This window comes from Thamnophis elegans, chromosome 1 (genome assembly GCF_009769535.1).
Source record: "Thamnophis elegans isolate rThaEle1 chromosome 1, rThaEle1.pri, whole genome shotgun sequence".
In the NCBI taxonomy this organism is placed as follows: domain Eukaryota; kingdom Metazoa; phylum Chordata; class Lepidosauria; order Squamata; family Colubridae; genus Thamnophis; species Thamnophis elegans.
The window spans coordinates 73079086-73151174 of NC_045541.1; the positions used below are offsets into that span (position 1 = coordinate 73079086).

At 44.6% G+C, this 72089-nt stretch overlaps 1 protein-coding gene across 1 annotated transcript; it reads right to left on the reverse strand.

Moving 5' to 3' along the window:
• Positions 1 to 26872: 26872 nt before the first annotated feature.
• On the reverse strand, positions 26873 to 54494 carry LOC116505389 (NACHT, LRR and PYD domains-containing protein 3-like). Its single transcript, XM_032212597.1, has 11 exons — positions 52873 to 54494; positions 48823 to 48900; positions 41488 to 41619; positions 41078 to 41248; positions 40016 to 40081; positions 31554 to 31724; positions 31195 to 31365; positions 29218 to 29379; positions 27486 to 27656; positions 27135 to 27305; positions 26873 to 26903 (listed from the first exon to the last, which is right to left on the reverse strand). Exons 1-11 carry the CDS (start codon positions 54492 to 54494, stop codon positions 26873 to 26875), a joined length of 2946 nt encoding a protein of 981 aa, XP_032068488.1.
• Between the last annotated feature and the right edge of the window lie 17595 nt (positions 54495 to 72089).

Here is a 72089-nt window from a genome sequence, read left to right on the forward strand (position 1 = left end):
AGAATTGTTTTAGAAATGTCTGTAATTTTTTTTTAATAAAAAACTGAAATATCCCATTGGCATAAGTATCCAGACTCTTCACTCAGTACTTTGTTGAAGCATCTTTGGCAGCAATTACTGTCTTTTGGGGTTTGATGCAACAAGCTTTGCACACCTGGATTGGGGGATTTTCTGTCATTTTTTCTTGCAAATCCTATCCTGCTCAGTCAGGTTGGATGACAAGTGCCAGTGGACAGCCATTTTCAGGCCCCTCCGGAGATGCTCATTAGGGTTCAAGTCAGGGTTCTGGTTGGGCCACTCTAGGACATCCACAGAGTTTTCCCTAAGCCACTGCCCTGCCACCTGTCCCCCCTCCAAGCCCGACCAGAAAAAAAGTTCAAAAAGTACAATTATTTCTTGAATATCAAGTATGCAATGTATTTTTTAGGAACTGAAGAGAATAGGGCAAAGTATGGCAACTAAATTGACTTTCTAGATATATTTCTAAAATATTAACAGCCAAAAGATAGTGATGCAGATCAGTGACGTGCGGTGAGGATTACGGTTGGTGAGGCAAGAGCGCGGCAGCGGCGAGGAGCAACGTCCCCGCCACTGTGTCCAATAGGCATCTCGCGTTTATGTCTGCCATAAACGCGAGACGCCTGTCGAACACAGCTGCGGGGATGGAGGAGGTGGGGGGAGGGCGTGGGCGGTGGCCATGATCGCTCCCGGCGGAGAGATGTGCACCGGGCTGCGCTTTGTCAGCTTCTCCCTGCTGGAGGACGCGCAGCAGGCCCTGAGTGAGATCCGCCGGGTCAGCCTGGCTCTGGCACGGCCCAAGAAGAAGCAGAGGGTGGCAGGAGAAGGCGGCGGTGGTGAAGAGGCCCCCCCCAGGAAGCGCCGTAGCCCCCCAAGGTCAGGGCCCCCCCAAGAAGACCCGGCTGATCGTCCGCAACCTCAGCTTCAAGTGCACGGAACAGGAACTGAAGAGTGCCTTCGCTGCCTTCAGGACAGTCCTGCAAGCCTCCCTGCCGAGGAAGCCCGATGGGAAGCTCCGGGGCTTTGCCTTCGTGCAGTTCAGGAATGTCTTGGAGGCGGGAAAAGCCCTGAAGGGGATGAACATGAAGGAGCTCTGCCGCCTCGCCTCCTCCAACACTGCCACTGTGTCCTACAGGCATCTCACGTTTATGGAGGACATAAACGTGAGATGCCTATTGGACAAAGCGGCGGGGATGGAGGAGGCGGGGGGCAAGGCGGCAGCTGGCAAAGAAAGGGGAGAGGAGGAGGAGGAAAGGGAGAGGGGAGCAGGACAGGGCTCCCGGTGTGGGGGAGAGGGCTGCCCCTCTCTTCTCAAACAAGGCTGCCCTCCCTGCCTCTGCCCCTTCCCTCTCTTCTCAAACAAACTCTCTCTCAAATTGAGAGAGAGATTGTTTGAGTGAAGTGAAGAAAGAAACACACGTGCACACAAACACACACAAAAAATTACTCACAATAAAAAATTACTTACAAATTAAATTACAATAATTTTGAATTCCTCCCCCCTGCCCCCTCCCTCGAACCCACATTTTCCAGCTGTGTCAGAGGAACATTTCAACTCTCCTCTTGTCCGCCCGCCATGATGAAAATCTAAAAAATTAAATAAAAAAGCAACAGGCACGATTTGTTGCTCCTAGATCAGGAGGCAGAGAACTACGGGCCTCCTTTGCATAAGGAATTTTTCGCCTTTTAACCCTTGCTTAACTCTAAGCAAGTGTTAAAAAGCGAAAAATTCCTTATCAAAGGAGGCCCATAGATCTCTGGCCTTCCCCTGCAGTTAGCACTAAGCAGAGTCATTCTGGCAGCAACTACCTTAGCCTTTTTCCTTTTAATTTAATTTTCTTCCCCCCCCCCCATGACACTGGTGAGGGCCCGCCTCCCCTGACTGCACGTCCCTGATGCAGATCAAACTGAAAGTAAATAGTCACTTACGTTAAGGTCTCTATTGTGCATTGTGGATGTTTGAGCCCATCGCACAATACTTTCATTTGTTTGTCATCTATGTCATCTATGTAGATTTTCAACTCCCTCAATCTCTGGTTTGTCCTGAATACTTCTGTAATGTGCCTGCTGCAAGATTCAGTCCAGAAGTCTACACGAAGTCTGCAGTCAAAAATAATCACAATTGTTTCTTGAAAAATAATTATGGATTGTTTTTTATAGGAATTCAAGGGAATGTATTTATGGCAACTGAACTGCTTTTCCTTTGATATATTTTCAAAATATTACTCAATTTGGAATATTACTGTTCATCAAACTAAAAGGAATAAATATTGACATATTGTAGTTTTGTAAGAAATTCACATATTCACTTATTACACTTTTGATTGAAAGATTATTCACAGGTTATTGTATTTTCTGGAGTACAAAATGACTTTTTAAACCCCAAAAATTATTTCAAAAATCGGAGGTCTTCTTATACACCAGATAAAGCAAGAAACCAAAACAAAAGAAAAAGGAATGCCACCAAGCAAAAAAACGTGCTGCCACCAACGCAGACACCAGCTTTTCAATTTATAACCTAGGTGCTCCTTGCCTGGGCATGTGGATGGATGAGCACTTGGATGGCTTAGTCTGGAGGAGGAAGGCGCTGAGCTCAAACCATGAAAGCCCAACACCGCGGAGGCCTTCAGCTGGCTCACTGACATCTGAAAGTAGGTGGTCGTCTTATACGCCCAGTCGCCTTATAAGGCGGAATATATGGTATATTTTCTAAAATGAAATTCTTTAGGTGGAATATTGTACTGAGGATAAGGGGAAAGGTAAAAATGCTATCTTATATTGGCACAAATGTTTGTTGTTCAGTTAAATATTTAGGTAGGAAAGAAACAATAATAAATCTAGCACAATATGGGTGCTGAGAAACAATAAATAAATGTGTGTATTTGAAAATGTCTATTTGATTTATTCAGTACCACCAACTAGTTGTCCAATGTTTTAGAATCTTGTTATTGCCAATTCCATTTTTTCCCACCAGCTTCCCCAGAAAGTCTATGCAGAAACCAGCAGGAAGATTCACACATCATTTCTGTCTACCACGAGAATAACAATAGCAATAGCAGTTAGACTTATATACTGCTTCATAGAGCTTTCAGCCCTCCCTAAGCAATTTACAGAGTCACCATATTGCCCCCAACAACAATCCGGGTTCTCATTTTACCCACCTTGGAAGGATGGAAGGCTGAGTCAACCCTGAGCCGGTGAGATTTGAACAGCCGAACTGCAGTCAGCTGAAGTAGCCTGCAGTGCTGCATTTAACCACTGCGCCACTTCGGCTCTTGGCATGGAGGTTTTTCATCCAGCCTACAGAGACAAGTGGCTTCCCTGTCACCTCTAGGGGATAACTGAAAATGATTCCTGTTCCTAATCCTGTTTGGACAAGAGGGAATCTCCCTGATTCTGGCAGGTGACTGAAAAGACTCTCTGCTAAAATCAAAGCCTCGAAGAACTTTTAGCCCCAGAGCAGAAGTTTTCTCCGTATTCTGGGACTGAAAATCCTTCAGGGTTTAAAATCCCTCTTGGATTTCAGCAGGGAGTTTTTTAGTCAGTCCCCAGAGCAAAGTGGCTTCTCTGTTGGTTTTATATTGCAATGTGCTCTACATGGGGTTGCCCTTGAAGAGCATCCGGCGACTTCAGCTAGTCCAGAATGCGGCCGCGCGAGTGATTGTGGGCGCACCGCGGTTCGCCCACATAACACCTATCCTCCGCGAGCTGCGCTGGCTACCTGTTGATCTCCGGGTGCGCTTCAAGGTGCTACTCACCATCCATAAATCTCTCCATGGTAGTGGATCTGAGTACTTGAGAGACCGCCTCCTGCCGATTACCTCCCTTCGACCGATTAGATCGCACAGATTAGGCCTCCTCTGAGTTCCATCCGCCAGTCAGTGCCGACTGGCGACTACACGGAGGAGAGCCTTCTCAGTAGCAGCTCCGACCCTTTGGAACGATCTCCCCGTGGAGATTCGCACCCTCACCACCGTCCAGACCTTCCGCACAGCCCTTAGGATCTGGCTATCCCGTCAGGCCTGGGGATAAGATTCTAATTTGCCCCACCCGAATGTTGAATGAAAGTTGTGTTTTTATTGTTTTATTTTTATTTATGCACTGTCTTGTGTTTTTGTTTTGCACCCCCCTTCCCATGTATTGTAAGCCGCCCTGAGTCCCCTCAGGGAAAAGGGCGGCCTATAAATCATAATAAACTATAAACTATAAACTAAACTATTTATCCCCCATTACGCTCCCCATTTGCTAATCACCTAAAACTGCACTTTCTTCACAAGCCTTTCTGAAGATGGTGCAGCTTTAGCCATATGTAGGAAATGTTTGCTAAGAAGTTGGGTCTTAAAAAATAGAAAGACAATGAGGTGTTTGGTGCAAAATAGGAAAAATTTGATTGGGGGAGGAATTGGGCAGGAAATTGGGAGAGAAAGTAGCCGTGGGAATGAATGCTTGCTGGGACTTACTAAATCTTCCTGGGCACACTGTGCAGTTCTGGGGCTGCCAACTTACAGGGCAGGGTGCAGGACAGTAAAAAGAACAGAGGTAGAAGGGAAATAGAAGAAGGAAGTTGGAGGTGATCCCGTTTTCTTACCAAAGACCGATCCCAGAATGGCTTGGACTGGGTGGGTACTCAATGACCCATGATTTTTGGTTAACAACAACAACTGTGATAGATTAATCTACAGGTGAAAGGAAGGAGGCCCTCAAAGGGGGAGTTAAGAAATATTCTCACTTTAAAGTCTATTGAAAGGTGGTGGGAGAGATCAAATACTTCTTAGGCTATGTCAGGCACTCCCAAAGGAAGCTGGGCAGTTAAGTGAGATTCTTGTGAACTATTGAATCAACCACAAAGAAACCTTTTTATCTAATTTCCAGAGCTGTTCTGGTTCCCTGTGCCTGAAATTAATCTCAGGGAGAATCACCAGGAAAGGGCCAGCAAAGGAAGAAAGCTGGCTGTGAATGGGCTGAGGTGGGTGGCTGGAGGCAAAGGAGGGATGGCAAGGGTGGAAGCCTGATGGTCCTAGACTAAGGTGACCAGACGTCCCGCTTTTGGCGGGACACCCCCGCCTTTTGATGCATATTCCCGCGTCCCGCCCGCTTTTTAAAAAGGCACGCTTTTTTTGGCGCGCGCAGCTCCCGCCCATCAGCTGCTGGGCTGGCTCATCCTTTCGTTCTATGCTACCTACAAATTTAAGCCAGCCCAGCCTGCCGCTCATTGATTTGATTGGCTGGACTCCAGCCAATCAGTGAGCTGGCCAACCAGCTCACTGATTGGCTGGACTCCTTAGCTGAGGGCGCATGCGCGAGTTTCCATTTTATTTCATCTTTCTTTCTTGTTGGGGTTGCAGCTGCTGCGCTTACTCACTGGTGGTGAGTAAATAAATAAATAATGTATTATTTTATTCTGATAATTTTATTGTAATTTTATTATAATTTAATTTTATTTAAGGAGAGAGGAGGAGGAGGGGGGGAAAGCACCGGCGTTGCTGGTCGCCGCGTGCTCCCTCGCTCGGGGCGGAGAGAGGAGATGGGGGGGGAAAACACCGGCGTTGCTGGTCGCCGCGTGCTCCCTCGCTCGGGGCGGAGAGAGGAGGAGGGGGGGGGAAAGCACCGGCGTTGCTGGTCGCCGCGTGCTCCCTCGCTCGGGGCGGAGAGAGGAGATGGGGGGGGAAACACCGGCGTTGCTGGTCGCCGCGTGCTCCCTCGCTCGGGGCGGAGAGAGGAGGAGGGGGGGAAAACACCGGCGTTGCTGGTCGCCGCGTGCTCCCTCGCTCGGGGCGGAGAGAGGAGGGGGGGGGGAAAACACCGGCGTTGCTGGTCGCCGCGTGCTCCCTCGCTCGGGGCGGAGAGAGGAGGAGGGGGGGAAAACACCGGCGTTGCTGGTCGCCGCGTGCTCCCTCGCTCGGGGCGGAGAGAGGAGGGGGGGGGAAACACCGGCGTTGCTGGTCACCACGTGCTCCCTCGCTCGGGGCGGAGAGAGGAGGAGGGGGGGGAAACACCGGCGTTGCTGGTCGCCGCGTGCTCCCTCGCTCGGGGCGGAGAGAGGAGGAGGGGGGGGAAAACAACGGCGTTGCTGGTCGCCGCGTGCTCCCTCGCTCGGGGCGGAGAGAGGAGGAGGGGGGGGAAAACACCGGCGTTGCTGGTCGCCGCGTGGTCCCTCGCTCGGGGCGGAGAGAGGAGGAGGGGGGGGAAACACCGGCGTTGCTGGTCGCCGCGTGCTCCCTCGCTCGGGGCGGAGAGAGGAGATGGGGGGGGAAAACACCGGCGTTGCTGGTCGCCGCGTGGTCCCTCGCTCGGGGCGGAGAGAGGAGGAGGAGGGGGGGGAAAGCACCGGCGTTGCTGGTCGCCGCGCGCTCCCTCGCTCGCGGCCAGGCTTTGGTCCCGCCTTTCCCGCTCTGCGTGGGAGAATGTGTGTGTGTGTGAGAGAGAGAGAGAGATTGTGGGTGTGTGTGTGGGTGTGTGTGAGAGAGAGAGAGATTGTGTGGGAAAGCAAACGTGGGAAAGTCCTTTGCAGGCGGCTAGAACTGGCCGCCCGCAAAGGACTTCCCCAGACTGGGAGAGATATTTTAAAAAAACGGCGGTCCTTCTAGCTCGCTTTGTTGCTTGGTTTGCTGCAGCCCTGGGGAGCCATGGAGAGGGCGAGTCAGAGGCAGCCCAGCACCTGGCATCCCCCCCCCTCGGCGGCACCGAGATGGCTCTCCTGGAGGCCTGACCTGCCGGTATCTCCCCCCTCCCGTTTTCCGCCTTCCGGAAGCCCATCGCCTCGGGCGCTTCAGGCTCTTTCCTTTCCTCCCATCCCTTGCCCTGCTTTCTGCTCGAACGGAATATCTTCTGCTGCCTCCTCCTCCCCCAACAGCACTGCCGGATTTGCCGCCCAACGCTGCGGCTGAGGTGAAGCCGCCAAAGCTCCCGCCAGCATCCCTGCTTAGGTGAGGTGTTCCGAGCGGAGGGGGAGGCAGGCACCGCCGCCGCTGCCATGGGCGGGGGCGCCTGCGGGAGCTTTGACGGCTTCACCTCGGCTGCAGCACTGGGCAGCAAATGTGGTGGTCCTCTTGGAGGAGGAGGGGGAGGCGGCAGGAGTTATTCTGGTGGGGGGGAGGCTCGTTGGCATCTTCAGCGGCAGCCCTGCCCCTGTGAAAAAACCCGAAGATGGAGCAGATGATGTCGCCGCCACATGACTGGAGGAGGAATTCTGGGAGTTGAAGTCCACAGTCTTAAGCTGTCAGGTTTGAAGATCCCTGTGTTTTTTTCCCCTAAAGGGTTAGGGGTGCAAGGATCTTGTAACTTGACAGCTTTAAGACTTGCATGCTTCACTGCCAGAGTTTCTGAGCCAATATGACTGGAGGAGGAATTCTGGGAGTTGAAGTCCACAGTCTTAAGCTGTCAGGTTTGAAGATCCCTGTGTTTTTTTTCCCTAAAGGGTTAGGGGTGCAAGGATCTTGTAACTTGACAGCTTTAAGACTTGCATGCTTCACTGCCAGAGTTTCTGAGCCAATATGACTGGAGGAGGAATTCTGGGAGTTGAAGTCCACAGTCTTAAGCTGTCAGGTTTGAAGATCCCTGTGTTTTTTTCCCCTAAAGGGTTAGGGGTGCAAGGATCTTTTAACTTGACAGCTTTAAGACTTGCATGCTTCACTGCCAGAGTTTCTGAGCCAATATGACTGGAGGAGGAATTCTGGGAGTTGAAGTCCACAGTCTTAAGCTGTCAGGTTTGAAGATCCCTGTGTTCCTAATAGAAAGAGTTCAGGTTTCCAATCTAACTTAACCTTTGTTATTTCTTCCAACCAATTTTTGATCCTTTTCCAGAATTTTTTTGCCTCTTCACAAGTCCACCATAAATGATAATATGTGCCATGATGTATTGAATCACATTTCCAGAAATTTAGCGAGGTATTTGTTGAAATTTTGGCCAACCTTGACGGTGCCAGATGCCATCTATAATAAAGCATTTTGTACTGGTTTTCCTTGTATGGGATTGATAGTGTCATTCTTAAATTTATTCCCCAAAATTTTTCCCATTTGTCTAGTTCAATGTTATAGCCAAAGTTCTGTGCCCATTTTATCATTGGTTCTTTTACAATTTCTTCTTCCATTTGATACTTCAAGAGGAATTTGTATATTTTCCCTATCATCTTTCTGTCCAGACTTTGAATAATTTTATCCAATTCGTGTGGTTCTGTTTCAATACCATATATTTTAGTGTCTTTATTGTATTTAGTTTTAATTTGGAGGTAGGTTAGCCAATCACCTTTCATATTCTGATCTGCCAATTCTTCAATTGTTTTTAAATTTCGCTGTCTGTCAATTAGATCTCTGTATCTTAGAATTTTGTTCCAATCTGTAAAATTTGGGTGTGTCGTTCTTTCTGTTGGTGATAGCCAATTTGGGGTTTTCACATAGTGGATTTTTTTGATTTTGAGCCATTGTTGCAGTAAAGTTCTAATTAAATGATTTTGAAAGTATTTGTGCGTTTTATGTTTGTCATTCATTCCATAAGAAATTATGCCAGCCTGCCTGCAGGTCATGGCCTTCTAAGATCAGAATTCTTTTATTCTTTAACTCAATCCAATCCTTCATCATTGTCATTGTTACTGCAGTTGTGTATATATAGGCTCCCTGTGTGCTTCCATCCATCCCTACGAAGATCTGCTGACTCTGCCTGCCTGGTGGTAAGTGAGCTGGGTTTTTTCTTTTATTTTTTTAATGTATTTTAAAATAATATTTTATTTATTGTGCATATGATTTTTAAAAATAGTGTTATTTTGTGTTGATTCTTTTTTTAAATTGTCTTAAACTATTTAAAAAAAGATTCTATCCAAAATAAATTGAAACAAGCCATTTTTAAAATTTCTATGCACAATACTTTGAAATGGACTCAGGAGTCATGATTGACACTGAGTGAATTTGTACTTTTCATAATCAGGAAGATACAATGGCATTGAAAAAAGTGACTGATGACCATTTTTCACACTTAGCGACCATTTTCACACTTAGCGACCGTTGTGGCATCCTCATGGTTACGCGATCAAAATGTTGATGTTTGGCAACGGATTCGTATTTCTGATGATAGTTTGAAATGGTGACAGTATAAATTATTGCTGGTGTAATACTTAACAATGGTTTTTAAGGATTTCTTTTATTTATAGAATACCTTTTTTATTATTTTGGGGGGATTTTTACTTTTAAATTGTTTATAAAATGTATTTACTACAAGAAATGTTCCTTTTTGCAAATGTGATCTTTGCAAATCTTTGTGATGCAATATGTTCAGACCAGGTTTATGTGTCTCAAAGTGGCTGCTATTCTATGGGCAGGCCAGGTTGGTGCAAGGCAGCTTTGCCAGATTTGGTGTGTTTCACCCTCATTGAATTTTATATCGTATAAAGAATGGAAGGAGGAAGGAAGAGAAAAAAGGAGGAAGGGAGTGAGTGAGGAAAGAAGAGGATGGAAGGAGGGAGGAAGGAAGGAAGAGAGGGAAAGAGCAGAAGACAGATAAGGTGAAGGTAGATAAGCAAGAGGAATGAAGGAAGAAGTGAGGAGTCTCGAGGAGGGGGAAAACATTTAGTGACCAACGTTACAATGGCATTGAAAAAAGTGACTGATGACCATTTTTCACACTTAGCGACCGTTGCGACCATTTTTCACACTTAGCGACCGTTGCAGCATCCTCATGGTCACGTGATCAAAATTTTGTTTGGCAACAGATTCGTATTTATGCTGGTTTCAGTGTCCCGGGGTGACCTTTTGACAAAAAAAATTTTTTTTAATCAAGCCCCCCCCCCCCCCCCCGGTCAAGGGTGTCCCTCTTTTCCAATCTGAAAATCTGGTCACCTTATCCTAGACCCATTCAGGAATTACTCAGACCTCCTTCACTTTTGTCAATTTTGTTATGTTGCAGCTTTATTCTATAGTTGTTGAAATTCATTTATTTCTCATAAATCTACAATCAATACAACATAATAACAAAGAGATATTTTTTTTAGAAATATCTGTAAATTTATTAAAAAGAAAAAACTGAAATATCCCATTGGCATAAGTATCCAGACTCTTCATTCAGTACTTTCTTGAGGCATCTATGGCAGCAATTGAAGCTTCAAGTCTTTTGGGGTTTGATGCAACAAGCTTTGCACACCTGGATTGGGGGATTTTCTGTTATTCTTCCTTGCAAATCCTCTCATGCTCAGTCAGGTTGGATGACAACCGGCAAAGGACAGCCATTCTCAGGCCCCTCCAGAGAGGCACATTAGGGTTCAAGTCAGGGCTCTGGTTGGGCCACTCTAGGACATTCAGAGAGTTTTCCCATAGCCACTGACCTACCACCTGTCCCCTGTTCCAACCCCACCAGAAACAAATATGAAAAATTACAATTTCTTGAATATTAAGAATGCAATGTATTTTATAGGAACTGAAGAGAATAGGGCCGTGTATGGCAACTAAATTGATTCTCTAGATATATTTCTAAAATATTAACAGGCAAAAGACACTTATGCAGATCAAACTGAAAGTAAATAGTCACTTACCCTAATGTCTCTATTGTGCATTGTGGATGTTTGAGCCCATCGCACAATAGTTCCATTTCTTTGTCTTCTGGGGAGTGGATGCCCAAGTATAACGTTCTCAATCTCTGGTTTGTCCTGAGTACTTCTGCAACATGCCTGCTGAAAGATTGAGTCTGGATCTCTCCAGAAAGTCTGCAGTCCAAAATAATCACAATTAGTTCTTGAAAAATATTTATGGATTGGAGATAGTCCCTTTTTTTTTACCAAAGACGATCCCAGCATGGCTTGGACCGGGTGGGTACTCTGTGACCCATGATTTTTGGTTAACAACTACAACTGTGATATATTCTGCAGCTGAATGGAAGAAAGCCTTTAAAGGGGGAGTTATGAAATATTCTTGCTTTGGATTCAATGGGGAGTGAGGGAGAGAGAGATCAAACACTTCTTAGGCTGTATCAGGCACTCCCAAGGGAAGCTTATCAATTTGGTGATATTCTTGTGAACTGTTGAATCAACCATAAAGAAACCTTTTTATCTAATTTCCAGAGCCTTTCTGGTTGCCTGTGCCTGACATTAATCTCAACAGAGTTGGGTGGGTTTCAAAAGTTTCTACTACCAGTTTTGTGGTCGTGGTTAGATTGTGTTGGGGACATGTGACTGAGGTGGGTGTGGACAATTTGACATCACTCACGCCCACTCAGTCACATGACACCCCCACTAGCCATGCCCACTGAAATGGTGGTGAAAATTTTGGGGACTCTGACAGAGGAAAGCAGGGGGAGAGAGGGAAAAACTGCCAAAAATAGATTGCTAGAGGTTTTAGGGTATGGAAAAGCCATAGGTTTTCTAGAACGATTTGAAGCATTCAACTTTGCAGCCCTGAGGCCACGCCTGTGTTTATAAACCTGATGGGCAAGTAGGGGGTGAGAGAACAATGGAAAGGAAAGGGTGGGAGATAGAAAAAAAATTCAGGAGGAGGCACTGGACTGTTGAAGCAGGATGGGAGGAAGTGAGGAAAGGTCACCCGATCCTGGCTCAAGACAAGTGTGGAGGAAGAACCGGCTGAACCCCCCCCCCCCGGCAAGGTGGGGGCATGTGCCCACTAGTGCCCTGCAGTCATGGATGTCACCCCCACCCCACCCTGGGTTCCTCCTACTGTGACAGGTGCAATATTGGAAGGAAATCAGGAATCCCTTAAATATCTGGACTAAGTAAGAGCAGTACGAAGCAACGCAAGTGACTCCATGCGTCTCTCTCTATAAAGTTGCTCGTGTTTGTCCATTATATTCACACATACAGATGGCACAAGCATGCATACAAACCCTCCATAAAAACTCCTATGCAAACCACAGTGAAAAAAAATCAGCTTTGAGGATGGGGACGGAGAGGTCTTCAGCTGACTCCCTTCCCTCAGCAAGTTCTGTTTCTCCGTAGTTTGCAGGCAGAGACTGGGGAGGTTTTCCTGCCCCTTTGACCCTGCCCAAGAAAGTGTCTGCTTTTGATTTCTGCCACTGCTTCTTGATAGAACCAAAAAGGGGGAACCTCCCAGCCCCGCCAGAAGACACCAACTATAGAAAGCTTTGGCAATGGACTGGAGCTTGGAGGGGGATTAGAGTCAGCTGCCACACCGCTTTCTGCCAGCAAAGAAGCAGAGCAAGAGGCGTGGAAGCCGCAGACAGGCGGGTGGGGAGCGGGCCAGGCTCGGCCATGCCACCCTGGAGCCCGTGGCACTTTCCCTTCATCCTGGGTGCCACCGCTTCATCTTGGCGAAGACCAGGTCACCACACTTGTAGTGCGACACTGTTCACCTTCGTTTTGCAGTGGGAGAAGGAGGAAAGCAAATGGTGGTTCCGTGGTGATGCTCTGGGAGGGCATGCAGATGTCAGCAGCCAGGTAGGGAGGGAGGGCAGCAAGAGTGGTGGCAGCTCCTTCCAAGCAGAACCCACAGAGGTGGGAGGCAAGGTGGGCAAGGTAGCCCCAGCGTACCTGTTGCTGGGGAGGCACAGTGATCACTCAGCCAGGATCGCCTTGGCCTCTCTGCCACATGCCATGTCCTGCTCTGGCTAGCCATGCAACTACACCTGTGGTGACCTGGTCTTTGCCAAAATGAAGCGACAGTGCCCAGGATGAAAGGAAAGCACCATGGGCTCTGTGGTGGCATGGCTGGGCATGGCCTGCTCCCCGTGTGAGGGGCTGCCAGTGGGCTGCTTCGGAACCTGAAGCCGGCATGGGAGATACAATGGCTAAAGTGGAAGGCAGCCTTTTCTGCAGCATCCCTCTCCCCTATTTGGATTGCCCTGCAGAGAGGGCTCTGCCTTTGCAGAAATGGAGCAGGTGCATGTGCAGCAGCCCCAGGATGTCCACTTGCCTTCCCAGAGCACTACCACCCCTCTCAGCCCCAGCACAGTGTCTGCATTTCTACCAAGGGCGCCAGGCCGGCTGGATGCTGACCTCGGAAGGCAAGCGGGTGTGGATGACCCCCAGGAAGGCTGTGTGGAAGGCAGGGGAGCATGGCAGGGCTGGGGGAAGGGAGCAAGCAGCCTACTTCCTTCCCCGTGGCACTGCCATGCTTCTCTGCCTTTCATGCCACCCTCCGCTTGCCTGCCTTCGCAAGCTGGCCACGGGGACACCAGGAAGGCCACATGGTAGGCAGGGAAGCATGGCAGGGCTGGGACAATGGGGGAGGGGGGAGGGGCAGCTACCTATGCTGCAACTCACAGGCTTACCTGGCAGACAGATCAGGGGTGCAGCGCTTCAGGTAGGCAAGCTGCAAAGCAGAGACTGGGCGAGGTGCATGCACAATACTGAAAAAATGCTTCTGTGTAGAAGCAAAAAACAAGATGGCGCCACCTTAGGCACCACCGATTGAATCAGTTCAGGGACGTGGCAGTCCAAGTTACTACCTACTCGACCAAACCGAGTCAAACTGGTAGTAACCCACCTCTGAACCAGACTCATTGCTCATGGAAGGAGGCATCTTTGAACATGGTTGTGGGATCATAGGCAGTTCTACAGTACATCTCTCCAGCAGATGCAGAAACTTTACTCCAACACCGACAGGAGACGGAAGGAAAAATGTGGAACGTAGAAGCAACAGTACTCCAATTAATCCAGCAATAAGTTCAAAATGCCCAGTTTCCATCTACACCAATGATGCAACCATTTTTTATGTTCCCAGAGTGGTTCTCTGAGACATTTGAAGGAGAAGCAGACAAGATGAGAATATCTGTCACTCAATGTGAGTTTATTATGGGATCCTGAGCCACAGAATTTCCTACAATACTTTATTTGAATGACATTTGATTTACTCTCAGTATGCAGAAGCTCATAGGCAGAATGTGGGAGAGGTGTTGCAAAGCCTTTGAGAGGACACACTTTTTGCCAAGCTTGAGAAGTGCATCTTTGACCTCCAGCAAGTAGACTACTTGGACTACATAATTTCAACCAATGGTCTTCAGATGGATCCAACTAAGGTACAACATATTTCATCCTGGAATTCTTCCCCCACCAACATGAAAGATGTATAATACTGGACTTTGCAAATTTTTACAGGAAGTTCATCCCTTAATTTCTCCCACAGGGTTAAGCCTCTCACATAGTTGTTGAAAAAGAAAGCTAGGTTTGTCAGGGAGGTGCAGTCAGGGGAGGCAGGGCCTCACCACTATCATCATGAAAAGAAAAGAAAATGTAAAAGGAAAAAGGCTGAGGCTGAGATAGTTGCTGCCAGAGTCACAATGGATTACTCTGCTTAGTGCTTAACTGCCTCAAAAAAAAAAGCCTCTAAAAAAGTGCCCTCTACAGGGGGCGGCAGGAGGTGCCTCATTTAGTCTGAGTTTATGATCACTCGAGCAGAGCTAAGCAAGGGTTAAAAGCTGAAAAATTCCTTATGTAGATGAGGCACGTGGTTCTCTCGCCTCTTGTAGAGGGCATTTTTTAGAGGCTTTTCAGAGTTCTCTGGGAGCAACTAGCTCAGTCTGACCTCAGAGGTCATGCCTTTCTCCTTTTACATTTTCTTTTCTTTTCATGATGGCAGGCAAGAACAGAGTTGAAATCATCTCTGAAACAGCTGGAAAAGGTAGTGTGTAGGTCGGAGGGAGGGGGAAGAATTCAAAAAGTTTGATTGCATGCAGAGCCACATTGCCTTTTCAAACACACACAGACACAGAGCTGGATAAAAGTATATAAGCCCAGCTTCACTGATTACAAGTTTGAAAAGGCAACGTGGGTCCACCTGCAATCAAAGGCTCAGATCTGAAGGCAGCAGGGGAATGGGGGGAGGGGTATGTCAGAGGAGCTGCTTTCAAACCATTGGAAAATATATCCAATCCAACTTCTGTGTTTGTGTTTGTTTGAGAGTGAGTGAGTGAGAGAGGGATCCAACTTCTCTGTGTGCATGTGTCTGTTTGAGAGAGGGGGGAGGGAGGGAGAGAGGGAGGAAGGAGGGGGAGGGAGAAGAAAAAGAATGAAGGAAAACTTATTTCCCAAGGGGGAAAAATGCTGTTGCTTTAAATCGGAACTGAGCATGCCTGGCTGTGGAATTCTGGGAGTTGAAGTCCACAAGTCTAAAAAAATTTGAAACCCCTGTGTCAGTGCCTCACCAGGTATAAACCTCACCGTACGTCACTGTTTGTGTTAGATAGAACGAATGGAATAGACAGGACTCAATGATCAGCAATAAACAGCTCTTTATTTGGACAATTATGTACAAACCAGCAACTTGCCTATTGACAGGTCACCCTTTTATAGGGAGCTGTCAGATGGGTCGATCAATCACATTCGAATTAGTTTCCCACCGGAATGGCAGACCTGAGTGTTCCTAGTTACATCTCTCCTCTCCTCCCCCTTTTGCCAGCAAGCTGTTGGGATGTCTCTGACTCACCAAAGAGTTATTCTGTTTTGTCTACAAAACTCTTCTATCACTACCTCCCTTCTCTGTCTTACCGGAAGTCCTGAGAAAAGAAAGGGCACTTCCAGTTCAGCTTCGGGCCTGATAAAATCTTTGCAAAAATCCTCCCGAGTGGAACTTGGGAGTGGTGGGCACATCACTTCAAATCTCTGTTTCTACCAGCAAAGGCTTTTTCCAATGGGCTGCCAAAGCCTACAGGGACACAATCTTCATGCAGGCTTCAGCAACCTGTTGCTTTGCTGGTACAAACAGAGCTTTGGAGGGTTGTGAATATCCTTATGGCACTCCTTTCTCATCTACAAAGTGCTTGAGGAGGCCTTTGCTAATGAGAAAGGAGGCCCGGAGGCACAGGCACACCTCTCCAGGGCTCCTTTCTCATCGGCAAAGCCTCCTTAAGGAAGCAGCGATCCATAGGTGCACAAAAACTTTTCTCCCCCAGACTTGGAAGCTTCAGGGGACCATGATCTCATGCAATGTCAGGCACCCATATGCTTTTGCAGAGAATGGATGCCTGAAGTCCCACGAGATCAGGGCAACCAGAAGCTTCCAGTCTCTGCGAAACGTATTTGCGTGCCAAGGCTTGAAGCAACATGATTTTGCTGCCCGAACCTCCCTTCGGCATGCAAATGCTTTTCAATGCCAAGTGGAGGAGACTCACTGAGGCTGCTGCTGCTCCACAAATGGCAGGCAGCCCTGGTAAGTCAGAGAAGCTGAGCAGCACACCCTGTAGGATCAGACAAAGAAACAGAGAGGCTAGAGAGGAGAGAGATCTTCATAAGGTAAGTGACCAGCAGAGCAAGATGTGGGGGAGCAATTATGGGATCTCCAGGAGAGGAGTTTTTTTACTGTTCTGTCTCGGGTGATGTAGGCTTGCTCAGGGCATGCAGTTAACTCCACGCTTAGGAATCTCTTTCAGATCAAGTTTATTATCAGGCATTCTTAATAGCAAAACTTACAGTTCAGTGTTAAGATACTTCTGACCTTCCATAATCTGTCCCATCACGTGATGTAAAAAGATGATGATTTCACTCCCATGCTGAGCGGAGATATAAAACACTACTATTCCGGTTCACAAAGGCAGAGAAGGAGGGAACACCAGAGGGTTATTTAACAACAAATCCACGGAATTTGGACTTTGGTGAAATAGTGATAGCTACAAAGGTGGGTAGAATAATACAATTAAAAGGTACCTGGTGAGCCACAGGAGCGGACATATGGCATAAAAACTTGTTTTTTTGCAAAAAAAGACTGGAAATATCAAATGGAGAACACGACAACAGCGCCATCTAGTGAACTGAGAAATTAGAAACTGAGTAAAGAGACCTGATAAGTGACTGATGCAATTTTCTGAAAAGTTACAAGGGGAAAAAGAAAGGAATTTTTGGAGACTTGATTGTGGAAGTAAAAAAAAAACTTTAAAAGACTTTACCTAAAAGAAAGTAGAAACCTAGACTAAACTGAATTGAGGACAGATGCAAATATTGAAGAACTGTATTGGATTATATATGAATTATATGTGATTATATATGAATTAGGAATTACAACTGATTGCTAGATTGAATATAGGAAATACCTGAAATAGAAAATAAGTTAAAAAAAAGAGTGGGCTGCAAATATTGAATATAGAATTAGATAAAAAAGTAATTGAATTGAATAGTGGATATATGTTAGAATTGTTGATTGCATCTGAACAATGAATTATAATTGATTGTTGGATTGAAAATAGGGAATACTAGAAAGTGATGTTAGAACCAAGTTATTATTTAATACTATTCAATATATAAGTGATTAAGCTAGTTAAGTATTTTATATATTTTTCATTCTATATACGTATTTAAAAATATATTGACATAGTTGCATGTATAGTTTATTATACATAGATTGATTTATTTGTTATAGATATAAAATATACCAAAGAGGGAATAATCAGATACTGTTGGGGCTAGAAAGAGGGAGGAATAGAAGAAGTGGGAGGGGAGACTAAAAGGTAAAGTATAAACAACTTACATATATAAATAATTATATCAGTATATGCTATTTTGGAAAAATATTGTGCACATGATAAGCATGACGAGCACAACAACCATTAGTAAAATAAATAAGAAGGCGACATATAATCCTGCATCTGCAACATCATCACCCTCAAACCAGTACTCAATAAGAGCATGCTAAGCATAGAAAAATCAAGCTCAACAACAAATCTACAGAGTAGGCAAGCAATGTTACTTATGATTCAAGAAACAATGATGAAGACACAAGAGACAATAACAAAAAATCATGAGGAGATTAGAAAAAAACATGAAGAAATCAAAACTGAGGTGGGAGAAGTGAAAGGTGAGATTAGAAGAATAGATGACAAAATAGGAAAAATACAAAATGAAATTACCAAGAACGAACAAAATATCCAAAAAAGTAGAAACAAAGGTAGAACAATGGAGAGAAAAATGGAAAGAATAGAACAGAAGCTGTCCACAGTGAATAGGGATTTAGAAGAAAAAATAGTTTTCCTCGAGATGGAGAAGGCAGTTTTCTTTTTAGATTCCAAAACATAGTAGAAGATAAGGAGGAGGGTTTAGGAAAGACAATTGCAGAAATTCTGGCACACATATTACAAAAAAACCCCAACAAGATATCTAAAGGAACATAGACAAAGTATACCGAATTCATACAAATTACGCTAGACTCCCAAATTACACAGACTCCCAAAAGAAATACACATACGATTTACAAAAAAATCAGTAAGGGATGAAGTATATAAGAAAGTGAGAGAAGAACAGATAACATACAAAGGAAGAGAAATACAAATTCTGAGACAAATACCAAGAAGAGTTAGAGATCAAAGAAGGTATTACCAGTTCCTCACCTCACAATTAACAAGATACAACATAATGTTCAGATGGCTCATTCCAGAGGGAATCATGATCACTTGGCAAGAAAAAAAAGTTCAAAATTAACACAATAGATAAGGCACATGAGTTTTTTGAACACCACTTCACAAATGAGGAAGAATAAGAGAGTAGGGAGGAAGCAGAATGCAAAAGTCAAGAAGAGCAGCTAATAGAAGATAAGGAGGTAGAACAAGAAGAAAAAGGAAACAAGAAAGAAAACAAATAGAACGAGAGCGCGCAAGAACAAGAATAGAGACAAGGACTATGAGAAAATTAAGGACTATATATAAATGGTGCAATAGAACAAGAAATTAAGACAGAAAACAAACAATAAACCTTCTGTTCCAACCCACACATGTCGTGGTCAAGAATAGATATATTCTGGATGACACTGGGATTGAGAAGAGATATAGAGGAGATTGAAATAATGACTAATATCTGGGCAGACCACAATCCAATAAAAGTAGTATGGAAAGGACAGGAAAAAAAGAGATGGAAAATTAAGAATATTAATTCTTAATATTGAAAGATAATGAATACATAACAATGATAGAAATAAAAATGAAACTCTTCTACAAAGTAAACAAAAAAGAAGAAACATCATTACAAAACTTGTGGGGTACAACAAAGGCATTTATTACCAGGGGAAGACACATCGTGCGGACCCAACAGTCCGAGTCCGCCAATGAAACTTTTGTCCTTGGACGGTCCGATAGGACCTAAACTCTCCCAAAGAGACGGTGACAGGGAAGCCAAAACCTTGCTGGTCACAGGGACACCGCAAAGTCCCTGATTGACCCAAGGGTAATGCTTCCAACCGAAGAGAATCAGCAGTGACGTGCAGTGAGGTTTATGGCTGGTGAGGCACTGACACAGTGGTAGGTTTCAAATTTTTTTAGACTTGTGGACTTCAACTCCCAGAATTCCACAGCCAGGCATGCTCAGTTCCGATTTAAAGCGATAGCATTTGTTTTTCTCCTTTGCAAAAAAGTTTCCTTCATTCTTTTTCTTCTCCCTCCCCCTCCTTCCCCTCTCTCTCCCTCCCTCCACTCTCTCTCAAACAGACACACGCACACAGAGAAGTTGGATTGGACTATCTCTCCTATCCCCTTCCTTCTCTCACTCACTCTCTCTCAAACAAACACAAACACAGAAGTTGGATTGGATATATTTTCTAATGGCTTGAAAGCAGCTCCTCTGCCATACTCCCCCCCCCAATTCCCCTGCTGTCTCCTGCAGGAGAACAACGTGCCTCACCTACATCAGGAATTTTTAGGCTTTTCACCATTGCTTAACTCTGCTCGAGTGATCATAAAACACTTAAAGTCAGACTAGATGAGGCACGTCATTCTCCTGCCTCCTCCTGTAGAGGGCACTTATTTAGAGGCTTTTTTAAACAGTTAAGCACTTAGCAGAGTCATCCACGGTGACTCTGGCAACAACTAGCTCAGCCTTTTTCCTTTTACATTTTTTTCTTTTCATGATGACAGTGGTGAGGCACTGCCTCCCCTGCCTCCCCTGACTGCAGGTCCCTGACAATCAGGCAGCCCCCAGGCTGGCATAGTCGAAGACAGCTCCCAAAGGGAAAGACGAAATGAAAGCATTCCATCTGGTGAGGCTTTTTTTTCTTTTTTTACTTTCAGAAGATCTGCGTTAAGAAACTTTAAAAAAAAAATAATAATAATAACTAGTCATCAAAGTAAAAACAAAGCTGTGAATTTAATAATTATTGGACTGCTACTAAAAAATTTCCTGCTCTGGTTTGTAACGATGTTTTGTGGATTGAAGTAATTGGAACGTTTCCTGTTTCCCCGCTTGAAGTCTATGGACTGATCTTTTTTTCTCTATTTCCTTTTTACTACCTAATTTTTTCTGTTGGCTTAAATTAAACTTCTTCTCTTATTTCAACAATTTTTTCCTTCTATTGGTTAAAATTATATTAAAGATATCTAAGGAAAAACCATAGAAAAATAATTATTGAATAATTATTGAATCTGCCACTTGGAAGCCAAAGCCCGAACTTTGTTTTTCTTTGGACACAATGTATCCTTTGTTCTGCTTCACTTGGCTTTACTGACCTTGCAATGGAAGTGTTTGGAATTTGCTAATAAAACATGATAAAGACTTAAAAGCACGAAACCTGTTTTGTTAGTGCTCCTGGAAAACATTTTGGCAAGAGAAGGAAAAGACACTTTAAAAACTTTGAAAGAACTTGTGTTTAAGATTTAAAATAAATACAGACATATCCCCTAAAATTTTGACAGGCTAGAGTGGCAGATTCCTTTTCCTATCTCTCTTTTTCTTTATATTCCTTTACATTTTGAAAAATGGATCAATATTCAGAGGAAGAAAATCTAATAATCCAAAACATCCTGGCTGGACTTCAAAACATTTCAGAAGGACTTGAGAGATTTGACAAGAAATGGGACAGTTTATGGGGTGCTACGGTAAAAGAGGAGGGGGTTGGAGCCCCAGAGACCAAAGAAGAGAATGGAAATATAGAAAACAAAGATAAGACACCAGATGAAGCCATTAATGGAGTAAATACGAGTGAAAGCGAAAAGAAGGGAAGCTGGAAAAGTGTGACAACTTGGAATCTTTCCTCCAACTTCAAGATGCAGGAGGGAAAATAAGAGTGAAAAGGATGGAATTAAGAAGACAAATATATTCAGAAATAAGTTTGATAACCAAAGCTAAGCCTACGTCAATAACATTTAAAGAGCAACAAATCAACATGAGAGATCCTTTAAGCTACAGGGTGCGGAGAGAAGTTTTAAACTCTGAAAAGATGCCAATAAGAGAATTGACACAACTGCTGGCGAGAGAGAAAGGACCATTTTGCTACTGGAAAGACACTGGTTGATAATGCCAGTTGATGATAAAAATTAGCTAAATTTTTGATGATTAATAAGTAGGGATTTTAGTATTTTGTAGACTTTTATAGATTGACATTGTATGTCTATTCGTTAACATATAATTTACCATGATATTAACAATGAAATGATAACCTTAATTAGGATAAACAACCAGGCCGCAAATTGTAATTGAGATTTGGTGAAAAGACTTATAAATCTTATAAATTTGTGTTTAGATCTTATTATGAAGGTATAAATAATTTGGATTAGAATGAGAGGTGACGTGACATAAATAGCAAACAATTATTTTTTTCTGTCTTCTTTTAACAATAATAACAAAAGGGAATGTTAATGTGTACTTTGGTGATTATCAACTAGAAATGTCAACATTTTTTAGATTGTTTTGGATTTTAAATGGTCATTTTGTTAACACATATTAATAGATTGTTGTTTAGAGATTGTTGCTTTTTTGCGCCTGTGGAGAGGAGAGGTGAGAAAAATAGTAAATAACCTCTAGTTAACTATAATAATAATAAAGATATGCTAGGGAGAGAAAATGTTAGATGTCCTACTAATTGACTTTTTTTTAGAATATGTTATAAAGATATGGCAATTGATTGACACTGGGGGAAGGAAAAAAAATGACAGCAGGTGGCTGTGTTCTTGAAATCTTAATTAAATGAAAATGGTGGTATGGCGATTGTAAAATATACAATTTTAACATATACAATTCAAACTGAATGGAATATATGGGATTGTGGAAGGAACGCACGAAATGTACTTGTGACCAATGGATACGCTTTCTACAAGATGTAATGAAAGATGATTCTTTTTTTGTGTGTGTGAATTTTCTGTAATAAAACTAATTTCAAAAATTTCAAAAAAAACAAAGACACTTATTAGAGTATTGACAATAACATATTTGGCAAAGAAAAACAAAGAAAAGAAACAAAAACGAGAAATATTAGAGAAAGAACTTTAAAAAATTGGAAGTAGGCCTGCAAAAAGATCCACAAAAAACCAAAAGAAAAGAGAGAACTGATAAAACACAAAATTGAATTTCATGATACAAGAGGAGATGGCCCAGAAAATTAAAATAGCTAAACAAAATTTGGCTATTTTCATTACAGACCAATTTCATTACTGAACACATATAATATTTATATCCATAATGGCGGAACCATTTTTAAAAAAACTAAATGAAATGATCCACTCAGATCAAATGGTTTTTTAAAGAAATGACAACTGAAAAATAACATGAGAATAATTATGAATACATTAGGATATTATGAAGAACACCCAGGGAAAGAAGTCGCACTGCTCTTTTTAGACTCACAAAAGGCTTTTGACCATCTGAATTGGTAATTTATCATTTCACAACTAAAAATCATGAAATTTGGAGAAAAATTTGTAAAGATGATTAAGACAATATACTCGACTCCAATGGCGAAAGTACTAATAAATGGAGATGTCACAGAGGAATTTAATATTTTGAAGGGAGTAAGGCAAGGATGTCCACTATCACCCCTATTATTTATCTTAATATTACAGGTATTACTAATAGAAATTAGAAGGGAACAAGAAATAAAGGGATTAAAAATTAAAAAAGAAGAATATAAAGTCAGCATTCGCAGAGGATATAGTATTCATTTTAGAAGAGCCATTAGAAACAGCGCCAAATTAATTTAAAAAACAGAGAAATTTGGCAAAGTAGCCGGACTTAAAATTAATAAGAGCAAAATAAAGATCATGTCAAAAAACCTTACTAAAAATCAAGAGAGAGGATTAGAAGACAATAAGGGTATGCAGATATCAAAAAAAGGTGAAATATTTAGGAATCTGGCTTACAGGGAAATGCTCAACAATCAAAGAAGACAATTATGATAAGACAATGCAACAAATTTAAAAAGATTTGAAAATTGGAAAAAACTGTAACTTTCACTTACAGGAAGAATAGCTGCAATTAAAATGAACATCCTGCCAAAACTCCTGTTCTTATTCCACGTAACACCAATAAAATTAGGAGGGGGGATTTTATGTACCTAAACACATAATATAATTTATTTGGTTAGGGAAAAAACCTCAGATCAAATTAAAATTACTACAAGACAGTAAAGAGAAAGGAAGTTTTGGACTCCCAGACTGAGAGCTCTATTACCAGACAGCAGCTCTTACCTGGATAAGGGACTGGATAAATTTAAGGAATAAAATAATGTTAACAATAGAAGGGCACAATTTAGAAATAGGCTGGCATGCTTTCATTTGGGATGGGAAAAATAAACACATAGCTATTTCCAAAGGCATCAAATTAGAAATCCCTTACTGCAAACAGGGTTAAAAATTTAAAGAAAACATTATAATAAAATTCCAATTTAGCTATCGACTATGGAAGCACTAGTCTACGCAAATGTATTAGATATAAATAAAATAATAAGATATGAAGATTTATTGGACAACCAGGTGAAACTAAAAACAAGATAAGAATTAAAAAAACAGAGAATAGATATAGAATGGTGGCCGTATATGCAGATACAGACCAGGTAAAAGAAGGATCTAGAAACAGATGGATTTTACAAAGAACCACATGAACTAGACAAAATTTTACAGGGGACTGAAGAAAAACTGATCAAAAAATATACCATTATTTATTACAATTCAAAATGGAAGAAGTAGTGAAAGAGACCATGATAACATGGGCAACAAACTTTGGATACAGAATAATTAGCAAAGCCTGTGGGAAATAAATTACAAGCTAACAATTGCAATGGCATACAGTAAGGTGACCAGATTTTCAGATTGGTAAAGAGGGACACCATTGACCGGGGGGGGGGGGGGGGGGGGGCTTGATTAAAAATTTTATTTTTTGTCAAAAGGTCACCCCAGGACACTGAAACCAGCATAAATACAAGTCTGTTGCCAAAGAAAATTTTGATCACGTGACCATGAGGATGCTGCAACGGTCGCTAAGTGTGAAGCCTCTTGCTTATCTACCTTCACCTTATCCGTCTTCTGCTCTTTCCCTCTCTTCCTTCCTTTCTCCTTCCATCATTTCCTTTCCTCACTCACTCCCTTCCTCCTTTTTTCTCTTCCTTCCTCCTTCCATTCTTTCAGCTTCATTTCTTTTGCCTATCTACCTTCTCTGTCTTTCTGCTCTTTCCATTTCTCCCTTCCTCTTCGCTTCTGTTCCTTTCTCCTTCCCTCCTTTCCTATTTCTTGCTTCTTCCTTCCTTCTGCCTATCTACCTTCACCTTCTCTGTCTTTCTGCTCTTTCCCTGTCTTCCCCTTTCCTCCCTCCTTCCCTTCTTTCCTTTCTAGTTCCATCCTTTCTTCTTTCCTCTCTCCCTCTTTTTTTCCCTTCCTTCCCCCTTCCTCTTGCCTATCAACTTCATCCTCTTTGTCTTTCTGCTCTTTCCCTCTCTTCCCCTTTTCTTCCTACCTCCTTCCTTCTCCCTCCCTTCTTCTTTTTCTTCCTTTCTTCTTCCATCTTCCTCCTTCTACTTCCATTCTTTCTCCTTCCATCCATCTTTTCTCCTTCCATCTTCTCCCCCCTCCCTTCTTCTTTTCCTCCCCCCTCCCTCCTTCCTTCCTCTCCTTCCCTTTCTCGCACACAGGAAGGGGAGGGGGGGCTATCTAGTCGCTTTCACAGCATAATTTCTTTATCTAACTTTTAAAAAACAGTGTGCAAATCAAACGAGATTTTCGTAACCTGCGAAGCACCAAGTTATATTATGTTGTTACAAATTCGCAGGTACTCCATTCTTTCTGATAGGGAACTACATTTCCCAAGATGCCTCAGGTCCTCAAAGCGCTGAACGCAGTTTTGCAATTGACTCCAGCGAGGCCCGGTAGCCGCCGGCTGGGGTGGTTGTCAGGGCGCTGCGGAGCGGACGCGCCGTTTGTTACTGCTTCCAGCAATCAAGACGGACAAGGGAAGCGACTGAAACGGACGCTGGCCGCAGGAGAGCGAGGCTGCTGCCAGCCGTTTCACCTCGCGCAGAGAATTTCCACTGGGTCCTGGGGCTTCTGCCGGGCGGCACAAGCCCAGGAAGCGAATGGAAGTTTTCTGCGCGACTGAAACAGAAGCCGCAGCAGGAGAGCGAGGCTGCTGCCGGCCGTTTCACCTCGCGCAGCGAATTTCCACTGGGTCCCGGGCGGCACAAGCCCGGGAAGCGAATGGAAGTTTTCTGCGCGACTGAAACAGAAGCCGCAGCAGGAGAGCGAGGCTGCTGTCGGCCATTTCACCTCGCGCAGCGAATTTCCACTGGGTCCCGGGGCTTCTGCCGGGCGGCACAAGCCCGGGAAGGGAATGGAAGTTTTCTGCGCGACTGAAACAGAAGCCGCGGCAGGAGAGCGAGGCTGCTACCGGCCGTTTCACCTCGCGCAGTGAATTTCCACTGGGTCCCGGGGCTTCTGCCGGGCGGCACAAGCCCGGGAAGCGAGTAGAAGTTATCTTGACGACTGAAACGGACTCCAAACGGACTCCACGGCAGGAGAGCGAGGGAGCAGCCGCCCAAGAACTTCCACGTGGTTCAGGGGCTTCTGCCGGGCGGCGGGAGCCCCGGAAGCGAGTGGAAGTTATCTTGATGACTGAAACGGACTCCAAACGGACTCCACAGCAGGAGAGCGAGGGAGCAGCCGCCCGAGAACTTCCACTCGGTTCCAGAGCTTTGCTGCCCATGCCAGCGCAGCACAGGGGCTGGCTGTGAACTCCGCAAAGGGGGAGAAGGAGGAGACGAGGGCTGTCTCCTCCCCCCAGCGCCTCCCGATTCCCACCGGTACCAAATCATAACATGAACATGATTTACTCACCAGTGAGTAAGCGCAGCTGCAACCCCAAAACAAAGACGAAATGAAATGGGAGACTTGCGCAGGCGTGCTCAGCTAAGGAGTCCAGCCAATCAGTGAGCTGGTTGGGATGGAAAATTTTCAGCACGTGGTGTGCTGAAAATTTTCCATCCCAGCCAGCTCACTGATTGGCTGGAGTCCAGGCCAATCCAATCAGTGAGCGGCAGGCTGGGCTGGCTTAAATTTGTAGGAGGTAAAAGGCTAAAAGCACGCTTTTTTTGGCGCTCGCCGCTCCCGCCCATCAGCTGCTAGCTTGCTGGGCTGGCTCATCTGGTAGGATAGAGAACAGAACGATGAGCCAGCCCAGCAAGCTAGCAGCTGATGGGCGGGAGCTGCGAGCGCCAAAAAAAGCGTGCTTTTTAAAAAAGCGTGCGGGACGCGGGAAAATGCATTGGAAAGCGGGGGTGTCCCACCAAAAGCGGGACGTCTGGTCACCTTAGCATACAGGGAACATTTGTACAAAATGTTCTACAGATGGCACCTAACAGCAGCAAGAATAGCAAAAATATTTCTGGAATATTCACCTGAGTGTTGGAAATGTAGCCAGGCACACGGAACGTTTCATCATATGTGGTGGACATGTACAACAGCAAAAAAAGATTGGATAAAAATAAAAAACTGGTTGAAAGACAACCAATAGAATTAAAACCAGAATTATTTGTATTAGGAACAAATACAGGAAACTATGAGAAAAAAAATCAAATATCTACTACTACATGTAATAATGGCAGCAAGAATCATATCCACACAGAACTGGATAACCAAAAATACACAAACAGAAGAAAACATGATTAAAAAAGTACTAGAATGCACCAAAATGGACAAACTCAGAAAAGAAATAAAAGAGAAAAAAGAATCCGAGTACTATTCAGTACGGAATTTATGGTTCAAATGGCTAGAGGAAAGATGCAAAGAATAAGAAAGCAATAAAGGGAGGAAAAAAGATTAAGAAATCAGAAAATAATCATAAAACTACAGAATTAACAAGAGGGGGAAAATGTAAGGTAGATTGTATATAAAATGATAAATATAATAAACAATGGAAGGTAAACTGCTTCTCTCTGGATATATTTTCAAAATATTAACCTTCACAAGATGATTTTGTGTAGGAAAATGCATTACTTACTTTAGCTTCTTTATTGTACATTCTGGATCATTCAGCCCACCACATAATAGTTCCATTGTTTTGTCATCAGGGCTTTTGAAGGGCAGCTCTAACTCTATCAATCTATGGCTTTTCCTGAATACTTCTGCAAGATGCCTGCTGCAGGATTCACTCGATATCACTCCATGAAGCCTGCAGAGAATAGTACAAACAATTAAAAAAAACCTGGAATCTGTCCCTATAGGAATTGAAGGGAATGAGATTATGTATGGCAATTGAACTGCCTCACCCTGGATATATTTCCAGAATATTAAAAAAAAAAAAAAAAAACAGTTGCACAGATGAAACTGAAAGGAAAAAACAGTCACTTACCTTAGGACCTCTATTGTACATTCTGGTTGTTTGAGGCCCATACACAGTTTTTCCATTGAATAATCATCTAGTTCATTGAGGAACAAGCATAATGTTCTTAATCTCTGGTTTTTCATGAGTACTTTTGCAATATCGCAGCTGCAAAATTCAAACCCGAGCTCTCTATGAAACCTGCAGAGACAAATCTGAAAACTTACAATTATTTCTTTGGGGGAAAAAGCACCCCAGATTATTGAGCCCATTGCATAATAGTTCAACTGTTTTGCCATCAGGGTTTTTGAAGAACAGATCTAACTCTCTCAATCTCTGATTTTTTCTGGGTATTTCTGCAAGATGCCCGCTGCACAATTCCCCCTGTATCCATGAAGTCTGCGGAGACGGGTTTGAAATATTTCTTGAGAATCCATCATGCAACGTATTTTATTGGAACTGAAGGGAATGTGATCATACAGTGCATTCAGAATGGATTGGGACCCTACCTGCGCGCAGCGCGTGCTGGGAGGGGGCAGCAGGCAAATGCTGTCTGCGTGCCTGGTGCTGGTGCTGATAGGGAAAAACAGGCAAATGCTGCCTGCACACTGCTCCTGGTATTGCAAGGGAGGGGTGCACAGTGGGGTAGCAGCCAAACTGCCCGTTCCGCATCAGGCTGGTGTCCAGGTGCAGAAGTAATGGTGGTGGTGGTGAAAATGAGAAGCCACCGTGGGCAATGGGCAGGAAGCAGTAGATGGGGGCTTCCCAATTTGACCTCTCACTGCCATTGCCTCTGCATCTGGACTCTGGCAGTTCAGCTGTTCTCCCATTGTGCACCATACCATTCTACACCCCTAACCCCAACACCACCATCAGCTGTGTTTACCATCAATGCACTGATGCCCCCCCCCCAAACCCCTGGAGCAGTTTAACTCTGAATGGGGATCACAGCTGCCCTCCCATTGTGCACCACACCATTCTACACACACACCCCAACACCACCATCAGCCATGTTTACTGTTGCTGCACTGCTTCCCCCCCCCCCAGCCCCCCCAGGAGCATTGCCTCCTTCCCCCTCTAAGCTCCACTAGGAGCTGTGCAGAGGCATTTCCCTGCTTCCTCCTACCAGCACCAGATGTGCAGGCAACATTTGCCTGCTGCCCCCTTCCAGCACAAGCACAAGCTGTACGCAGGGAGCATTTGCCTACCTGCCCTCCTTGCTCTCTTCTGTAACCTGTCACTAATCACATTCCCCTCCTAGCCCCCTTGGCCACCATCATTGCCACTTGCCATCTAATTGGCTGGCAACTTTTTGTACCATAGAGCGAAACACCTGGGATAAATGGTGTTTCAGCAAATGAGCCGAGACGAAGAACAAGGGTCGGAGGCCCAGATGCCCATTGGCCAGGGAGAATCACCGGGAAAGGGCCACTCTAGGATATTCAGTGAGTTTTCCCGAAGCCACTGCCCTTGCAACCTGTTCCCCCTCCCAGCCACACCAGAAAAAAATATCAAAAAGTATAATTATTTCTTGAATATTAAGTATGCAATGTATTTTTTAGGAACTGAAGACAATAGGACAAAGTATGGCAACTAAATTGACTTTCTAGATATATTTGTTTTGAGTTGTGAGCCGCCCTGAGTCCCCCTCGGGGGAAAAGGGCAGCATACAAATGAAATAAACAGTTAATAAACAATTTCTAAAATATTAACAGCCAAAAGACACTTATGAAGATCAAACTGAAAGTAAATAGTCACTTACGTTAAGGTCTCTATTGTGCATTTGAGCCCATCACACAACACTTCCGTTACTTCGTAATATGGGTTATCAATGTCCAGGTATAACTCTCTCAATCTCTGGTTTTTCCTGAGTGCTTCTGCAAGATGCCTGCTGCAAGATTCAGTCCGGATTCCTCCAGCAAGTCTGCAGTCCAAAATAATCACAATTAGTTCTTGAAAAATAATTATGGATTTTTTTTAATAGGAATTCAAGGGAATGTATTTATGGCAACTGAACTGCTTTTCTTTGGATGTATTTTCAAAATATTGCTCAATTTGGAATATTTGTGTTCATCAAACTGAAAGGAATAAATGTTGAAGAGAGCAAGGGGGAAGGCAGGCAAACCCTACCTGCGCACAGCTCGTCCTGGTGCTGGTAGAGGAAAGCAAGCAAATGCTGCTTCCATACTACTCCTGATGGTGCAGTGGGTGGGGGGATTCACAGTGGCGTAACAGCCAAACTGCCCATTCGGCATCAGGCCAGAGTCCAGGTGCAAAGGCAATGGTGATGATGGTGAAAATGAAAAGCCACTGTGGGCAACGGGCAAGCAGCAGTGGGCAGGGGTTTCCTAATTTGACCTCTCACTGCCATTGCCTCTGTGTCTCGACTCTGGCTTAACTCTGAACGGGCAGTTAGGCTGCCCTCCCATTGTGCACCACACCATTCTACCCCCCCCCCCACAAAACCCACCATCTGTCATGTTTACCATCGATGCACTGATGTTCCCCACATCCCCCCCAAGAGCAGTGCACAGCCAGCATTTGTCTCCTTTCCCCTGCCAGCTCTACCAGGAGCTATGCACAGTTGTTTGCCTGTTTCCTCCTACCACCCCAGACGTGCAGGCAGAATTTATCTGTTTTACCCCAGCCTCCCAGGAGGAGTGCACAGGCAATGTTTGCCTACTGCCCCCTCCCAGCACCAGCACAAGCTGTATGCAAGGAGAATTTGGTTGCCTGCCCTCCTTGCTCTCTCCTGTAACCTGTCACTAATCATATTCCCCTCCAAGCTCCCTTGGCCGCCATTCCCAGCACCATCATTGCCACTTACCAACCAATTGGCTTGCAGCTTTTTGTACCCTGGAGCGAAACACCTGGGATAATTCATGTTACAGCAAATGGGCCAAGACGAAGAGCAAGGGTCGGAGGCCCAGAGGCCCATTGGCCAGGGAGAATCACCGGGAAAGGGCCAGCAGAGGGGGAAAGCTGGCTGTGAAGGGGCTGAGGTGGATGGCTGGAGGCAAAGGAGACATGGCCAAGGGTGGGAGCCTGAAGGTCCTAGATCCATTCTGAAATTACTCAGACCCCCTTCACTTTTGTCAATTTTTTTATGCTGGAGCCTGATTCTATAGTTGTTCAGATTCATTTTTTTCTCATTAATCTACACTCAAAACTGCATAATGACAAAGAGCATTGTTTTAGAAATGTCTGTATTTTTTTTAAAAAAAAAACCTGAAATATCCCATTGGCATAAGTATCAAGACTCTTCACTCAGTACCTCGTTGAAGCATCTTTGGCAGGAATTGCAGCATCAATTCTTTTTGGGTATGATGCAACAAGTTTGGCACACCTGGATTGGGGGATTTTCTGTCATTCTTCTTTGCAAATCCTTTCATGCTCAGTCAGGTTGGATGACGACTGCTAATGGACAGCCATTTTCAGGCCCCTCCAGAGAGGCACATTAGGGTTCAAGTCAGGGCTCTGGTTGGGCCACTCTAGGACATTCAGAGAGTTTTCCCTAAGCCACTGCCCTGCCCCCTGTCCCCTCTCCCAGCCACACCAGAAAAAAATATAAAAAATTACAATTATTTCTTGAATATCAGGTATGCAATGTATTTTATAGGAACTGAAGAGAATAGGACCATGTATGGCAACTGAATTGACTCTCTTCATATATATTTCTAAAATATTAACAGTCAAAAGACATTTATGCAGATCAAAGTGAAAGTAAATAATCACTTACTCTAATGTCTCTATTGTGCATTGTGGATGTTTGAGCCCATCACACAATAGTTCCATTGCTTTGTTATCTGTGTTGTTGATGTACAAGTATAACTCTCTCAATCTCTGGTTTTTCCTGAGTACTTCTGCAAGATGCCTGCTGCAGGATTCAGTCAGGATCTCTCCATTAATCCTCCAAAGAAGAGTATGAAAAATTACAATTATTTCTTGAAAAACTAGCGTAGAATGTATTTTTATAGGAATTCAAGGACTGTGATTAAGTAAGGAAATTGAACTGCCTCACCCTGGATGTATTTCCATGAAAATCATAATCAAACAGTGGTTGTGCAGATCAAATGGAAAGGTATTTGCATTTCTTACTTTAGCTTCTTTAGTGTACACTCTGGATTATTGAGACCATCACACAAAAGTTTCATTGTTTTGTCATCATAGCTTTTGAAGGACAGCTCTAACACTCCTAATCTCTGGTTTGTCTTGTATACTTTTGCAAGAGGCCCACTGCAGGATGTTGCCGAGATCTTTCCATCAAGCCTGCATAGATGAGTTTGAAAAATTACAAGTATTTCTTGGGAATCCATCATGCAATGTATTTTATTGGAACTGAAGGGAACATGATCATACAGTGCATTTAGAATGGATCGGGACCTTTAGGCTCCCACACTTGGCCGCACCCAGTTCACCTCAAGCCACCTGCCTCAGCCCATACACAGCCACCTTTTCTATTCTGCTGGCCCTCCCTCAGAGATTCTCTCTGGCCCTCCACCCCTTGCCCTTCAGCTTGACCCATTCACTGAGACACCATTTGTCCCAGTTGTTTCACTCAATGGGACAAAAAGCCACCAGCCAATCAGGTGGCAGGTGACAACAATGTGCCTGGGAAGGGTGACTGAGAGGGCTCAGGGGGGGATGCGATTGTTGACAAGTTACAGAAGAGAGGAGGGGGGAAGGCAGGGAAAACCCTACCTCCGCGCAGCTCATGATGATGGTGGGAGGGAGAAGCAGACAAAGGCTGCCTTCCCTTGATCCTGGAGGTTGAGGGCAGCAGGCAAATTCTGCTTGTGTGCCTGGTGCTGATGCTGGTAGGGGAAAACAGACAAATGCTGCCTACACACTGCTCCTGGTATTGCGGGGGAGGGGTGCACAGTGGGGGAGCAGCCAAACTGCGTGTTCGGCATAAGGCTGGAATCCAGGTGCAGAGATAATGGTGGTGGTGGTAGTGGTGAAAATGAGAAACCACCATGGGCAACAGGCAGGCAGCAGTGGGTTGGGGCTTCCCAATTTGACCTCTCACTACCATTGCCTCTCCATCTGGACTCTGGCTTAACTCTGAACGGGCAGTTCAGCTGTTTGTGCACCATTGTGCACCACACCACTCTAAACCCCTAATTCCAACAACACCATCAGCTCTGTTTACTATCAATGCACTGATGCCCCCCAACTCCCTGGAGCACTGCACAGCCAGCATTTTCCCACTTTCCCTGCCCAGCACCACTAGGAGCTCTCTATAGGCATTTGCCTGCTTCCTCCAAACCACACCAGATGTGCAGGCAGCATTTGTCTGCTTCCCCCCAGCCTCCCAGGAGCAGCGCACAGGCAGTGTTTGCCTGCCCCCCCCTACTTGTTCTCTTCTGTAACTTGTCACTAATCACATCCCCCTCCTAGCCCCCTTGGCCACCCTTCCCAGCCTCATCTGTGCCATCTGCCACCCAATTGACTGGCAGTTTTTTGTACCATGGAGCGAAATATCTGGGATAGATGGTGTTTCAGCAAATGAGCAAAGCCAAAGGACAAGAGTTGGAGGCCAGCAGGGGAAGAAAGATGGCTGTGAATGGGCTGAGGTGGGTGGATGGAGGCAAAGGAGGCATCGCCAAGGACGGGAGCCTGAAGGTCCTAGACCCATTCAGAAATTACTCAGATCCCCTTCAAATTTGTCAATATTTTTATGCTGCAGCCTGATTCTATAGTTGTTGAAATTCATTTTTTTTCTCATTAATCTACACTCAATACTGCATAATGACAGAGAATTTTTTTTTTTAGAAATGTCTGCAAATTTATTAAAAAGAAAAAACTGAAATATTCCATCGGCATAAGTATCCAGAGTCTTCACTCAGTACTTTGTTGAAGCCTCTTGGGCAGCAATTGCAGCCTCGAGTCTTTTGGGGTTTGATGCAACAAGATTTGCACACCTGGACTGGGGGATTTTCTGTCATTCTTCCTTGCAAATCCTCTCATGCTCAGTCAGGTTGGATGATGATCCCCAATGGACAGCTACTTTCAGGTCCCTCCAGAGATGCTCATTAGAGTTCAAGTCAGGGCTCTGGTTGGGCTACTCTAGGACATTCACAGAGTTTTTCCTAAGCCACTGCCCTGCCACCTATTGCCCTTCCCAGCCCCATCAGAAAAAAATATGAAAAATTCCGGTTATTTCTTGAATATCAAGTATGCAATGTATTTTAGAGGAACTGAAAAGAATAGACCATGTATGGCAACTAAATTGACTCTAGATATATTTCTAAAATATTAACAGACAAAAGAGACTTATGCAGATCAAAGCAAAAGTAAATAGTCACTTACTCTAATCTCTCTATTGTGCATTGTGAATGTTTGAACCCATTGCAGAATCCTTTCGTTACTTTTTCATCTGGGTTCTGTCTGTCGAAGCATAACTTTTCCAATCTCTGGCTTTTTCTGAATATTTCTGCAATATGCCTGCTGCAAGATTCAGTCATGGTCTTTCCACCAAGTCTGCAGTCCAAAATAACCACAATTATTTCTTGAAAAATAATTATGGATTGTATTTTTATAGGAGTTCAAGGGAATGTATTTATGGCAACTAAATTGCTTTTCCTTGGATATATTTTCAAAATATTACAATTTGGAATATTTGTGTTCAACAAACTGAAAGGAATAAATGTTGACATATTGTAGTTTTGTAAGAAATTCACATATTCACTTATTACAATTTTGATTGAAAGATTCTTTACAGATTATATTTTCTAAAATGAAATTCTTTAGGTAGAATATTGTATCATTCGTAAAGAGAAGGGAAACAATACTATGTTATATTAGCACACCTCTTTGTTGTTCTCCATAGTTTAAAATTCCTCCTGGATTTCAGTAGGGAGGTTTTTAGCCAGTCCCCAGAGGCTTCTCTGTTTGGTTTTGCCTTTGTTGTTTAGCCATCACTACCCCATTTGCTAAGCAGCTAAAACTGCACTCTCTTCACAAATGTTTCTGAAGATGGTGCAGCTTTATCCATATGTAGGATATGTTTGCTAAGAAGTTGGTTTGAAAAATAATTAGAAACACAGCGAGATGCTGGGTGCAAAAAGTGAAAAAATTGATTGTGATAGGAATTGGGCAGGAAATTGAGAGAGAAAGTAGCCATGGGAATGAATGCTTGCTGGCACTTGTTGAATCTTCCTGGGCACACTGTGCAGTTCTGGGTCTGCTTGCCAACCTACAAGGCAGGAGGCAGTAAAAAGAACAGAGGTGAAAGGGAAATAGGTGAAGGGATTTGGAGGTAGTCCTTTTTCTTACCAAAGACGATCCCAGCATGGCTTGGACTGGGTGGGTACTCAGTGACCCGTGATTTTTGGTTAACAACTACAACTGTGATATATTCTGCAGCTGAAAGGAAGGAGGCCCTTAAAGGGGGAGTTAAGAAAGATTCTTGCTTTGGATTCAATGGGGAGTGAGGGAAAGAGAGATCAAACACTTCTTTGGCTATATCAGGCACTCCCAAGGGAAGCTTAGCAATTTGGTGATATTCTTGTGAACTGTTGAATCAACCATAAAGAAACCTTTTTATCTAATTTCCAGAGCCTTTCTGGTTGCCTGTGCCTGACATTAATCTCAACAGAGTTGGGTGGGTTTCAAAAGTTTCTACTACCAGTTTTGTGGTCGTGGTTAGGTTGTGTTGGGGACATGTGACTGAGTGGGTGTGGACAATTTGACATCACTCACGCCCACTCAGTCACATGACACCCCCACTAGCCATGCCCACTGAAATGGTGGTGAAAATTTTGGGGACTCTGACAGAGGAAAGCAGGGGGAGAGAGGGAAAAACTGCCAAAAATAGACTGCTAGAGGTTTTAGGGTGTGGAAAAGCCGTAGGTTTTCTAGAAGGAATTGAAGCATTCAACTTTGCAGCCCTTAGGCCACGCCTGTGTTTATAAACCTGATGGGCGAGTAGGGGGTGAGAGAACAATGGAAAGGAAAGGGTGGGAGATAGGAAAAAAAATTCAGGCGGAGGCACTGGACTGTGCAAGCAGGATGGGAGGGAGTGAGGAAGTTCACCCGATCCTGGCTTGAGACTAGGGGGGAGGAAGAACCGGCCGCAACCCCCCAAAACACCCCCAGGCAAGGAGGGGGCAGTGGGAAATCACACAACCTGGATTGCATGTGCCCACTAGTGCCCTGCAGTCATGCATGTCACCCCCACCCCACCCTGGGTTCCTCCTACTGTGACAGGTGCCATATTGGAAGGGAATCAGGGATCCCTAAAATATCTGGACTAAGTAAGAGCACTACGAAGCAACGCAAGTGACTCCATGCGTCTCTCTCTATAAAGTTGTTCATGTATGTCCATTATATTCACACATACAGATGGCACAAGCATGCATACAAACCCTCCATAAAAACCCCTATGCGTGCAACCAGTGAAAAAAAACAGCTTTGAGGATGGGGACGGAGAGGTCTTCAGCTGACCCCCTTCCCTCAGCAAGATCTGTTTCTCCGTAGTTTGTAGGCAGAGACCAGGGAGGTTTTCCTGCCCCTTTGACCCTGCCCAAGAAAGTGGCTGCTTTTGATTTCTGCCACTGCCTCTTGATAGAACCAAAAAGGGGGAACCTCCCAGCCCCGCCAGAAGACACCAACTATAGAAAATGTTGGCAATGGACTGGAGCTTGGAGGGGGATTAGTCAGCTGCCGCACAGCTTTCTGCCAGCAAAGAAGCAGAGCAAGAGGCGTGGAAGACACAGGCAGGCAGGTGGGGAGCGGGCCAGGCTCGGCCATGCCATCCTGGATCCCAGTGACGTGCGGTGAGGTTTATGGCTGATGAGGCACTGACACAGGGGTTTCAAATTTTTTTAGACTTATGGACTTCAACTCCCAGAATTCCACAGCCAGGCATGCTCAGTTCCAATTTAAAATGACAGCATTTGTTTTTCTCCTTTGCGAAAAAGTTTTCCTTCATTCTTTTTCTTCTCCCCCCCTCCCCCCTCTCTCAAACAGACACATGCACACAGAGAAGTTGCATCCCTCTCTCCCTCACTCTCTCTCAAACAAACACAAACACAGAAGTTGAATTGGATATATTTTCCAATGGTTTGAAAGCAGCTCCTCTGCCATACCTCCCCCCCCATTCCCCTGCTGCCTTCCGATCCGAGCCTTTGATTGCAGGTGGACCCACGTTGCCTTTTCAAACTTGTAATCAGTGAAGCTGGGCTTATATACTTTTATCCAGGTGTGTGTGTGTGTGTGTGTGTGTGTGTGTGTTTGTTTGAAAAGGCAATGTGCAATCAAACTACACTTGGGGAGGGATCTACACTTGAGGATGAAGTTTGAATTCCTCCCCCTCCCTCCGACCCACACACGTACCTTTTCCAGCTGTTTCAGAGAGGATTTCAACTCTGCTCTTGCCTGCCATCATGAAAAGAAAAAAAATGTAAAAGGAAAAAGGCTGAGCTAGTTACTGCCAGAGTCATCGTGGATGACTCTGGTTAGTGCTTAACTGTTTAAAAAAAGCCATTAAAAAAGTGCCCTCTACAGGAGGCAAGAGAACGACATGCCTCATCTACGTCAGGAATTTTTTGGCTTTTAACCCTTGCTTAACTCTGCTCAAGTGATCATAAAACGCCAGACTAGTTGAGGCATGTCGTTCTCCCACCTCCTCCTGTAGAGGGCACTTTTTTAGAGGCTTTTTTAAACAGTTAAGCAGTAAGCAGAGTCATCCACTCTGGCAGCAACTAGCTCAGCCTGACCTCAGCTCTTGCCTTTTTCCTTTTACATTTTTTTTCTTTTCATGATGACAGTGGTGAGGCTCTGTCCCCCCCGCCTCCCCTGACGGCACGTCCCTACTGGAGCCCATGGCACTTTCCCTTCATCCTGGGTGCCACCGCTTCATCTTGGCGAAGACCAGGTCACCACACTTGTAGTGCAACACTGTTCACCTTCGTTTTGCAGTGGGAGAAGGAGGAAAGCAAATGGTGGTTCCGTGGTGATGCTCTGGGAGGGCATGCAGATGTCAGCAGCCAGGTAGGGAGGGAGGGCAGCAAGAGTGGTGGCAGCTCCTTCCAAGCAGAACCCACAGAGGCGGTGGGCAAGGTGGGCAAAGCAGCCCCAGCGCACCTGTTGCTGGGGAGGCACAGTGATCACTCAGCCAGGATCGCTTTGGCCTCTCTGCCACATGCCATGTCCTGCTCTGGCTAGCCATTCAACTACACCTGTGGTGACCTGGTCTTTGCCAAAATGAAGCGACAGTGCCCAGGATGAAAGGAAAGCACCATAGGCTCTGTGGTGGCATGGCTGGGCATGGCCTGCTCCGCACGTGAGGGGCTGCCAGTGGACTGCTTTGGAGCCTGAAGCCCCACGGAGCCAGCATGGGAGATACAATGGCTAAGGTGGAAGGCAGCCTTTTCTGCAGCATCCCTCTCCCTTATTTGGATTGTCCTGAAGAGGGGCTCTGCCTTTGCAGAAACAGAGCAGGCGCATGTGCAGCAGCCCCAGGATGTCCACTTGCCTTCCCAGAGTACTACCACCCCTCTCAGCCCCAGCACAGTGCCTGCATTTCTACCAGGGGCGCTGGGCTGCCTGGATGCTGACCTCGTAAGGCAAGCAGGTGTGGGGGACCACCAGGAAGGCTGTGTGGCAGGCAGGGAAGCATGGCAGGGATGGGGGAAGGGAGCAAGCAGCCTACTTCCTTCCCCGTGGCACTGCCATGCTTCTCTGCCTTTCATGCCACCCTCCGCTTGCCTGCATTCGCAAGCTGGCCACGGGGATGCCAGGAAGGCCACATGGTAGGCAGGGAAGCATGGCAGGGCTGGGGTCAAGGGGAAGGGGGGAGGGGCAGCTACCTATGCTGCAACTCACAGGCTTACCTGGCAGACAGATCAGGGCCGCAATGCTTCAGGTAGGCAAGCTGCAAAGCAGAGACTCGGCGAGGTGCATGCACAGTACAAAAATAAATGCTTCTGTGCAGAAGCAAAAAACAAGATGGTGCCGCCGTAGGCACCATCGATTGAACCAGTTCAGGGATGTGGCAGGCCAAGTTATTACCTACTCAGCCGAACCGGGCCAAACTGGTAGTAACCCACCTCTGCACCAGACTCATTGCTCATGGGAAGGAGGCATCTTTGAACATGGTTGTGGGATTGTAGGCAGTTCTACAGTACATCTCTCCAGCAGATGCAGAAACTTTACTCCAACACCGACAGGAGACGGAAGGAAAAATGTGGAACGTAGAAGCAACAGTACTCCAATTAATCCAGCAATAAGTTCAAAATGCCTAGTTTCCATCTACACCAATGATGCAACCATTTTTTTATGTTCCCAGAGTGGTTCTTTGAGACACTTGAAGGAGAAGCAGACAAGATGAGAACATCTCTCACTCAATGTGAGTTTATTATGGGATCCTGAGCCACAGAATTTTCTTCAATACTTTATTTGAATGACATCTTGATTTACTCTCAGTATGCAGAGGCTCATAGGCAGAATGTGGGAGAGGTGTTGCAAAGCCTTTGAGAGGACAAACTGTTTGCCAAGCTTGAGAAGTGCATCTTTGACCTCCAGCAAGTAGACTACTTGGACTACATAATAAGTTCATTCCTAACTTCTCCCACAGGGTTAAGCCCCTCACATAGTTGTTAAAAAAGAAAGGTAGGTTTGTGTTAGATGGGACGAATGGAAGAGACAGGACTCGATTATCAGCAATAAACAGCTCTTTATTTGGAAATTATGTACAACCCAGCAACTTGCCTATCTGACAGGTCACCCTTTTATAGGGAGCAGTCAGATAGCTCGACCAATCACATTTGAACTAGTTTCCCACCGGAATAGCAGACTTGAGTGCTCCTGGTTACATCTCTCCTCCCCCTCTGGCCAGCAAGCTGTTGGGATGTCTCTGACTCACCAAAGAGTTATTCTGTTTTGTCTACAAAACTCTTCTATCACTACCTCTCTTCTCTGTGTCAGCCGGAAGTCCTGAGAAAAGAAAGGGCACTTCCAGTTCGGCTTCGGGCCTGACAAAACCTTTGCAAAAATCCCCCCTAGTGGAACTTGGGAGTGGTGGGCACATCACTTTGAAGCTCTGTTTCTACCAGCAAAGGCTTTTTCCAATGGGCTGCCAAAGCCTACAGGGACACAATCTTCATGCAGGCTTCAGCAACCTATTGCTTTGCTGGTACAAACAGAGCTTTGGAGGGATGTGAATATCCCTATGGGCCTCCTTTCTCATCTACAAAGTGCTTGAGGAGTCCTTTGCTGATGAGAAAGGAGGCCCGGAGGCACAAGCACACCTCTCCAGGGCTCCTTTCTCATCGGCAAACCTCCTTAAGCCCTTTGAAGCAGTGATCCATAGGTGCATAAAAACTTTTCACCCCCAGACCTGGAAGCTTCAGGGGACCATGATCTCATGCAACTTCAGGCACCCATCTGCTTTTGCAGAGAATGGATGCCTGAAGTCCCATGAGATCAGGGCAAACAGAAGCTTCCAGTCTCTGCGAAACGTATTTGCGTGCCAAGGCTTGAAGCAACATGATTTTGCTGCCAAAACCTTCCTTCGGCATGCAAATGCTTTTCCAAGCCAAGTGGAGGAGACTCACTGAGGCTGCTGCTGCTCCACAAATGGCAGGCAGTCCCGGTAAGTTAGAGAAGCTGAGCAGTGCACTCTGCAGGAGCAGACAAAGAAACAGAGAGGCTGAAGAGCAGAAAGATCTTCATAAGGTAACCAGCAGAGCAAGATGTGGGGGAGCAATTGTGGGGACTCCAGGAGAGGAAGAATGAGGTATCTTAGCGACTCGGGGGAAGCCTTGGGTAATCTGAAGAAGGTAACCACTACCATCACTACACCCCCCCCCCCCACATGCCCTTCCCCACCCTGAGATACCTCATGTACACTTAATGACCCATTTGATTAGCGGGCAAAAGGAGGGAGTGATCACAGTCAAGTTATATGATTCACTCCTACAAATCCTCTGGTTACGAATGTAATTAGCAGGCTCCATTATATTCATAATTCAAGGACTACCTGTACAATCTTTAATTAATTAGCAATTATCTTGTGAGTCAATATTTATATTAAAGTAGATTCCCAAAATCCTAAGCAGAAGAAATTTTCAGGGAACTTTACTGTATTAAAGGAAACTATTAAGCAATTGAAGAGAAAGTCCAAGAAGTGATAGCAAAATGACATAATCCACCCAAATAACAAAAAGATTGCTGTAAATTTCAGATAAAAATCATAGTGCAAAAAAATTAAGCCAAATGAGAATTCCCAAAAAAATGACCATTTATAGACCTATAAATCTGCAAAGCAAAGCTGCAGATTTTTTAATCAGTAAAATCGCTGTCATATCTGCAAATTGCTTAATGAACATTTATACATTTCTGAGCTCATCCCTAGGAACTGACCTCCTCCCTAAAATGTAGCCCCTCTGCTAAATTCTCAGCAGTTAAAAGCTAAGAAAGTGTCTCATATCCCCCAGAACCAACTATCATCATACCATTTTGATTAAATCACAGACAGAGTTGTATCTTAGAAAACAGAAGGAACAGAAGATAATATGGTTAAATATCACAATTGTAATTATCTTTCTATGGATACTTTTCCAAAATTCAAGAGAAAGTAAAACATACCAAACTTAAAAGTAATACTGATCACTCACTCTAGTCTTTCAATTTTGCAGTGTGGATCTTGGAGCCCCTCAAACAGGAATTCTGTTGCTCTGTCATCTATGTCCTTGAAATACAAACGTAACTCTTTCAATCTCTGGTTGTTCTTGAAGACTTCAGCAAGATGCCTACTGCGGGACTCTTTGAAAGACCAATTTTCCAAACTGAAAGAACAAGTAAAATGATACCTTCTGGTTAGTAGTATCACATATAAAAATAGACAAATAGCTTCCGGTGGCGATGGGCAGCCTGACGAGCGTCTCCTTCAAAACGCTCCAGTCCTGAGATCATGTTACACTGTTTGGACAGTGTATATCAACTGTCTGACAGTTTGATAACCCTTTCCTCAGGTGAAGAGGAAGGGGGGGAGCTGCTGAGCGTGCGTATAGCTCCATTAACCCACCCAGGAGATAATTCTGGGGTGTGGAAGGTGTGAGCCCCCCTGTAGCTCAGCACACTCCGTGTCCGGGATTTATTCTGCTCTTCGCAGAAACAAAGGCTCACGACCACCCCTTCATCAATGTTTGATTTACATCTGAGCAAGAAGTAGGCAAAGCAAATATCGGAGAGTCCACAACTGCAGGTACATTTAAGCTTTAGCTCCATTTTACAAAACTCCTTCTGTTAAATCTAACGACGCTGGAATTTTGAAGGTGGGGCTGAACCGAAACTTAACAAACTACTACAGAGTTTAAGATCACTTAAAACAGCATTGATTTATTAACAAGTTATAAGAGTAATAATTGAAGTAAGTGTTCTGTTTGGGCTTAACAACTTGGTGGAAGATAAGCTTAATTGAATACTAGAAGTGGTCTCAAAACAATTTAAAACAACAATGACTTCAAGGAGTGCTGGCAGCTCTCCAGCCCCGACAAAGAAATTAGTCATTATTACCTCCTCCTCCTCCTGTTCCTGCTGTTGAGGTTTTAACTCTGGAGGTGCTGCAAAGAGCCTTAAAGGATGCTTTAACAGAACAGGCTTATGCTTTAGAACTTAAGATTGAGGAAAAAGTTACATCTGCCTTCAAGGAGGTCTCGGAGAAAATTTCAGGGGTCAAAGAGCTAATCCAGATTCGCAACCAGGAAATAAGATATACTATAAGCATTTAAAGGTTTGTCTAGCTATGTATCATCATTGGATGACAGAGTGGAAGAAATTAACCAGTCCAATGTCAATTTAGCAAATTTCGTTTCATTTCGTTTCACTTTATTTGTATGCCGCCCTTTTCCCTGGGGGGACTCAGGGCGGCTCACAGTTCAAAAGGGGGAAGGGAAGGACAAACAATTTACAACATAAAACATAAAGCACTACACCATTTAAGAACTCAACAGTCATACAATTCGAGTAGGGGTTAGAGTCTTTAACCCCAGGCCAGTCGGGATAGCCAGATTTTAAGTGCGGCGCGGAAGGTCTGGAGGGTGGTGAGGGTCCGGATCTCCACGGGGAGTTCGTTCCAGAGGGTCGGAGCAGCCACCGAGAAGGCTCTCCTCTGGGTAGTTGCCAGTCTACACTGGCTGGCTGATGGAATTCGGAGGAGGCCTAATCTATGCGATCTTATCGGTCTAGTGGAGGTAATTGGCAGTAGGCGGTCTCTCAAGTACCCAGATCCAATACCATGAAGGGCTTTGTAGGTGACAAGTAGCACCTTGAAGCGCACCCAGAGATCAACAGGCAGCCAGTGCAGCTCGCGGAGGATAGGTGTTACGTGGGTGAATCGGGGTGCACCCACGATCGCTCGCGCGGCTGCATTCTGGACCAGCTGAAGTCGCCAAATACTCTTCAAGGGCAGCCCCATGTAGAGCACATTGCAGTACTCCAACCTAGAGGTCACAAGGGCACGAGTGACTGTTGTGAGGGCCTCCCGGTTCAGGTAGGGTCGCAACTGGTGCACCAGGCAAACCTGGGCAAATGCCCCCCTGGTTACAGCTGACAAATGGTGTTCAAAAGTCAGCTGAGGGTCCAGGAGGACTCCCAAGTTGCGAACCCTATCTGAGGGGTGTAGAATTTGACCCCCCAGCCTGAGAGATGGAACACTTGGCCAATTCGTGGGAGGGAAGCACAACAGCCACTCGGTCTTTTCTGGATTGAGCACAAGCTTGTAAACCCCCATCCAGTCTCTGACAGCCTCAAGACCCTGGCTCATCACGTCCATCGCTTCATTGAGTTGGCACGGGGCGCTCAGATACAACTGTGTATCGTCCGCATATTGATGGTATTTTATCCCGTGCCGTCGGATGATCTCGCCCAGCGGTTTCATGTAGATATTGAAAAGAAGGGGGGACAGGACCGAACCCTGCGGCACCCCATGTGTTAGGGGCCTAGGGGTCGATCTCTGCCCTCCGACTAACACCGACTGCGACCTGTCCGAGAGGTAAGAGGAGAACCACTGTAAGACAGTGCCTCCCACCCCCACCTCCCGCAGTCGTCGCAGAAGGATACCATGGTCGATGGTATCGAAAGCCGCCGAGAGCTCAAGGAGAACCAGGATGGAGGCATGGCCTCCATCCCTGGCTCTCCAGAGATCATAGGTCAATGCGACCAAAGCGGTTTCTGTGCTGTAGCCAGGTCTGAAGCCGGACTGGAATGGATCGAGATAACTGGCTTCCTCCAAGGATCGTTGGAGCTGAAAGGCCACCACCTTCTCAACAACCTTCCCCACAAAGGGGAGGTTGGAGACTGGACGATAGTTGTTTAAAATGGCTGGATCCAATGATGGTTTCTTCAGGAGGGGTCTCACCACCACCGCCTTTAAAGCAGGGGGAAAGACCCCCTCCCGAAGGGAGGCGGTAACAACCGCCTGGATCCAGCCTCGTGTCACCTCTCTGCTGTTTACAACCAGCCAGGAGGGGCACGGGTCCAGCACACATGTGGAGGCACCAACAGCTCTCATCGCCTTGTCCACGTCCTCAGGGGTAACAGCTTGAAAATCAATCCAGCGATGGCTTACCAGATTATCCCTTAGTGCCTCGGCTGGTTCTGCAGAATTGGAGTCCAGGTCCGCCCGGAGCCGAGCAACCTTGTCCGCGAGGAATTGGACGTAATCCTCAGCCCTGCCCTGCAGCGGATCGCCCGTGTCCCTCCTATTTAGGAGGGAACGGGTTATCCTAAACAGGGCAGCTGGGCGTGACTCAGCGGACGCAATCAGAGAGGCAATATGTGATCTCTTAGACGTCCTGATTGCTCGAATGTATTCTCTGATGCAGGTTGTTAAAAGTGCTCGGCTCGATTCGGATTTACTGGACCTCCAATTGTGCTCTAGGCGTCTCTTCCGGCGCTTCATCTCCCAGAGTTCCTCAGTGAACCAAGGAGCCCTCCGGGATCCACTGCCTCGGAGCGGCCGTAGAGGCGCAATCCGGTTAAGGGACTCCGTCGCTGCCGAGTTCCAGGCAGCAACCAGAGTCTCCACCGGACTGCGGGCGAGAGTATCAGGAATAACCCCAAGCTCCGTCTGGAACCCCAAAGGGTCCATAAGTCGCCTGGGGCGGAACCACCTGGTCGGTTCCTCCTCCCTACAGTGGGGGTTTGGTCTCCGAAAGTCAAGCCTCAATAGGTAGTGGTCCGACCATGACAGGGGCAAGATCTCGCTACCCCTCAGACCAAGATCACAATTCCACTGCTCCGAGAGAAATACGAGGTCAAGCGTGTGACCTGCTGAGTGGGTTGGTCCCTGGATTACTTGGGTCAAGCCCATGGTTGTCATGGAAGCCATGAACTCCTGCGCTCCATCAGAGTGTTCACCGAGCGAAGGTAAGTTGAAATCCCCCAGAACCATAAGTCTGGGGAACTTAACTGCCAGCTCAGCTATTGACTCAAGGAGCGAGGGGAGGGCTGCTGCAACGCAGTTGGGAGGCAGGTACGTTAGCAGCACACCCACTTGACCCTTGAGGTCCAACTTCACCAGCAGGGACTCACACCCGACAAGCTCCGGAGCAGGGATCCTACGAGGTGCTAGAGACTCTCGGATAACAATGGCCACACCCCCACCCCTTCCCTGGGCCCTCGGCTGCTGGAGCACCTGAAAGCCCTCTGGGCACATCTCTACGAGGGGGACTCCTCTCTCCGGGCCCAGCCAGGTTTCAGTAATACATGCCAGGTCTACCCTCTCGTCTAAAATTAAGTCCCGGACGAGAGGAGCCTTATGAACTACAGACCTGGCATTTAGCGACAGCAGCCTGAGACCAGGGTCCTGATTACTCGCGCCACCTGGCCTTGGAGTGGGACTCATAGGGCCGGAAGGAGGGATCTCTGTAACGTAGCGAGCCCTCCTTCCCCGGTAATGGCCAGCCCTAAAGTCCCCGCCATATCTGCCCCTCCCTGTTAAGACCGTAATGCTCCGGCCCACTCCCGTGCCCGTAGTCCCTCCACCCACCCCCATAGTCCCCGCGTTTTCCGACAGGCCCTTCGAATCAGTCATCCTGAGATTGGAGTGGGCCCAGCTCCCCCCACACTTCTGCGAAGCACTCAGTGTGGGGGAACCCGGTTCCCATCCCAGTCTCACTTACATACCCAAACATTCACTCACTCACTCACACCCCCAGAAGAAATTTTAAAATACAACAATATAATAAAAAGGGAATTACACAAGTCTAAAAGTGGGGTCATTCGCTTACAGTCATACACATCCACACTACTTACAAGGAACAATTTGCGCAGGTATAAAAAGGTGATAAAAATACGCGAGTAGTCCATACATAGAGATATAAAGTCCAAGGGGCAACAGCACGGTGGTAGACACAGTTCAGGGGGAGAGATGTAAAAGTAAAAGTCCAGCGAGGCAGTTCATAAAGGTGAAAACGTAGTTGGAGAAGCAAGCTAAGGTAGATGGTAAAGATGGTAAGCAGGAAAGCCCCCCCCCCGCCACAAAGGAGGGCAAACCGGGGGGGCCTTGCACGCCCAATAAGATGGATTGTAGATTGTAGATTGAAAGGCGCTGGATGGGGGGGAGAGTTCAAAAGGGCTGTAATGATGGTTACAAACTAGCCACTCGATCACATTAAATAAAGTTGAAGAAGTTCAAAACAAAATTGATAACACAGAATCAGAAGTTACAATGATACAATATAAAGCGATGGAATTTGCTTTGCGAATAAGAGGCCTCAAAGAGAATAATCAAGAAAATCTGAGGGAGATTTTTTCAGAAGCCTTTGACCAACTAGTTGGTCAACCGAGAGCGGACTACGACTGGCAAATGGACAAAATATACCGTGTTAATTCATGGATTGCCAGACAGAAACAATTACCAAGAGACATTGTAGTTTATTTTGCTACGAGGAATACAAGGAATCTGAAACCACAAGAGTCCTACAAAACCAAGTTGCAGATTGCGGGCCAAGAGATGACAGTTTTGAAGGAAATTCCACCAAAAATGTAGAGATCTAGAAAAGACTGTGGATGCCTACTGGACGAACTTAAAAACCGCCAGATACAATACAGATGGGAAGTTCCAGCTGGATTAGTGGTTAATTACCTGGGACAAAGACACCGTCTTAATTCAGTTTGGAAGGCCAGAGATTTTTACAGCAATGTATTAAAGGCTGGTTATCCTTCATCTCCAGGACCCAGAGAAAAGGAGCAAGCAGGAGAAGTTAGACGGACCATTGGAGGTGGCCCAAGCTTCGAATCTTCTTGTGAACCCAGAAGGATTTAAAGAGCAAAGACAAACCCAAGCGGCTACCAAACGCAAGGAACAGGAATTAAAGAGGCAACAAGCCCAGACAATAGCTCAAGAAACCATAATAGGTAATAAAAGGTTCAGCCAGACACACGCCCAAACCGGTTCTATCGGTGGCACTGTAGGCGCCGCCATTATTTTTTGTTTCTGCGCATGCACAGAAGCAATTTTTTTACTTCTGAGCATGCACAGGTAGCACATGCCCAAAGTGCGTCCCTGAGCGAACTGACAGTAAATGAAGCCGAAACCCACTCCTGGTGGTAGTATACGAGGTCTTCTTCTAAAATCCACCACCATTTCTATGGTTTTGAGTGTACCATATTTTTCAGAATATAAGACACATCTTTTTTTCCTCAAAAAAAGAGGCTCAAAATCTGGGTGCGTCATACATCGAATACAGATTTTTTTGCCTCCCGAAGCCCCACCCTCTTCACCAAAATGGCCGTGCATACCCTTATGGAGGCTTTCAGAGACCTCCTGGGGGCTGGGGAGGGAAGAAATGAGCAAAGAATGGGCTGCTTTTTGCCCCTCCCCCCAGCAGCACTCTATGAGCCTCCATAAGGCTGTGCATGCATTTTTTTTTACAAAAAACAGGCCCGTTTTCGTGAAAAAAATGGGCTGTTTTTGCTAGTTTTGCCCCCCCCAGGAGCACTCTACAAGCCCCCCCCCCCCAAGGCTATTCATGCCTTTTATTTGAAAAAAACGGGCCTGTTTTCACAAAAAAACGGGCCGTTTTGGGGAGGTTTGCAAAAACTTTTTTTTCCCTTTTGGAAAGCTCTTTAACTGATTGATGAGAATTATATGGATGAAATGCTGTGCCAGCAGGAACAAAGTTAGGTGATGTAGATTGTCGGCGATTTCCTTCTCCACCACATGGATAAGTACACCTGGAAACATCTACCTATCTACCTACCTACCTACCTACCTACCTACTCACTCTGTCTCTCTCCCTACCTAACTACTGTATTTCTTCCCCTCACTCTCTATCCTTCTATCTACCTATCTACCTACCTACCTACTGTCTCTCTCTCTCTCTCTCTCCCTACTTACCTACCTACCTACCTACCTACCTACTGTATTTCTCCCTCTCTCTCTCTCTCTCTCTACCTACCTACCTACTCTGCCTCTCTCCCTCCCTACCTTCCTAATTTCTCTCCCCTCTCTCTATCCCTCTACCTACCTACCTACCTACTCTGTCTCTCTCCCTCCCTCCCTATCTACTGTATTTCTCTCTCTCTCGCTCGCTCTCTCGCTCTATCTACCTACCTACCTCCTCTCTCTCCCTACCTACCTACTGTATTTCTCCCTCTCTTTCTCTCTATCCATCTATCTATTTACCTACCTACTCTGTCTCTCTCCCTACCTATCTACTGTATCTTTCTCTCTCTTTCTATTTCTCTCTCTCTATCCCTCTACTTACCTACCTACACCCTCTCCCTATCTACCTACTATATTTCTCAATCTCTCTATTTCTCTCTCTCCCTCTACCTACCTACCTACCTACCTACCTACCTACCTACCTACCTACCTACCTACTGTATTTCTCCCTCTCTCTATCCCTCTATTTACCTACCTATTCTCTCTCCCTACCTACCTACCTACTGTATTTCTATCTCTCCCTCTCCCCCTCTCCCTCTATCTACCTACCTACCCCCATCTCTCCCTACCAACCTACTCTTTCTCTCCCTACCTATCTACTGTATCTCTCTCTCTTTCTATTTCTATCTACCTACACACACACACACACACACACACTCCCTACCTACCTACTGTATTTCTCCCCTCCTCTCTCTATCCCTCTACCTACCTACCTACTCTTTCTCTCCCTACCTATCTACTGTATCTCTCTCTATTTCTATTTCTATCTCTTTATCCCTCTACCTACCTACCTACAGACACACTCTCTCCCCCTACGTACCTATTGTATTTCTCTCTCTCTCTCTATTTCTCTCTCTCTCTCTCTCTATTTCTCTCTCTCTCTCTCTCTCTCTCTCTCTCTCTCTCTCTCTCTCTCTTAGTGGTTTCATTATCAAGAACATCTAAAATAAAATACTAGCACTTTCTTACCTCAGATCTTCTAAGTTTCTCAGTTGTGTCAGTGCTTTAAAGAAGTCATTCACATTTCTTTCATCCAAACACCAATCCCTAAAAAGGAAAGATACAGACTTTTACTTCAGTGTTTCCAGTTACTCTACTTTGCAAATATATTCCAGTCCATTTGAAAAGTAATCACAAATAAATTCACTCATGTTGCAGTATGAGAAATTAGTAATAGAAAAAGGCCACTTTTTAAATGAAATGGTTACAGGTACTCTTTGACCAACAAAGATTGGAATCTGCCCATTACAGTCAGAAGTCATGACAGCTGTGCAGTTCCCATGTGATTGTCTTACTTATAACTCCCTACCCATGCTCTCCCCAAAGTGGTCATTAAATAAAGCAAAGGATGCACCATGTGCTTGCTGGGAGGCCCTGGGAGGCTTAGTGCAGGTTCTGCCATGGGCCTCGTGAAATCACTCCTGATGAAACCCCATGCTCTGATTCCCTCCCCTCAGGCTCCTCATAGACCTTAAGCCTCCTTCTCAACCTACCAGATCCCATATATTCCACCCCAACTGTCATCACCAATTGCTCATTTATATTTGTAGATCATATTGAGGAGATCTCCACAGCTCCACAGTGCTCCATAGTGTCAGCATTCCAACTAACTCCTCATAACAATTCAGAACTCCAAAACAAAGTCCATCAAAGTAAGAATTTATTGAAGAAGTCATATTGGCTTATCTGGAGAAAACCTGAATCTGAAATATTGTGTTTTCCTCCACCCATACTAAAACTCACATCCTGCCCTGTTCAGTGACATTCACATCACATAGCCCAATCAACCCCCTGTCTCAACTGCCGCCAAACTTTGGTCACTCCCCTCCAGGTGCCAGCAGTCCGGCCTTGATCCAGGCCTTGATCTCATGAAAGAATATTGCTATGATTTACTCCCTTCGCTACTCTCCTGTTCCCACTGTGGCAGCTCTGTAACATGTATCCAGGGCTGACACGTAGAGCACATTGGAGAAGAGCAAACTGTTCTGTCCCAAGGCTGTGTGCTTCACTTCTGGAAGCAGATGCCATTTTCATACTGACTTCAGTGAATTTTGGCCACTGCAAAATCGTGCTCACTTCTGAAGTGGGCCATGGAGTTTACAGATGGACCAGCTTGCTCTTCTTCTCCAATGTGATCTATGGGGCACTGTAAAGTTTATGGAGCTCTCTGGAGATGGCTCTGCAGAAGAGCAAGCTGCTCCATTGCTAACCGACATGGCCTGCCTTCAGAATTGAGCACCATTCTGGACTGCTACTATTCAATTGGCCACTCTGAAAATGGTGGCCACAGCTGGGATCAAGCCACATGGCTAGTGAACAGCATGACTTCTCTTCCTTCCCTAATCTACGTTCTGGAGCTTTGGAGCTCTTCAAAAGGTTATGGTTTCTATGGGTGATGAAAGGTGAGAAGAATGGTGTGGGATCCAGTGGAGTGGGAAGCCATTTAAAAGAAGATACAATAGCACTGAGCCTCTTCAGATCAAGCATTTATTTTAAAAAGCGTCTTCATTTTGTTAAGTTGCCTAGAACAATAATAAAGCAGTCTTTAAAAAATAAGTCTAATCATTTGAACATTCTATAGGCATTTATAGTTATTGACTTACTTCTTTGCAGCAAACAGCTTGATTAGCACAAGAAAAAAAATCTGCCTCTGCCTCTCAACAATTTGCCTTGTGCAGCAAACAGCAAGTTTCACTTTCAGTTTCAGCAGGAGCCTCCCAATCAACTTTCAGACTGCAGGGATTGCTATAGCCCAGTGATGGATAATCTTTTCGCCATCATGTGCCAAAACCGGGGGGGGGGGGGAGTGCAGGAGGGGTCATGCGCTGGCATGCCCACACCCATAATGTTATGTACGAGACCCCCCACGTGCATATGTGCATGATCCCCACCCTCCCCCTGCTTTTGGTGCATGATTAAACCATTTTTCACCCAGAGGCTTTCTAGGAGCCTGGGGATGGCGAAAATGGCACCCCCCCCCCCCACCGGAGGCCCTCCAAAGACTTGAGGAGGCTTTCCTGAAGTCTCTGGAGGGCAAAAAATGGATGGATGAAGGCCAGTACATGCATGCATGCGGGAGCTGACAGAGCAATGCCTCATGTGCCCTAACAAATGGCTCTGTGTGCCACCTGTGGCATGTATGATGTAGGTTCACCATCCTGGCTATAGCCTATTGCTGCCTCCAAAAGCCCCATTTTCCCTGTTTGCTGCAAGGAGGTAAATTGCTGGGAGGCAGAGGCCAAAGGGTAGGGGCCAGTAGGTGGGTGAAGCTACATTCAGTGTATAAGACACACTCAAATTTTCATCCTCTGTTAGGGGGGAAGGTGTGTCTTATACTCTGAAAAATATGGTAGTTGTAAAGGTGAATGACTGCAGGGATGTTGCAGCATTCATAACTTCAGAACTGAATACTTAGTAACTTTTAGGGGTCCATCTTAACTTTAAACAACCTATCATAAGTCAAGAACTTATTGTATGTCTAGAGCATCTCTTGAAGGAATTAAGATTTGAAGTGGCATCCTGAATACAAAGAAAAGAAATAAGAACAGAGAATATTTCAGGAATCTCTAAGTGCAACAACACACTTAAGCACAGTCTGAGGAGAACATGAGCTGTGGCTAAAGCAGAAGAGTGAAACCTGGAAAAAGAACTCTTCAGCCAGCTTCATTTCCAACAGGTAACAAGCAGCTACAAAGTACAATGTGCAAATTATTCTTGTTTCCTTCTATTGGAGGGGGGAAAATCTACATTGAAGCCAATCTTCACAAGAATGAAATAATTTAAAAAAACTGAAACCTAAAGCTGTAAAAAGAGGCCTCAAATGTTAATCCTGCAGTTTATTCAGTATAACAATTTTCTCAACAAGACTAGAAAATGAGCCCTTTATCAATTCAATGCTGAAGCAGAGATATTCTCCCAGGAATTGTCTCCAAGTCATACCACTGGGAGGAATTTCTTATCTTTCACAATCTATATCTCTTATTTGGAATGAAAAATGAGAAAGGGTTTGAATTAAAATCTCAGATAAAACTACATAGTCAATCATTTTTTTAAAAATGACTAATTTCAAAATGACCTTGTTTAAGGGAGGAGCTTAAGAAATTTCCAATTATTACAGAAGCACCTTTTTATGTTATCTGCCATGTAAGAGGGAAAGATTTACATGCAATGAAACTCTCAAATGTTCTAATTCCGTGTTGAATTAGCTCTTTTTAATTAAAGGGAGAAAGACCTGAGTTTTACTGTTGCCCAGTTAACCTCCAATCTCTTTAAAGACTGTCAGGAGTGGGCTCTGCATAAAATAATCAAGTTTTTAATTTGTTTATTTAAAATTGCTACCCCTCTAGCTCTCAATAGCAATTGCCTCTCTGATCTTGATATGAGATGAACACTTCCTGGTGATATCATTGTCAGGCTCTTTAAGGTTGAGCAGGATTGATTGGTATTGGCCTCACAAAAGAACAACTGCTCATTTTAAATCATCCTCCCATCCCACCTAGCCCAAGCTATCTTTTCATTCAATTAGAATAGAGCTGGAAGGGACCTTGGAGGTCTTCTAGTCCAGCCCCCTGCTCAACCAGGAGAACCTATACCATTTCAGACAAGTGGCTGCCCAGTCTCTTCTTAAAAACCTCCAGTGATGAAATGCCCACAATTTCTGAAGGCAAGATATTCCACTAATTGTTCCCACTGTTAGGAAGTTTCTCCTTAACTCCAGGTTGTTTCTCTCCTTGATTAGTTTCCATCCATTGTTTCTTGTGCTGCCCTGAATATAAGTTGACCCTCTCTTCTTTGTGGCAGCCTCTCAAATACTAGAATACTGCTTCACTTCTCAGAAAATACTTATTTTCACGTCTAAGGACTGAAAGCCATCTTTAACTTAGCTGCCCAAACACACTTATGCACACTCCCAAGTGACATTTTTTGGTCTATTATTATATTTGAGACAGTAAGTTATAGAAAAGTGGTCACAAGATCATAAACTAAATGAAATTTTCAACAGACTTTCAAAATACTTACTCATTTTCTGGAAAATCAAAACTGTTAACACAGAGTTTCTGTAAACACTGGCAGTGTTGTATACAGTAGCTGAGGATCCTCAATTCCATGTCAAAGTAGCACTCATCTCTTATTTCAGTGATATCGAATAGTGCTCTTTTTATAAAATTGTCATCTTGTGTCTCATATAAATAACTAAATATTTCTGTTAGCAATTCAAAACCATAACTACTATTTTTAAGATTATTTTTCACCCAGTCTAGCACTAATTCTTTACTCTTAGGAGAAATTTCCCATCCAAATTCTTTTTTCAACTCTCTCATTCTATTTTCTTCATTTAAAAAACCAAAGAGGAAGCGAAATCCTACTGCAATATCAGTCCTAAAAGATCTATGTGTTTCTAATAATGTCCGCAAATTTTTATTCTGAATTTTAGAATGCTGCTCATCTCCTTCTTCTAGGACATAAAACAGAGCAGCAAAAAACTCCTGGAAGCTTAAATGAATAAAGCTGTAAGTTTGAATACAATCAATGTCCCTTTTGAAGATGCTCTGATTCAGAAAAAGGGGGAGGGAGTTTCCCTGATCTAAAATGTGCTTCTTGACTTCTTCTTCCATAAATAGTATTTGCCGTTTGCGGATTCCTTCTGCAGCCAAAGAGCATAAACCTTTCACATTGGTTTGGACATCCTGTTTGGATTCTTTATGGTGAAACTTTAACAAACTGGAGAGATACAGCATATATATTGCAGTAAGGGTGTATGGTGTCTTCTGAAGATCTTTGCCTCTCTCCATCTCCTGTTTCATCACTGTGCAGATGATCCAACTCACAAGGGGAATGATACACATGGTGAAAAGTGTATCATTTTGTTTAACAAATCTGAGAGCTTGAGCTGCTTGGTCTTTATTTTCAAAAAAATTGTAGAAATATTCTTCTCTTTCCTTTGTAGAAAATCCCAGTATCTCAAAATAACCTGGACGCTCTAAACATTGATGGAGTTTCTTCAAAGCAGTTGGTCTTGTTGTGATTATAAGAGAGGATTTAGGAAAAAGCTTTTTTTGAAATAAGCTGTTCAAAAGAATTCTCACTGGTTCCTTCTTCCAGGGATCAGTGCAAAAGTAATTTTCAGGCTGATCAAAGGAATACTTTAATTCATCAAACCCATCAATTATGAATAGAAGCTTTTCTTCATTCTTCAGTATATTTTGAATGACATTTTTCAATTTGTGCTCCTTGAGCCATCCTTCTGAAATTATCTCTGCAATGCTACTCTTCTCTACCTCTGCATGGAGATTCATCTTTCTACAGCAAATATAGAAAACATAATTAAATTTGTCCTGGTAAAGTTTTTGAGAAGCCCAATCAAGCATGATTTTTTTGACCATTATGGTTTTTCCAATTCCTGCAGCTCCTTTTAGTACAACAACTTGTGGAATTAATCCACATTTATCAGGGTTAAATAATGCTTCAATACTGGTGGAAGACTCGGCTTTTTTTCTGATGATTTTATCATGTTTCCATCCTATAGCAAGAATTTCATGTTCTCTCTCCTCTTTAGATGGGTGATAATCTAGGATCATTAGCTTTGAGTATCTGTCATTGAAGAGCACATATTCACCTGGAACAGCATTAGGATCTTTCATTGTTTTGAATTTGTTTTTTATGTAGTCTCTGTATTCTAAAGAAAGAATGAATAAAATTAGAAGTGTGAAAAATAAGGCTTGCACAAGACAGTTAATTAAGTGTTTTGTCTGTGTATCTTTCTCCTTAATCCAGAGGGTGGCCCCATCCACCCTCTGGATTAATATGTTGAATGAAGTTGTAGGATACTTTGTTAGTTGGTTTGTCAGAATTTATGTTAATAGGCAAATACTTGTTAATCAGTACATTAAATAGTTATCATTTTTAAACTCTTTTTATTCAACACAACATTTCTCAAATGAATGTATCAAACACTAACAGGTTATATAAGGTTATTTCTTTGGATTTTGATAGATGGATATTTTTAAATATTACCCCTCCCCCTTGGATATAGTAAATATTCTCAGAATGCATGTAATTCCCAGCATATTTCATGTTTAGGGTAGATTGTTTTTTATTCACAAAGAGAAAACACACCCACAATGAGGGGTTTTCCACAATGAAATATGGTCTTCAGTAAATTTCTATGGGGTTCTTCAGTTCAAACTGTCTCTTTCTATATATCCTTATCAACATATCTTTAAAAAGATGCAGTTGTTATTAAAATATGAGGTTTCCCAAATTCTGAATTGTACAACTATGCATATGTACTGATGATACCAAATTTTGAACAATTTCATTCAGCATAAATTCTCTCTCCTAAGCCGTGTGTGTGTGTGTGAGAGAGAGAGAGAGAGAGGGAGGGAGGGAGGGAGGGAGGGAGGGAGGGAGGGAGGGATACAAACATACATATATGGCATTTTAATTACTTAGATTTCCTTCCGAATATAATAATTACTAGATAATTCCTATCATTACATCAAACTCATTATCATGTCTTCTCATATCCAGAAAATTGCATTTTGATCCCTTTTCATATGTTAAATTAATGAAATGCAATAATCAAGAGGTGAGGTCCTTTTTGGAATTCTGTCCTTCTGAAGAGTGGGGGAGGCTTTGTGGGTTGAATGTTTTGCATACTTTCACTTTTGATAGTTGGGATTTTGGGAGGAAGGGAGAAAGTGCCATCATCTGGTTCCAGGCAGGAATTCAAGGTCAGTGTGTTCCTAGGACAACCTCTTCTCACCATCAGCCTCAGAGTTTTCAAAACAGTTTTGCAGCATTTTAATGGCTACTCATGGACATGGGGCACTGGGGTGCGAGTTGAAGAGAAAAGTTAGCCTAGCAGTTCATACATTAATTTCAGACTCCACCTGACTTCTGTGCAATCACTACTTCTCAGTAAAAGTTCCTTTTCAAATGCAAACTGTTTCAACAGTCTTGCTTTCTTGAGAAGGTAGCTGAGGCAGATTGTTACATTGGGTGGAGTCTGCAAAGTGGTTAACCTGGAGAGGAACCTACCCTACCATGGGGACTGTGCAAATAATATCAACACAAAACAGTGATCAAGAAGAAACCAAATTCTGGGGCAAAGCCTCTGCCAAGTCTCAATCAGGCATGAACTCTGCTGGATGGACAGAAGAAGCTGCCAGGGTAGGTCAGACTCAGCCAAGAGTAGATGGCCCGTAATTGTTGGCAAGAAGGACAACTGGGAAAGAAGGGCAGAAGGAGAGACCATTACCCAAAGCAGTCACCAGCAGAGATGGAGAGAGGAGATGGAAGTGCTGGAGGGGGAGGAGGAAGGTGATATGAAAGTCCTTCCCTAGGCATGAAATCTGATGGAAACCCTCAACAAATGGGGTTTTCCTAGCACAGGTCCTCACCTACATGCAAGAATATGGTAACAAAATCCCTATCAAGGGAGATAAGGTCAAAATCATCACTCTGGCAGTAGAAAGGGTTGCAACCAGGTCAATGATAACTCTACACAATGCCAATGTCCCTGAGCTGCAGAACTTCTATTGATTCATAACTGCCCTGAGACAGCAATTTGAAAACCAGAAAGCCAGATACTGTAATGATGTGTATGTTTTATGTTATATTTCAAGTTCAATTGTTATGCCTAGCTCTTTAAGAAGGTTAGGAAACAGTTAACTTTTTTAATGATGTCATCTAGGGCAGAAGGTAGTTTCTAAGATGGCTGCTGCTGAATAAACACAGTCCTCTAGTTCAAGCCTCCTTGCTGTCTGCCTTTATATTATGCCAAGTCATCACATGGTACCAGGAGTGGGGTGAGAAGAGTCATGGCAGCAAACAGCAACACAAAGAACATCCCTTCCCTGGATTTGGAGTCAGGGAACATCTCTGAAAACTGGTCAAAATGGAGGGAGCTGATAGAGATTGTGTTTGCAGGAGTTGATGCAGACAAATGGACTGCTCAGCAGAAAGCAGCACACTTTTTAATATGTGTGGGACAGGAAGGACGCGATGTGTGCAGAGCCTGGCAAGCAAGTGGGGAGATCACTGCAGAGGAGAAAAAGAAAGCAGAGGTACTGTTTGCAAAGTTTGAAGCATACTGCAACCCGAGAAAAAACTCCACAGCGCAGAGAAAATTATTTTATGAGAGAAACCAGTGTGGAGGTGAATCTGTGGATGAATGGGTGACCCAGCTGCGCGTGCTTGCCAAAGACTCTGCTTTTCATGATGCTGGAGATATAATTAAAGACCATATTCTGATGGGCAGTAAGTTTAAGGCAGTTTAGATAAAACTGCTGCAGGAAGAAGACTTAAATCTTGAGAAAGCCATAAGGATTGCCAGAGCATATGAAATGTCAAGAAAGGACATGCAGGTATTGAAGGTTTGAAGGTTTATTAACATTTATAGGCCGCCCTTTTCCCTGAGGGGAAACAGCACCAGATCAATGCTATAGAAACTCAAAGCAGTAGATATGGTCAAGAAAGGGCACACAAAAGAACAAAAGGAACTTATGGCACTGGAGCAAGTAACAGAGAAGCATTTGTGGCTATTGTGGAAATATGCACCATAAAAATAGTGTCTGTCCTGCAAGGGGGCAAATATGTAACAAATGCAAGAAAAGAGGACACTTTGCCAGGGTGTGTAAAATGTCTTCGCAAACCGGAAGGCCACAAATATGGGTTGTACACACCATAGAGGACAATGATGACAATGCAGGGTCAGACTCAAACTGCTCTCCAATATATCTTGCAGCGATACAGAAAGTACATCCCTCTGCAGATGAAGCAAATGTAACATTACAGATAGGGGCTAACAAAACTCCAGTCACATTCAAAATAGACACTGGAGCACAAGTAAATTGTTTGCCAAGCCACATATGTCTGGAACACCTCAGGAATGAATTCTCCTTAGAGACTCTAGACCTACCGAAATTAATGGGATATGGTGGCGAAAAGCTGAAAGTAATGGGTCGCTGTCATGTAAAATGTGCCTATAAGGGATTTGAAAGGATTTTACAATTGTTTGTGATAGAAACGCAAGCCCCAGCTGTGCTAGGTCTCAAAACAAGTAATTGGACTTGTGTAATTGGAGATTGGACTTGTGAAGATCATAATGACTGTGGATGGTGGGCATAGAGGTCTGACGGAAGCTAATATTAAATGTGAATACTGTGATCTATTCAAGGACCTGGGGTGTCTCCCAAGCATTAAGCCACATACGTATAAAGGTGCACAGCCTGTCATCCATGCCCTAAGGAAAATACCTCTAACTCTTGTGGATAAAGTTAGACAGGAACTCACTAGGATGGAGAAGTTGGGAGTAGTAAAGAAGGTCACTGAACCATCGGAATGGGTCAGTTCTATGGTTGTGGTGGAGAAGAAGAACACAGGTGCAATTTGCATATGCATTGACCCACGGGATTTGAACAAAGTAATAATGAGAGAACACTACAAACTCCCCACCATGGAGGACATAGCACGCAAGTTAGTAGGAGTGATAGTGTTCAGTGTATTAGATGCCCAGTCTGGTTACTGACAATTGCATCTTGATGAAGCCAGCAGTTACCTCACTACTTTCAACTCCCCTGCAGGTCGATGGCACTTCACAAGGGTGCCCTTCGGCATAGCATCGGCACAGGAGATATTGCAAAAGAAATCACATGAACTGATTGCTGGTCTACAGGGTGTTGAAGTAATAGTTGATGATTTGTTTGTCTATGGAAAGGATCAAGTAGAGCAGTGGTCCCCAACCCTCGGACCATGGGCTGGTACCGGTCCGTGGATTAAATGGTACCGGGCCACTCAAGGAACATTAAATTATTTCCATTTTATTTACTGTGGTGTATTTCTCTCGGGTTTGTTCGACTTTCCATGGACGAGAGGTTAACCGGGAACTGAGAGATATCACCTAAAGCCGCACCAATACCGTGAATGCACAAAATATCATGATATTGGGGCGCTCTTCTCTCTGTTCACCGGTATTTTCTCATGTTTAACAGTGCTTGGTGTATGTGTATATTGTGTTTGCTCAAATTTAACCCACAAATTAGCAAAAATGAGTATGAAACAGACGTCGTTAGAAAGTTTCCTTGGGAAAAAGAAAAGGCCCAGTGAAGAGACAGAAGAAGAGCTTTCAACATCAAAGAAACATAAAACTTTTAACAGACAGTACCATGAGTCCTACTTGAAATATGGATTTATCGGGACAGGTGATTCCCACACACCAACCCCGCTCTGCATAGTTTGCGCCAACCAGCTCTCTAATGAGGCAATGAAACCTTCAAAACTGCCCACCACCCTTAATTAAAAGACAAGCCCCTGGAGTATTTTTAAAGAAAAAAACGGGAACATGAAGGACAGAAGAAATTTATGAGGGCCACCACATCAATAAAGGAGAATGCACTGAGAGCATCATATTTGGTGGCTAACCGTATTGCTAAGGCTAAAAAGCCATTCACTATCGGTGAAGAATTGATCTTGCCCTCCACTAAAGACATTTGCCGTGAACTTCTAGGAGAGCCTGCTGTGGAAAAGATAGCACATGTGCCTTTGTTGGCTAGCACTGTGACTAGGCACATTGAGGAAATAGCTGAAGACTTTGAGACACAATTATTGGAGAGGATTAATACATCACCGTGGTACGCACTCCAGGTTGATGAATCTACAGATATCGACAACAAGGCAATACTATTTGTTTATGTGCGATATCTATATCAGGAAGATGTGCATGAGGATTTCTTATGTGCACTATCTTTGCCAACCAACACCACAGGAACAAAACTGTTCAAGTCACTGGATGGTTATATAGCAGGACAACTAAAATGGTCCTTTTGTGTTGGCATATGCACAGACGGAGCTGCTGCCATGACCGGATGACTGCCTGGTATAACTGCTCAGATTAAGGAGGTTGCACCTGAGAGTGAATCTACGCATTGTATCATTCACAGGGAAATGTGGCAAGCCGAAAAATGTCACTGGAATTTAACAACGTATTGATTGATGTCGTTAAAGTTATTAACCACATCAAAGCACATGCCCTTAACTTGCGCCTGCTTGAGCAGCTTTGTGAGGACATGGACACAGAGCACAGATGCCTTCTCTTATACACAGAAATAAGATAGTTATCCAGAGGAAAATCACTAACCAGAGTATTTGTATTACGAGAGCCATTGCAAAGATTTCTCTCAGAAAAGAAGTCACCACTGGCAGCACATTTCAGTGACAAGGTATGGGTCGCAAAACTGGCTTATTTGTGTGACATATTCAGCCTGCTCAATGAACTCAATCTGTCTCTTCAGGGGAAAATGACAACTGTTTTCAAGTTGGCAGACAAAGTAGCTGCATTTAAAGCCAAACTGGAGTTGTGGGGACGGCGCATGAACAGAGGCATTTTGGACATGTTTCAGACATTAGCGGGGATTTTAGGTGAGACTGAGCCTGAGCATTCATTCTCCCAGTTGGTGCATGATCACCTGTCTTTGCTTTTAAAAGAGTTCGAGCGCTACTTCCCAACCACAAAAGACCCACAAACTGGTAAGGAATGGATCCGCGATCCATTTGTCAACAAACCAGGCAAATCTAGCATGTCTGTGCAAGAAGAAGATCAACTGCTGGAGATTGCAAATGACGGCGGCCTTAAAACTACGTTTGAGACAACAACTCTGCCGGTGTTCTGGATTAAAGTCATGGCGGAATACCCTGAGATTGCCACCACAGCACTTGAATCCCTATTGCCATTTCCGACATCCTATCTATGTGAAGTGGGGTTTTCTGCAGTGACAGCAACCAAAACAAAACAATGGAATAAACTGGACATAAGCAACACACTTCGGGTGTCATTGTCTCCTATTACCCCCAGATGGAACCGTCACGTTGCAAAGAAACAAGCTCAGGGTTTTCATTGATTTGGCGTTCTAGTGAGTTAAAATGTTAAATCACTTTATATTCATTTTTTTTGTGTAACTGTATTTTATTTTGAAGGCATGTTTAAATACAATTAAATTAAATTTATTAAATCAAAACAATCTAAAATATAAACAATCAACGTTCCCCCCCCTCAGCAGGCCACAGTAAAATTATCAAATGTTGACCGGTCCGCGGCGATAAAAGGGTTGGGGACCACTGAAGTAGAGCATGACAGAAACCTTACTGCTTTGCTCGATCAATGTCATGAGAGAAATCTTAAACTCAATCCAAAAAAAAATATGCAAATTGGGGTAGGAGAAGTGACATACTTTGGACACCTACTAATGAAAGAGGGCTTGAAGCCTGATCCAAAGAAGATTACAGTAGTTCTTAACATGAAGGCCCCAATCTCCAGAAAGGAACTGGAGACATCATTGGGCATTTTCAACTATCTATCTAAATTCTCTAAGGGCTTCGCTCAACAGACAGCACCATTACATGCATTGCTGCAGAAGGATGCCATTTGGTGTTGGGATGCAAACACGGAAAGGACTTTTGACAAAGTGAAGAAACTGATCACTAAACATCCAGGGCCAATACTGAAATACTTCGACGCAAATGCTGACACCGTGTTTCAAGTGGATGCATCCCAGTTTGGGCAAGGTGCTGTACTGACTCAACAAGGACATTCTGTGGCATATGCTTCATGTGCACTGACCATGACACAAGCTAATTATTCTCAAATTGAGAAAGAGATGCTGGCCATTGTGAATGGATGTGAGAAATTTCACCAGTACATATATGCTCACCCAGTAGTTGTAGAAACTGACCACAAGCCATTGGAGTACATTCTACAAAAACCGCTAGCTTCTACACCTCCACGCTTGCAGCAAATGGTTATGAAATTACAGCAGTATGATCTCACAGTGAAGTATAAGCCTGGGAAGGAAATTCCAATGGCAGATAGCCTGTCAAGGGTGTTTCCAGAAGGACATGAAGCCAGGGATGAACCTGAGTTGGAAGAGCAGGTACATACAGTGCTAGTGAACATGCCAATATCAGATGTATGGCAGGAGAAAATAAGACAAGACACCAAACAGGACAAAGTACTAGAGAAACTAACGCATGTCATGTGCAATGGCTGGCCAAAAAAACGCAAGAAGTTATGTTCTGGGCTGCAGGAATTCTGGCCTATGAAAGATGAACTATCCATTCATGAGGATATCATATTAATGGGTGACCGTATCCTTATTCCTAAGTCACAGGAGGCAGAAGTAATGGAACAAATTCACCAGGGACATTTGGGCATTACTCTGTATAAGCGCAGGGCATTGGAGGTGGTCTACTGGCCTCATCTGGACTCTGATATTGAAACACTTGTAAAGAAGTGTGACACCTGCCAGACATTTAAAAAAAAACAATGCGAAAGAACTTCTTACACCGTGGAATGTTCCTTCACAGGAATGGAGAGATTGGCTACAGATATTTTTCATTTTGAAGACATCTACTACCTGATGATAGTAGACCACTACAGCAAATATTTTGAACTAGTGCAGCTGGGAAATCTAAAAGTGTCAACAGTCATATGGGTTTTTAAGACAATACTTTCAAGATATGGAATGTGTGAAGAATTTGTGTCTTATAATGGGCTACAATTCGCATGTGCTGAATTCCAGTGCTTCCTGTGTGAATGGGAAATCAAGCACAAACCCACAAGCCCGTATCACCCACAGGCCAATGGCCTAGCAGAGAAGTATGTTGGCATAGCCAAATCCATTATACAGAAAGCACAATCATCAGGGCAAAATGTGTATTTAGGCCTATTAAACTATCATGCAACACCCGTTTAGGGTTTATGCTCACCGGCGCAGTTGATAATGGGGAGAACACTGAGGAGTACAGTGCCTACTGCTCTGCATAAATTGCAGCCTCATTCTATCCCACATAAGCGGGTAACAGCTCAGAGGATCATAAAAATGGGAAAGCAAAAACTGTATTTTGATAAATCTACCAAGCCTCTTCGTCCACTGTGTGCTGGGCAAGCTGTGAGACACAGAGTCACTGGGAGAACATGGGAACCTGCTCGAATTGTCAGAGAAGGCAATTCACCAAAATCATATGTAGTTGAAACCAAATGTGGGCAGCAATTGAGAAGAAACAGGTGTTATCTTCGTCCAGACACTACTGCTGATATTGCGTTGGAAGAAGTAAACAACAAGGAAAATGAAGCGCAAGCGCATGATGGCACACAATTCCTGAACACGGATATACAGCCTACCGAGAACACCAAGGATAATGTAAGCATATCAGCATGTGACAATGCCGAGACTGACTCACAACCTGACAGCAATTTTACTGATGATCAGACAGCGGTAACTTTCTCTCGCTATGGTGGAGCTATTAAACCAAAAATATGGAAAAAGTTTGTATCATATTAGATGTTTTATACTTAAGAAGGAAGATGTAATGATGTGTATGTTTTATGTTATATTTCAAGTTCAATTGTTATGCCTAGCTCTTTAAGAAGGTTAGGAAACAGTTAACTTTTTTAATGATGTCATCTAGGGCAGAAGGTAGTTTCTAAAATGGCTGCCGCTGAATAAACACAGGCCTTGCAAGCTCCTTGCTGTCTGCCTTTATATTATGCCAAGTCATCACAGAGACCACATCAGAAATGTGAGGCAAGAGTGCAGACCAACAGCAGAGTACACAGAGGTGTTTCAGGACCTGGCCTGTCACCTCATGAGTTGCTTCAAAGATGGGCTGAAGGATGACCTGCATATCATGTGTGTTGTGAGGATGGCCCCTGTTCGCCTCCACAACTGGTGTGTGCTGGTTGAGGAAGTGGAGATCGACCAAAACCAAAAACAATTATTGTAGCAGCAAGGCATGGAAGAGGTTACACCTGGAAACAAAGAGGGAAGCCACCAAACCCCAAGCCCAGCCACAGAACCTGACAGAGATTTGGATAATGACCTCTTGGTAAGTGACCTCATTGCACCCGTAACTATGCCCATAGAATTACACCTCCCAGGAACCACACAGAAAGGCTCATTGAGAGCCCTTCTAGACTTGGGGTGCATCAGGTGCTTAGTAAGCCCAGTTCTGGGGAAAAAATGGGGATTCACCTAAAAACCCTGATTGCATTTTGTCATCTGGTCGTGGGGGGCATTCCTGCCATGTTTGCCACTGAACACTTAGAGATACAGATGGTTACCCACTCAGAGACTTAAACTTCATAGTCTCCCTGGGGATCCTGGTCCTGGTACTAGCCTTGGTTGAAATAGTGGAACCCATGCATGGAATGGAGGGTTTATTGAAATTCCCACCAGGCAGAAAGCCCAAATACAATCAAGAACGTGGGATTAAGAGAGTTCTTCACCAAGAGGTGGGAGCTGCAGTGCAAGGGAAACTTCTCCCGGCCATCCCAAGGGATTATCAGGACCTGAGGGAGATGTTTAGTGAAAAGAGGTTGGACAAACTTCCCCCTCCTCAGCTTACAGACTGTCCTATCAAAATTATCCCACGGGCTAAATTGCTGAAACCAAAGCTCTACACAATGACCCCCAGGGAATTAGATGAGCTCCCTGCATTCATTGACAAAAACCTAGCTCAGGGTTTTATCCAACCAGCCAGATGCAGAGTGGATGCTCCAGTCCTATTTAAGGAGAAAAAGGACCAATCTTAGGGTCTTTGTGTTTTATTACAGAGGGCTGAACATGGTCTGTGTGGAAAATATACACTCCCTTTCCGTCATGAAGAATATACTGACCCTTTTGGCAAAGATTTTTTTTTTACAAAGTTGGATTTGTGGGAGACTTACTACTGCATTAGAGTCAGAGAAGGAGATGAGTGGAAAATCGCTTTCAACTGCTGAACTGTTTTCAGGTTATGGTACTCCCCTTTGGACTACAAGTGATGCCCAGAGTATCCATGCAGGTGATAAATGAAGTCCTGCATGAGCACTTGTATAACGGGGTATTGGTTTATCTAGATGACATTTTACTTTACACAGAAATGAAAGCTGGGCATGTGAAACTAGTCAGAGCTGTCCTCCAGGAACCTGGTGCTGCTAAGTTGCATGCCAAACTATCCAAATGTGAGTTTCATCAGGGCAAGATTGCCTATTTATGCTATCAAATTTCCCATGAAGAAATCAAAATGGATCTGGAGAATGTGTGGGTAGTGCTGGAATGGGTACCACCCCATACCAGGAAGCAAATGCAGAGATTCCCAGGATTCACCATTTTTATAGACAATTAATTCCTTCTTTTGTGCAAATTTCCCTCCCCATTACAAACTTACTGAAGAAGAAAGAGGGGGGGGGGGACAAACCTAAACCCATCCAACCACTAAAATAGACTATGGAGTGCCAGGGACATTTGAAAAACTCAAACAGCTTTTCTCTGCCAAATCAGTGCTGAAGGACCTGGATCCTGACAAGCCATTTATCATCCAGGCAGACACCAGTGATGTAGCGGTAGGAGCCATTCTGATACAAGAAAATGAGCAAGGACAGTTACAACTCTATGCCTACACATGCAAAAAGCTGACTGAAATTAACCAGTGCTGGGCCATATGGGAGAAGAAAGCCTATATAGTTCTATGGGCACTGCTTTCTTGGAGGGATCTTTGGAGGAGAGTAAAATTTATTTCCAGGTATGGACTCATCATCAAAACTTGGAAGCCTTAAAGACCTCTGGGAAGCTCTCCTCTACACAGGTGCAATGGGCCCAGTACTTTCAGAGATTTAATTTTATCCTATGCTTTTTGCCAGAAGGAATTTCCTTGCTAATGCTTTGTCAAGAATGCCTCAGTACAATAGCTCTAAGGTGGAAGTAGTCAAACCTATGTTCCCATTGAACCAGGTGGTTGACCAAGTAACCATGAGAACACAGGGAAAAGGAAAACTCTGGATGGGCCACAGCAGGGGTAGGTTTCAAAATTTTTTACTACCGTTTCTGTGCGTATGACTTGTTTGGTGGGTGTGGCTTGATGATCATGTGATGGTGGGCATGGCTTGTTGGCCATGTGACTGGACAGGCATGGCTTCATGGCCATGTGACTGGTTGGTCATGTGACTAGGTGGGCGTAGCTGCTTGGTCATGTGACTGGGTGGACGTGGCCAACTTCTCATATCTGGTAAAGAAGTCCATTGCACACAGAAAATGTTGACATTATTTTAAATTACTATTTAAACTGTGGAAATTTGGATAACACCAATAAGCATCAAAAGAAGTGGAGGAGGAGGCGATTTGCCAGTTTTAGATAGATTTGAGCCAAATATGACAAAATAATCCAGGTGATTAGAATAGAATAGAATAGAATAGAATAGAATAGAATAGAATAGAATAGAATTCTTTATTGGCCAAGTGTGATTGGACATGCAAGGAATTTGTCTTTGGTGCATATACTCTCAGTGTACATAAAAAGGTTTCCCAATATAAGGTTTCCTGCTGGGGCAGGGGGTTAGACTAGATGACCTCTGAGATCCCTTCCAACCCTAGATTGCTCTGCTGTTTCAAAGCGTCTTCTGAAGCCACATCTAGTGCTAGGGTTAGCGGTTCTTCTTTCCTCTCCTTTCTCTCCTTCCTCTCTCCCTCCCTCCCTCTTTCTTTCTTTCTTTCTTTCTTTCTTTCTTTCTTTCTTTCTTTCTCTTTCTCTCACATTTTAGGATTCACATCTAAAGGACCTCTAGAAGTGTTCAAAACTGATTGTACTCTGTGGCAAAAGCTTTAGCTCAGATTCTTTAACTTGATTATAAATGATCCCATTTAGATAATTTTTAAGAATGTGGAAATGAGCAAAACAATATAGTAGAGAAAGAAAGAAAGAAAGAAAGAAAGAAAGAAAGAAAGAAAGAAAGAAAGAAAGAAAGAAAGAAAGAAAAGGAAAAAGAAAAGGAAAAGGAAAAGGAAAAAGAAAAAGAAAAGAAAAGAAAGAAAGGTGTTCAGTTCTTAATATTTGACTATACAATATCTTCTTAATAAACATACCAGTAATAACGTATTAAAGTATTTCCTTTCTCCCTCCCTTACTTCTTAAAAATTGTTTGGGGCCATGTACAATTCCTTCTTTCCTTCCTTCCTCCCTGTCAGCCTCTGCTTTGCTACCACTTCAGCTGCCATTGAAACGGGGAGGGGGGGCATGGTATTTGGGAGGGGAATCATTGTTGTGCTGGAGGAAGATTCTAGATTTTGAACTGATCACCTTACTGCGCATGTGGAGGAGTGTTTCCCGCCAAGGCCAACGGTCCAGCATTCAATTCCTGGTAATGCCTTTCGACGTTATCTCACACCTGACATTTGGGAGAATTATGATTGGACTGTATATGGGATGCCAAGGAGAGGGGAATGAATTATACAATATATTATTCACTTTCGTGCCTAAATAACCAGACTTAGCTTTGCTTTCCTTCTATTCATTTATAATTAGTAAAAGTACACTTGATTTCAACAAATGGAGTCCGGTGGTTTTCTTTCCTGATTTGTGAATGAAGAAGGGCTGACAATTAAGCTAAGTCTCACTTTCTCCCCACCTAGAGCTACAACCTACCGAGGGGGGTGTCCTCACAAGAAGAAAAGAAATGTCTTTGCAAGTGAGTGACCAAGAGGAAACTGAGTGGGCCATGGCAGAACCATCTTTAACTGAAAGGCTGGCTGGACTAAGAATGGAAGAGCCTGCTATTCGTCCCCGATGGACTTTGGGTGTGGGACAAAAGGAGGAGTCGGAGGAGTTGGATGCTGGAGTCACGAGAAGGAGGCCAAAAAAAAAAATCAGTGGATGAGGGTGCCACCGGGGAAGAGAATTACAAACTGTCCCACGCCATGAGGCGCCTCGAGGAAGCTTGGTCTGAACGCAAAAGCCGTGAAAGAGCCGTGGAAAGGGAGCAGGCTGAAGTTTTTGAGCAAAGGTACTTGATGCATAGGTTAAGGGAGGGTGAAGAAGCCTAAGGGGGCTGGGGGCAAGAAAACACAGAACCAGCCTCCCCCCTCCAGCTAGGGCCGCTCAAAGAGTAGGGGGGGCAGGCGACGCCGGATGGCAAAAGTCCCTCCCTTAACTGTAAAATATGATGGTGACCCCCAGACTTTAGGGTTGTTTATCATTCAGGTCTGGAATTATATGGAAATTTATGGACCTGATTTAGAGACTGATGATATGAAAGTAAGAATGGTCTTGATGGCCTTAGAGAAAAAGGCCGCCAAATGGATGGTGAGCCTACACAAATGCAATTCCCCTCTCCTGAGGAATTTTAATGACTTTATGGCTGCAATGAAGAGGAAGTTTGATGATCCGCTGATTGAGAGACGCGAGCGAGTGAAGTTTATGGCCCTGAAACAGGGAAATAGATCGGTTGCAGATTATATCCAGGAATTTCAGCAGTTGTCAGCCTATATGAGTGGGTGATCAGAAGACACTTTATTGGATCAGTTCGCTGAGGGATTGAATGAAAAAATATACCAGCATTGCGTTAACAGACACCTTCCTCGCCGGGTGACTGCTTGATATGAACATGCAGCAGATGTTGAGTTGGATTTGGCCAGGCTTCAATACATGAAAGAGAGAGAAGTGGAGAAATCCCCCTCCTCAGCAGCTCCAAAAGCCCCCCTCCGCCCCAGAAGCGAGGGAAAAGGAAACTTCGCCAGCAAAACCAAGCCTTTCACATTTCCGCTGCGGAAAGGAAGGCCATCGTGCCATGAATTGCCATGTAAAAATGTCTCAGACCGCTGCACCCCCTCCCCAAAGAGAGGGAAGAGCAAGTAAGGCCCCAGGCAAGAAGAGAGAGGCTGCGTGCACCACTGAAAATGTTCCCCAGCATTTCCAGCCAGAGGAAGAGGGAGGCGTTAGCTCCAGTTCCTCTGACGAATCAGATGACGAGCAATCTCATCGTTGGGTAAGTTCAAACAGACGCCCCATGCTTATCCCAATTGAACTGAGAGTGCCACCTTCTGGCGCGACTGAAAAACTTTTAGCTCTCCTGGATTCGGGTTGTTTTCACTGTATGATTAGTCCAGCAATGGTGGAAAAACTTGGCTTGAAATTGAGGACTTTGAAAACCCCTATTTTTTTTTTTTTTTTGCCAAATTGATGGTTCTATTGCGGGAGAGGGTCCTGCTCATTTTTCTACTGAGCCCTTAGAGATGAAAATGGGGACCTACCAAGAATTAATCACTTTTATTGTGGCACCTGGGATGGACCGGCCCCTTATTTTGGGACTCCCCTGGCTTCGTAAATGGAACCCTCGCATTAACTGGAGTAAGGGGTGGTTACGCATTCGCACTAGCGCACCCCCTGAAAGGGAGGTTGAGACTCCAGACGCTGCTGATTCTAACCCCACATTGGCAGCCAGGGGGCAGGAGAGGATCAAAGGGGAAGAGAAAATTCCGAAGGAATATTGGGATCTAAGAGGAGTGTTTAGTGAGAAATCTTCTGATAAACTCCCCCCCCCCCCACAGACCCACTGATTGCACCATTGATATTTTTGCCTGGAGTAAAGCTTCCCAAGCCCCAAATATATTCAATGTCCCCTAGAGAGATGGAGGAAATGAGAAGATTCATCGATAAAAATTTGAAAATTGGCTTTATAGAACTGGCTAGACCCAAGGTGGCGGCCCCTGTACTGTTCAGGGAGAAGAAAGATGACTCTCTTCCTCTTTGTGTGAATTTTAAGAACCTTAATGGGATCTCGGCCCAAAACCTCTATCCACTACCCCTAATGAAGGACATGCTGGCCCAATTGGGGAAGGGCCGCATTTTCACTAAACTGGACTTGAGGGAGGTTTACTATAGAGTCCATATAAAAGAGGGAGACGAGTGGAAAACGGCTTTCAACTGTCCCCTTGGCTGTTTCCAGTTTCGTGTGATGCCATTTGTCCTACAGGGGGCACCTGCAGTCTTCATGCAGTTGATTAATGATGTGTTACATGACCATCTCTACAAAGGCATTATCGTATATTTGGATGATATCCTTATTTACACGGAAACACGTGAGGAACACGTGAAGCTGGTTCATACTGTGCTGAAAAAGCGTCGGGCCACGGAGCTTTACAGCAAATTGTCCAAATGTGAATTCCATCAAGTGAAGGTTGACTACCTGGGCTATCGTATCTCCCACGCGGGTGTGGAGATGGACCCCGCTAAAGTAAAAGCAGTCACTGAGTGGGAGGCCCCTTGTACACGCAGGCAGTTGCAAACATTTTGGGGGTTTGCCAATTTCTATCACCAGTTCATCCCTTCTTTTGCTAAGATTGCTCTTCCCATAACTAACCTGTTAAAGTCCAAAGGTGGGCCAAAACCCAAGCCTAGCAAGCCGTTGGATTGGACCATAGAATGTTAAGCTGCCTTTGAGAAGTTGAAACGGCTTTTTGCCGAGGAACCGGTCCTCAAGCACCCGGACATGGACGCACCTTTTGTGGTTCAGGCTGATGCCAGCGACGTGGCTGTGGGGGCGGTATTGCTTCAGGCCAATAATCAAGGTAACTTGCAACCCTGCGCATACACCTCTCACAAATTGACTGACACAGAGAGATGTTGGGTTATTTGGGAGAAGGAAGCATTTGCGATTTGTTGGGCTTTAGCCACATGGCATCATTTTCTGGAGGGCGCCAAGCACCAGTTTGAGGTGTGGACTGACCATAAAAATTTGGAGGCTTTGAGAACTCCCAGGAAACTTTCTCCTAAACAGATGCGCTGGGCTCAGCATTTCAATCGTTTTAACTTCACCCTGAAATACATTCCGGGGGGGGGGGAGAATTTTATGGCTGATGCTTTGTCCAGGCTTCCTCAATACAACTGTTCTAAGCTCAGCGTTGTCCAGCCTGTCATTCCAACGACGAGCCTCGCTGCTCCGGTGGTTACTCGACATCAGGTGGAGATGTCTCAGGATTTTCTTTCCGATCTCAAGAAAGCCCTCCCTAGTGATGACTGGTTCCAGCAGCACATGAGTGAATGTACCATCAGGGATGAATTGCCCTGGATTGGGGCAAAACTTTACGTTCCTGCGTCTCTTGGGATTGTTGTTCTTCAGCGAGCTCATGATTCCCGGATGGCGGGGCATTTTGGTTTCGTAAAAACGCTCCATCTCGTCAGACAGTTTGGGTGGCCTTCTTTGAAAAAGGACATTGAACGTTATGTTGCCAGTTGCCCCATTTGTGCCACTGTTAAATGCCCACCGGGGAAACCTCAAGGATTGCTCCAGACTGTGGCTCATCCTGTCGCCCCTTGGAAGGAAATCTCTATGGACTTCATTGTCAAATTCCCTGAGAGTCAGGGACACACCTTTATCTGGGTGGTGACCAACTTGTTCTCCAAGCAAGTCCATTTCATCCCTTGTTCCAAGATTCCATCGGCTAAGACTCTCGCTAGGATGTTCATCTCCCACATTTACCGCTTACATGGGGTGCCCGACCGCATCATTTCGGATAGGGGTGTGCAGTTCACCTTCGTGTTCTGGAGGGAGTTTCTGAAGTGAATTGGCTCCGCCCAGGGCTTAAGCTCTGCCCACCACCCTCAGACTAATGGGGCTTGTGAAAGGACTAATTCTGTTCTGGAACAGTATTTGCGTTGTTTCATCAACTACCAGCAGGATGATTGGGTGGAGTTGTTGCCGCACGTGGAGGTGGCTTATAATAATTCTGTGCATAGCAGCACTGGTTTCACCGCTTTCTGGGTGGTGTATGGCCAGGATTTTGTACCCATTCCAGAGGTTCCACGTGAGCAGCCCCAGGCGTCGTCTCTTTCTGAGTGGAGGTATCGTCTTCGGCACGTTTGGCCTTTAGCATTCCAGACTTTGGACGCTGTGCATCGCGGGCATAAGAAACAGGCTGATAAGAAACGGTCTAGACCATATGGTTTACTGAACTTGTATGCCACCCTATTCCCAAAGGGACTCAGGGCGGCTAACAAACCGATAGGGAAAGAGGGAATACAAAGAAGACAGCAACAAAATACAAAAACAGATTTTAAAAAAAAACACCTCAACAGTCACAACAAGTTCGAGTGGGGCTGGGAACTCATCAGCCCCAGGCCTGCCGGAACAGCCAGGTCTTGACGGCTTTGCGGAAAGCCTGAAGGGTGGTGAGGGTCCGAATCTCCACGGGGAGATCGTTCCAGAGGGCCGGAGCAGCCACAGAGAAGGCCCTCCTCCGGGTGGTCGACAGGCGACACTGACTAGCTGATGGAATCCGGAGGAGGCCTAATCTGTGGGATCTAATTGGTCATAGGGAGGTAATTGGCAGGAGGCGGTCTCTCAAGTACCCAGGTCCGATACCATGTAGGGCTTTAAAAGTAACGACTAGCACCTTGAAGCGCGTCCAGAGTCCAATAGGCAGCCAGTG

Coding starts and splice junctions, on each gene's coding strand:
- LOC116505389 (XM_032212597.1), bottom strand. CDS start 54,494: ATGAAAGATCCTAATGCTGTTCCAGGTGAATATGTGCTCTTCAATGAC. Junction 48,901..52,872: donor TTTGATTTTCCAGAAAATGA/GTAAGTATTTTG, acceptor TTTCCTTTTTAG/GGATTGGTGTTTGGATGAAA. Junction 29,380..31,194: donor TGCACAATAGAGACATTAGA/GTAAGTGATTAT, acceptor TTTGGACTGCAG/ACTTGCTGGAGGAATCCGGA.